We start from the raw sequence: 72,089 nt of genomic DNA, 5'->3' as shown, positions 1-72,089 counted from the left end.
TAGTCACAGGAAATCGAATAAATATTAAGAATTTCACATCACTCATCATATGTAAAGCGCAATAACAAGAACAGAGTAATTCTCGCCTGAGCGAGCGCCAGCTGAAAGAAGTGTTACAGCTTCCGGTTCAGTTCAGGTGCCGAAGTCAACAACCGACGAAGGAACGGAGGAAATATTTACTGAACATCCCCGTTCGGCAGCTCCAACCATGGGCGCACTTTAGTACTAACTTAATGTCATAATATTAACGAAGTCAAATGTTATACACCTGAAATCTCAATCACTTCAGCAGGAACGAACTCCTTTTCACACACATCCCATAGCGCAACATGCCGTAGCAGCTTAGATGATAACGTGTACAGCCGAATATTCCCTGGGCCGACACAGCAACTAGTGACTTGAGTGTTTAATAATAATGTTCCCTTCCGGGCAACAAGTTAGACGGACAGTATAAACAGTAGATAGTAGGTGGACAATCTGAATTTAGTAGACAATAAACAATATGGTATGTAATACACTTAGTAGACGACGATTGGGCAAAATATTTATGTATTAACTAGATAAACGTTGGACGAATGGACGAGAAGAAATATATATATATATATATATATATATATATATATATATATATATATATATATATATATATATATATATATATATATATATATAGACAGACAGTTAACTGACAGATAGCGATTGGACTTAACGTAGCTTGGAATGTCAGCAAACTCAGCGAGAGGAGCAACGTTAAGCTTATTTACTTTAACATAGAATAACCCGAAGGCGGACAAAACTTCTGGAAACGTGTAGACACTATTTCAACCAACCTCTGTAACGTGGCAACCTTACCAATATAACCATCTGAACCTATAACAAATGGTGTGGAGCACTGGTAAATACCATCAATCTATGATATACGAAACTTTCCTTAAACTGGAGCTTTAACAGTAGATAATGAACTAATAAACTGATAATTCGGTTTAATACAATACTTAATAGACGTCACAACACACACAGAGAGAGAGAGAGAGAGAGAGAGATTAACACAACGTATGACTTACATGATGAGAGGGCTGACTAGGACTGCTCGAGGCCGTGCACTGGCCCGGCCCCTTTGGGAGAAGGTTCCCCCCATAGGAACTCTTTACTCGGACGTCGTGTCGTGTGTAAAATACGATCGTAAGCTATACATTTTAAAACCCACAAATATTATTTTGTACATCTGGAGAAACCAGTGCTTTAATTTCGTTATCTCAACTCTGATAAATCACTATAGCTCTCAAGAAGGAGTAATAGTTTCATTTAGTACGATCTTGTTCCGTAATAACTTAACTGAACTAGTATATATCAATTAATTTCCCACGAATTCTAGTTTCAAGGTTTAATACTTCCAATAAAGAAAGTTAAATTCACTTCACTTCGACGTTCCCAATGCAGAACAGTCACCGTAGATAGACTTAAAGTTAATCACATTACCTGGAATGCTGCTACAAGAAAAAGGAAATTGCTATTATCACTGCATCAATCCGAAGTACAAAAGAATCACCATGTGCTCAGCTGGTCTACCCTCTTTACATTAGAATTATCTGTCTCTCATTAACAACAGTGGAAGAATAATATTCTCTTCAGTAGCTTGATTCCTTCGATAATCATGTTAAATAGAATAGAACGACGGAATAACTTTTAACACTAAATAATTAAACTTTCTTTCACCAACGAAAAAAAGCACAAACACAAGTTCCATCCGGCGTAGGTCAAGCACACAGTATATATATATATATATATATACATATATATATATAAAACAGTCATTTCAGCGCGTCGCTTCTCTCTCATTCTCTCTGTCGGAGATTTCGATGAAGTCTTTACCAACGCTCGGTTGACTGAAACAAAGATAGTTTACACTAAATACAAACATTAATGAACAAAATATAGAAAAGAAAGAAAACTACAACATTAATTCGAACTATAAATCAACATTAGAGCCTGGTCTCATTCCGTAATGCCCCTACGCCTGTATATTCTCCTACTCTGTGCGACTCAAAAGAAGAAGAACATTGGCAAAACAGACTCAAGAGCAGTTTACCACGAACACCACCGTCCAAACACTACAAAATCTGCATAACAACGCAATGTTTGCGAAAGAATAATAAACATAAGAATACTTTAAATTGCACTATTATAAAAATACGATAATAATATGAGTAATATAATCCAAAATTCACATTGAGCCTATTAGCTTGTCTGTAACAAACAAGGTATGTTACAAACGATATGTTCAAGTGTATGATTTGAAGAACAATCCGAAACGATTGTTGAAACAGGCAAGGAAACTAGGTATAAAACTAAGAATAAACGCTGCAGATCAAAATGGATGTACTTTGAACGACTTGAAAAAAATACAGAACCACCTCGCACCTAAGTACCAGATCGTTGTATACGAATGAAATCAAATGACACGAGAATTTTATGTGATATATCCGTGGATTAAGGGTGGTAAGCAAATATATTTGCTATACGAAGATAATCACAACCAACTGATAACTAGTGTCCGTAAACTTCAGGGAACCGACGGGTTTTGTAAGGGTTCAATGAGTCTGGTATTTTTCATAAGTGTGAGTTTAAGTGCACATATTGTGAAAAGTACCACGAGTAATCGTCGTCTGATATGCAACGAAAATGCAATGATTGCCATAGATTGTTTCCGACAAATGAGTGCTTTGACAATCACAAAGATGTCACCGGACGAGGCAAGAGTGTACACTCTAAAAACAGTACCCATGATTTTGCACAAGTACCCATGAAATAGAAGGTACTTCGCTGATGTACCTAGGAAAATTCAATGTACCGAAGACTTTAGTGGGTACACACCGCATCTCAGCCTCTTACCCATGAATTAGTGGGTACATGGAAGATTTATGGGTACAGTAAATTCGTACCGAAGAATGTACCTATGACCATAGTAGAAGGTACATGATACCAACATGAACATACGCCATATTGTGTGTTATCGGTTGATGTGTTGTGTGTACATTATTTCAATGAAGATCGGGAAGATTCGAGTAATCAATCAAACGGTTCATATATAAGAGTAAGTGGAATATTCTGTATTTATAGTTGTATTTGGGTATTGTAAATGAATTAACTTGTCTAAACTGTATACTATATTATTTCATAGTTAAACAGTAATTTAAACCGATTAACAATTCGATTCTTAAGCCGATTGCGAAATGTAAATTTTAATCTATCTTTTTCTTTTCTTTCTTTCTTTCTTTTTTTTAACATGCAGGACATGCTAATTTTCGTGACTTTATCTGAATAGTATTGCGACTTCTCCATGATTCATTGACGTACGTAGAAAAATCAAGTATCATTTATGGAATACAGAGTGCAAGGGTAAGTATTACAAATTGGGGTTCACACACATGCTTACGTACACCTTGCATTTCATTTGTTTGCATAGATTGTGTATATGGCTACTGGTGCTTATGTTCAAGGGAACGTTTACTAAATCCCTGTACCTTGTACTTGTGCAAGGACTTCGAGAATTCAATAGAAGGTAGATTGAAGAGCAAATAAGTGAAGGTGTGAGAGGAGTAAGTGTTGTATCGCCGGACCATTTTTTTAATTTACCGGGTGAATTGAATCATTTATTTTGGTTTGTGAAGAAGAGTGAGTGAAAGTGAGGCGAGGGGAATAGTTGAAGTTAAGAAAGTGATTGCTGTAGGCTGTGTTTGATGTAAGGGACACTGTATGTGAAGGAGAAAGGGACTATTTGGCAGAGAAGCTCACTTATGATTTAGTGTCGGAAAAGGCAGTAAGGAAATAACGTGTGTATGTCAAGGTTGTAACATATCGTGTTTGCGTTTTATAGAATTATGCGAAAATAACGAACGTCAGTTGTTGAAATTGTATGAAAGGTACGGTATAATGTTTTTTAAGTGGAGCTATTGAAACTAAGTGATTACTAATATGAAGTGGTGCTATTGAAACTAATAACCACTGTTTTCATTACTCACTCGCATACCCATCATCACTGACACACCTGCTTCCATCGGATGCACCCCGCACGGGCTCAATACCATCGCCTTGCCCTGACTCAGTGAGATAGGATTTCTACATTTTAGCAGCTACCTAGCATAGGTTGGTTTGATTATTTGCACTGTTGTATACATCCGGACGCCGTGTTTATAAGCAAATAGTTATGACATACTGTCACAGCATTGATAGTACAGAATTTTTGTTGGGAGGGAACGCACTTTTTACCTCTAAAAATTTTTTTTATACTTTTCGGTCGGTATATTTTAGTTATTTGATTATTATTATTCTCCAAATTAGTATTTATTTAAACTACAAATCGGTAGAAATTATATTTTGAGGGAAAAATACTTTTATTTTACATTAGTAGTATATATGATAGTTTTAGAAGCAAACGCATTTATTACAAAGAATTATGGGTAGTACCGTTTCACTCCTAGTTGAAATTATATATCCGCCATTGGGTAAAATTTTTGGCTTTAAACACTAATCTGAATTTAAAAGAATATTTTAAATCCCCTTCCACTTAGTTTGATATACTTTCATTATGTTAAAATTCAGTTATATTTAGAATTTTAGTAAATATTTATTCGGTTTATTTTCTCAACACCAAGTTCTTTGCTTTGATTGATACAATTTTATTTGGGGATTATGGGTAATGAAGAGGGTTATTATACCTTGATGAAGAGGTTGCTTGCGTATTTTGGCATCGGATTCGTTGCTCGTAAGTCAAACTGTTATAGCCCTTCGTCAAACATTAAGTTGACGGTATCTCTAGTATTTTATGTTGTTAGGGTAATTTCAGTGATTATGTTTGAGTAAATTTAGATAGGGGCTCCCGCTCAGATTTCTAGAATGAATACCGTTTCCCACCAAAAAATGGGTTCCACCTGGGCTCATATGGGTTTTCTCGGATTTAATTTGTTTTATTTTTTTCGAAATACCTAAATGTATGTGGGGTAAAAGTGTTAAAATGTGATTTATATTTCAAGATTGTCATTGTCACAATTTGCAACAATTTTCACTTACTGCTACATAAAGATCTCTTCAAGATTTTCTATTTTTGTTTTCTAGATACTGAATTTCGTGCTTCTCTCACGTTCAGAATAGGAACAGTGACGACGCAGAGGAGAGGAGGAGGCAATGGAATCCCCTTTCCTAGTACACCCAATCAACTTAAGTCGAATTTGCAGTAATGGTTTCAGGAGGCGACTCGGAAAAAATTCCCTGGGGTCATAAATCCGCTCGTACTCAATGTGTTACCAATATTTTCGCAATATTTCTTTTCACCTCTCGGGTTTTTAAAGTGTCTCGGGCGAAATATTCTGAAACCGCCATTGCGAACTTGTAATCTAATCCAATATTATTTAGGCCTATATTGAAATAAGTATTATGAAGCTAATAGTACATACTGTTCGTAGTTTTGGTCCCAACGATGAAAGATGTTTTCTTGAAGATGCTGCAATAAGAAGCTAAAGTCCCCGTCGTCTTCTTAATATTACTATTCTTTATCTATCTGTTAACTTGGAAATCTATCTGTTAACATTAAATTTGGTTGGTTTGTTATTGAAGTTTAGTGTCCCTATTCAGCAGCGGGCCTGTATGGGACGTAGACCTACAGTTTAAGGTGAAATCTGAACCACCAGAATCGTTCAAATTTTTCCAGACTTCCTGCCGCGAACCCGCTACACCGAAAGTGCCCATGCTAGCCACTAGACCAGCGTGGAGTTCAACTTTTACTTTGATGCTACCTGGTAACCAAAATGAATTAGGCATTCAATAAAGTACCAAATCCTGGAAATTGTATCCAATCGCTTAACATTTAGAAGATTAAAAAAAACTCCCAATCTCTCAATAAAAAGTACAATCTAAAAAAAAGATTGAGGGGGTAAGTGAACAGGAGTATCTAATAATATTAATACGAAATATATTAATTTATACAATATGAATTATATCTTTGTTTTAAAGTAAATGTTTAAAAATGTCTTAAATGAAATTAAATATCTTCTAATGTAAAATAAATAATTTTATTGTTGAAGTATTCACTTCCGATGCTTTGTACATTCAATTACGCGAACTTCCCGAGCACTTATTTCAAGACGGTTCATTTCCGATAATGCAACTTTATTTAAGTTAGGTTAGGATTTAGAGTTCTTGGCTGTGGGCAGCTATGAACATGAAGAACGACGTTTCTCGGGATCACACTATCCAAGGAAAGGAAAGGAAGGAAGCGGCCTGTGACCTGTATGTCAAGTACCATCCCGGGATTTGCCTGGTGTGAATGAGAAAAACCCAGGAAACCTCACTCAAGATGGCTGGCCTGGAAAAGCTTTTACACTTTTTCGATCAAGTGTCCCCCACCGGGAATTGAGCCCGGGACCAGTCGCAACTTAGTTTAGTGTACATCGAAACTTTTAATATAAAATTGCATATTTTACTTCAAATAGGGCCGCGGTTGCTTAGTGGTAGAACGTTCACCTCTGGTGCGTGAGGTTCCTAATTCGATCCCAGCTCTCTCCAAGTGGATTTTGTGGAGGACAAATACCGTGTGCATGGGTTTCCTCGGGGTTGTCCCGTTTCGTTTCACTCTCTTCATTCCACTATTTCATTCGTTTCTCATCACCGCCTAATTTAGCCCACAAACTATGACCCTGGGACGTAAAATTCAAAGACTTCATTTCATTTATTTCAAATATAAGTATAATATATACATTAATTTGGATAATTAACTCAATTAATTATATAATTATCTCAAGCTGAGTTTTTAAAATTCATTCAGTACTTTACAAAGGTCCTAGAAAAGAGTTAATTAGTATATACTGAATGTTGTAGTATACCTAAAGGTTTAAATTTCGTTAAAAAAAACTTTCAATGTGATCAGCTTGGTTGTATGACTAATACACTCACCAGAAGCTTAAAACCCAGGTGGGGTTTTGCAGGTGAGTAAACCCCGAAAAAAACCACCAGTTTTTTTGGCTGGGCTGCGCCCACTTGGGCAAACCCTGCCGAAAATACAGTTTTAACAAGAGGAAGCGTATCCCAAATAAAATTATCAGTTTTTGTAGCATGTTATCACTATAAAGCGTACCAAAGTATAACATATTTAAAAAATATATATATATTTCGTTTTTTTTAAAAAATAATATTGTTTAGCATTCTAAGGAGTACCTCTATTTGTTTGTCGTCTTTATAGAGAATTAACGTGTCGTCTACATAATGATAGTATGTAAACAACTTTTCAATTTTGATGTAGCTACACTTGATAAGATAATTATTGTATTTTTACATAGCACTGTTATTTCGTGATTTTATTTCTTTATGTAAATACTGTATTCCTTATATTTTATTAAATATATATGAACTCATTCCTTTTGGATATATACCGTATATTACAGGAATCGTTTCAAGAAACTTTGAAACCTCAAGGACCAACCCTGTTCTATACTGCCGAGTTCAAACTTCTCTGGACAGGAAATGGAGAAACAGCTGAGATACCGAAGAGGCCTGCTTGCTGCTCTTATGTATTTATTACGTTAAAAATTTATTATACCCAACTTGGTTTGGATTGTTCCTGTATTTTGACACGTGACAATGAAACATCAGACGCAGCGTACTGTAGACACCATATAAAATACTATAAATTATAACGAAAACAATTGTAAGAATAGCAAATAAACAATAGCAATAAACTTAACTTTGTTTCACTCGAATTATGTTCCTGTATATCACGTGTTTTAGCACTTCATTTTAAAATAAAGATGTTTATTTATTATTTAATAAGATTATATAATGTAGCAGAGAAAAATTGTGAACAATAATCTGTTAAAACATCAAATTTGCATTATCAGCGCCCCCCCCCCCCCAACAAACCTATTTGGTCCGAGGTTGTTCTTGAAATTTTTCGCTTAGCTTCAAGATTTGCTTTCTTCAATTTGTTATACTTTATTCAATGTGAGTCCTCACGCGCAAACTGATGTATTTTTCTTCATTCCCTTTGCACAGCTTGAAGAAGAATATGTGAGAATTTGCCCCACGTAAACTAAAATAATAGCTGAGCAAAGAAAACTTATTATTAAAAACTAAAAGCTTAGATTTTAATGAATGGCATTTGCATTGCTCAGCTGTTGTGTTGTTTTGTTCGGGTTCATAAAAGCAAAGCTTTGATATGGAAAATATCATCGATGGTATTTTTATGTATTTTCATTATTTTAATAAGAAAACTTGTAACTTAAACATCCTTCAGGGGAGGCTGAATGTCCGAAAGGTCCTACAATATTTGTCCACAGTTAAGAGGACTTCGCATATTTGTGGCAGCATAGAAAGCATCACTAAGAAGAAAGGAAGACTAAGTTCTGTATGGCATCCAATCTTAAAAAAAAGAGAGAGAGATTGTTCGTTGACTAAACGTGAGATGCTTTCCAAAGGTAATGTTTCATGGATAAGATCATACCCATATTCACTCTTATGGGAGGTCCACATTCTTCTGGAAGGACAAATTCTCCATTTTTTTAATCAGGAGGCGAGTGCTTCAAGTAGGACGAATGGCCCTACTTTTATAATTAATATAAAATGGATTCAAGTATTTCAAATCAAATAAATATCTGTGTTTAAAATAAGGAGAAATATAGGGTTGATCTATTTGAAAGTTTTTTTTAAGTTATCCTTTTGTACACTATTGCGCGAAGCATGGCTTCCAATCTCTGTGTTTAATTATGGTGTAGGTATTATTTAAAATATGATTACACAGTACGTTGATGTCGGAATGAGTGTAGCCCTTAACATCAATTATTATCATTAGAGGTATGACAATTATCGTTACTAATGTTCAAAGTACAAGGCATATTCATATATGATACGGTGCAAGGTAAGTCAAAGTTAGAGCCACCCTGATTACTGTATGCTCTGAAGTAAAAGAGGTATAATTGTAAATGGGTTTACGTGGATGCGGGAAATTTCTAGCAGTGTGTTCTGTAAGCTATTTTGGAGGCAGCCATGTTAGATTTGTCTAAAACTAATCTTAGATGGAAAAAGGAGCCCACCTCATTTTGTTCTAGTATTTCGTGAGAAATTCATTGAAAAAGTGAGTGTTTCATTATTACTGTTTATGTAACCAATTGCATGTTGTTCTTAATTTTAGTATGATTTATAAAGTCATTGCTGAAAAGTAACAGGGTACAAATACTGAGAAACTGACTTCGCCTTTGAATTTATATTGAAATCTCGTCTTAAGATGATGCGTCAGATGACCCCTGTTTCCATTTAAGAGTTTTTAAAAAATGGATTAAACCAATATTTCTACTTGTGTAATGGACAACACGTTATCTCACCAGAAAGTTTTCCCGAGCCCACCTAAGTTTTATACAAAACCGTCACATTTTTACCACATTTACGTTAATCAGAATGGTTGTAACTTTTAATGTTGACTGGGAAATGCTTAGATTACGAGCTATAATAGCAAATGTTGTTAAGTGTTGTAATCTAGATATGTACTGGTATTGACTGAGTCACCTTGTGTTTCTCAATGACAGGTAGAAAATGAAATGAAATCTTTGAGTTTTACGTTCCTCGGTTATGCCGGCTAGGCTAAAGAAGACGGTGATGATGAGAAATGAATGAAATGGTGGAATAAAGAAAGTGGGAGGAAACGGGAAATCCCCGAGGAAACTCATGCACACGGTGTTTGTCCACCACAAAGTTCACTTGGCAAGAGCTAGGGTCGAACCAGAGACCCCATGCACCAGAGGTGAACGCTCTACTACTGAGTCACCGCGGCTTCATATAATAGGTATAGTCAGAAACAATATTAAGTATAGGTTGGAGATATATGAAATGATAGCTCTACCTTATACTTAATATTATTTCTGATTATATATGTACCCATGAAATTAGCTTTTGTACCCATGAAATTAGGAGCTTTTGTACCCATGAAATTATTTGTACCTAAGAAATCACAGGTACATTGTACCTGCTAACTCTTGGGCACAATGTACCTGCTAAATTAGTGGGTACAAAACGGCCGTTTTGTACCTCTGAAATAGTGGGTACTGTATTTAGAGTGTATGTGATGTGGTTAGGGTGTGTGATGAGTGTGGTGTTATGTTTGATTTGAGACGCCGTCGTAATTCTATGCATAAATGCGGGGAACGTTTGTGTAAATCATACTATAAGCATGTTGAACGTGACCACGTATGTTATGTGCAAAAACATTAACTTACCCGGGTAAAAAAGTATTTGTATATAGTCTTTGAGGTAGAGACTATGCTTCTAGATACGAATACTGAGGGTGAACAGGAGCATGTAGTAAATCTTGTTTGCGCATACATGATTTGCTACAAGTGTAAGGGTAGCAGTTTAGACATACCATGTTTTGAATGTGGAGATGAAAATGGAAAACGCGAGTTTTCTTTTAAGAACATCGATGAATTTATTAGCTTTGTGTTAATATCTCGTCCGAAGTTCGAACGTACAATTGTACTGAGCCATAACGGATCAAGCTATGATATCCATTTCTGTATCAAAATCTCATTGATACCCAACATCTTACACCATCAATGACAATGACGGGGCACCAAATTACTGAGTTGCGTGTCGGTAATCATTTAATTTTCCGTGATACATTTCCTTACATGGGAGTTAAATTATCAAAGCTGCCGACATCATTAGGCCTTTCTGGAAATTTAAAGAAGGGAGATTCCCCATACTTGTTCAATAATCCAAGCAATCAAAATTATGTAGGCAAAATTCCGGACATTAAGTATTTTGATCCTGAAAATCGTGCTCCGGAAGAACAACAACAATTAATCGCCTGGCACCAAGAACGTGCTGCAAATGGTGAGCAGTATGACCAGCAAAAAGAGATGTTGGAGTATTGCCGCAATGATGTGAGAATTTTAGCAGAAGCGGTTATCAAATTTTCGGATATGGTAGAGGAGAAAACTGGCGGAATCCAGTGTTTCATTTCATCCGGAACCATAGCCAGTCTTGCTATGCATACATACTGCACTTTGTATTTACCCAAAGAGTCAATTGCAATTATTCCACCTCTTGGATTTGACTACCGCGATCAGCAAAGTGTAAAAGCTTTGCAATGGTTGCGGTATATGAGCGGAACAAGAGGTACTGAAATTCAACATTCAGGAAATGGAGGCGAAAGACGATTTGGAAAATACAAGGTGGATGGATATGTGCCATCTAGTAATACTGTTTATGAATTTCATAGGTGTTTTTTTCTATGGGTGTTTGACTTGTTACCCTGATATGCGTCATGAACAGCTTGACGCGTTCTCACCCCATCGTACCACCATGCAGCAAAGGTACGAAGCGACCGTTATTAAATCCCAATATTTAAAAGAATATAATCTCAACGTTGTTGAGAAATGGGAATGTCAGTGGGATGACCAGGTGAAGTCCGACAAGTCCATTGAAGAGTTTATTAAAACTCAGTGTAATGATCTTGTTGATCATTTGGTTCCCAAGCACGGATTTAATGGCGGACGAACTGAATGCTTTAATTGCTTGTGTAAGTGTACTGATGAGGTGTATATTCAGTATCTAGATGTCACTAGCCTCTACCCCTGGGTAATGCCTCGTAAACCGTTGCCAGTGGGTGCGCCAAAAAGTCATAGGGGGCCGGACTTTACAGAAGTGGATAGTATTCATGGTATGGTTAAATGTACCGTTTTGCCTCCAAGTGAATTATTTTTTCCGATCCTGCCATATGTTGCACATGGCCGATTACTTTTTGGCTTATGTCGCACATGAATGGAGGAAGAAAGTGTTACCGAATGTTTGCATAGTGAAAATGATCGTGCTATTACTGGCACATTCTGCACCTCAGAATTGCATAGAGCACTTCAAAACGGATATAAGATACTCAAAATAAAGGAAGTTTGGGAATTTAACCTGGTTGGTGGCGAGAAAGAAAAATCGGATAGTCTGTTTAAAGACTATGTGAATTCTTTCCTTCAAATGAAGCAGGAGGCTTCAGGTTTTCCTGCATCATGTCAAACCGAAGGAGACAAACAAAAATATATTGAAGAGTATCATGCCCACGAAGGCATACAATTAAATTACAATAACATTAGAACGAACCCGGGTCTGAGGTATATTACTAAAATATTCCTCAATTCACTTTGTGGAAAAAAGGGACAGAGAACCGATCTTCCACAATCAAAAGTCGTTGGCACTCCGGAAAGACTTTTGACGTACCTACTGTCACCGCAATACGAGGTACAAACAGTAACACCCATTTGTCAACGCCATCTCCTAATCACTTACAAAGACATTGAAAGCGAAAATAAACCCTGGAAGTTTACAAATGTCGTGCTTGCTTCGTTCATCACGTCATGGGCAAGACTTCGTCTTCATGACCTATTGACTGCTACAGGACCAGACCATGTTCTTTATTGTGACACGGACAGCATTATGTTTGTGCAGCGACGAAATAGAGAATCCAATCTTACAACCGGATCCTACCTGGGAGAACTAACTAATGAAGTACCAAAAGGGTGGGAAATCGATATGTTTATTGGATTAGGGGCTAAAAATTATGCGTATAGAATGAAAGAAATTGTGTCGGGAAAATTTGATTATGTATATAAAATTAGGGGAATCACTTTAGACAGTAGAACGCTAAAGGAAATTAATTTTGAGCATTTTTTCAAATTAATTCAAAACAAAATTGAGAAAAAAAAAGAGTTTAAGTTTCCAGGGAGGATTGTACGTAAGGCTTGGTTTTCTATTGTCTCTAAAACACAGGTAAAGACACATCGTAAGGTTAATAATAAACAACAAGGACTAAACCCTGACAGTGAAACAGATTACCGTAGTATTCCATACGGTTATCGAAGACAGTCTTGTTCTATCATAAGTGCATGAATGAAAACAAGAGTGAGTGTGTTGTAAATATGTAAATACAATTATATATATATATATATATATATATATATATATATATATATATATATATATATATATATATATATTAATTGTATGAATGAAAGGAGATGACTATGGCAATTCCGCAAAACATTGCTCTACTGCCTCGGATATAGCATATAATTATTCACATCATTGATTTCTTTCTTGCATTCACAAGTACTGGATATTATATTATCCTCATACCCCATACTGCATTGCGTTTAATACCAACGTATGCGCATCATCATGCAATGTAAATATGTAAATATTGTATATATGTAAATAATCTTGATTGTAAATATTGTACATATGTAAATATTCCAAGTGTAGTAAATATGGAAATATTGTAAATATTCTTTTTTAATATTGTAAATATGTAAATATGTAAATATACGAATAAAAAACAACAATTATTGGAAACGTAAATATAAAAATATACCAATGAAAAGCAGTGATTATTCAAAAATATAAAATTAAAAGTATCACAATTGTAAATATATAACTATATGAATGAAAACCACAATTATTCATTTTTCTATTTAAATATTTATTTAAACCAAAAACAAGCCAATAAAAAATAACAAATTTCGATATTATGTTTTATTCCTATATCTATATACATCCAATATCAATAAGTATGTGTATTCTATATAAGATAAAGGAAGGATACATATACTGCGTCATATCAAGTATCATTTTAAAAAATGTGTGTTATGCCTATGTATATTCATTAAACATCAAAGAAGTATGTGCATTCAATATAAGATAAAGAAAAAATGCATATATTTATTTATGGACAATAATAATTCTTAATACGGTATGCTTATATAATTTCCCTACAATAACTATTCCGAAATCGTAAGTCCACTTCGTGGGCGGTGTGTGTTATCGGCATGCGTTGCCAAAGGACGACAGCGGTAAGTAAATATTTTATTTATTTATTCAATAATTTTAATTGGTACAACAACTTAAATTCATAATTACAAATTAGTTTCATTCTGCGGAACATTATGTATATGTAAATCATTAAAAATCGTAATTAGGGATTCATCTCATTGCGCGAAACATTATGTCGTACGTAAATAGCCATTACATATGTAAATCATATAAAAAATTAATTCATATTATCATTAACACCCCATACTCTTTTATAAGTTCAATTACATACACCGTACTCGTTCATAACTTCAATTGCAAAAAACTCATTGCATTATTAGCGTAATTAGACTCTCATTGCAAAAACTAATTACTTCAATTACCAAAAAACTAAGATTTTTACGGGTTACCTACTTTAGTATGTTTCCTTCGTTGCTCCCCTTCCTGGCAGAATGATAAATTACTTGACAAATTCGACCACACTCTTAGAACAGTGCTGGAATTCATTCTAAACTGTTCTTTGAAAGACAGTTCATGGTTACAAGCTTCATTACCAATTGAGAATGGAGACCTTGGAATTCGTCTAGCTACGGATATTGCCATATCTTCTTTCCTCGCATAATTCTATGGCTCGCGAGAATTAATTGGATCTCTTCTTCAACAGGAGGTTGACCTAGACTCTATTCGAGACGTACAAGAATGCATCGATAAATGGACTAGTCTGGTTGGAATGGATCTCCACCTAACGACAAAAGACATGTCCAATCTCTTTGGGATGAACCCATAGTCAACTTTGGTTTATCTTCACTTCTCTCATCACTAATAATCCAGATGACAAAGCCGGGCTGTTAGATGTCTCCTACCCCAAAACCGGAGCATGGCTTCAAGCCCTACCTTCTCCCACACTTGGCCTATACCTTTCTGATAAGAGCTTTCGTATTGCTACACCTCTGCGCTTAGATGTTAATATTTGTGAGCCTCACTACTGTCCTGCTCCAACGCATATGTTGATAATAAAGGATTACATGGTCTTTCATGTTTAAAAAAAGTGTCAGAAGACAATTTCTACATCATAATGTAAACGACATCATTTGTAGAGTTCTTCTTTCACCAGGAGTTCCGTCAATAAAAAAATGGGGTTGCCGCTCCAATGGTAAAATGCCTGACGTCATGACCTTGGTATCGTGAAAAACGGAAAAATACTCCTACACTAAACACACTACTCCTAACTAAAATACACAAACCTATTGGACAAATATCGGTTTGTAACACTAGCAATAGAAACCAGTGAATCTTGGGGTCACGAAGGATCTAATATCACTAACAAAGTTGGTAATCGAATAGCGATCTAAACTGGTGATCCCCGAGCTACTGCATTCCTTTTCAAACGTATCAGCATTGTTATCCAACGCGTGGATGTGTCATTGATCTTAGGCACATTATCTTCTGGTAAAGAATTGGACGAGATTTTTCTTCTATAAACCACAATAAGATTTCCTCATTGTCTATTACTTTTCAGCAGTTGTTGAATAATTGTATATCTCACTGTACCCGGTTGAAACTTGTATAATTTCATTTGTACTCCTTTTGCTATTGTAATCTTTTTTGTTATACTGTTTGTACTCCTTTGGGCATATTTGTTGTCACTTACTGTATGTGTCCAAGAAATCGATAAAAATTAGTTATTCGGAAGATTGTTTAAAGTTGTGCTGGGAAAGGGTGATTAAAGCTGTATAGTTATTTATTCATATATATATATATATATATATATATATATATATATATATATATATATATATATATATATATATATATATATCGTCGGCGGCAATTCAAAACCTGCTATGTGCATTTTGCAGGAGAAGCGAAAAACAGTATCCTGGTTAGCTTTTTGGCTTTATAAAAGTGATGTTATAAGTAATATTTGATGCTGCACGTAACTGGTACCTTCTCAAGTTACTTGAGAAGGTACCAGTTACGTGCAGCATCAAATATTACTTATAACATCACTTTTATAAAGCCAAAAAGCTAACCAGGATACTGTTTTTCGCTTCTCCTGCAAAATGCACATAGCAGGTTTTGAATTGCCGCCGACGATATATATATATATATATATATATATATTGGTTCTACAGACCTCAGGACAAGTTAGTTGTAGTTCCCAATTGGGCCCCGCACCCGGGACCGCTTTTTTGCTTAGGCACGCTAGGCATGTGCCTAGGATGAAAAGATTTGGGCGCGCAAAGAAAAAAAATAAAATAGGCTTGTCCAGAAAACGTCATTTTCGTTTCGGTTGAGCTTCCTGGTTACAAACTAACTAGATTTGAATGTAAATGTGATAAGTATAATTTTAGTTGTTTTTTTTAAAATTGAAAATAAAAATTTATATTACTTGATAAATAAGAGTTGAGTTGATTTTAGTTTAGCGTCCCGTTCAGCAGCGAGGCTATATGAGACGTGGACCTACTGATTAACGTGGAATCCGAACCACATGAGCTTCTGCCGGGAATTGATAAATAAGAATACTTAAGGATGGTTGTCTCAGGATAAATGGGGGGTGACGTAATGTAGGAAATGAACAAGAGTGGCCAAACCATGCTACTATCCTTTCCTTACGGTTGCCGGTTGTCAGTCCGGGACACGGCGGGTCCATAGGTGGTGATAAAGGTCTAATGGAGAGACTCTTCAAACAACAAAAATAAAGAAAGGGAAAAGAGTAAGAGTGGGAAAGGTAAAATACATCCCGAACCAAAACTGGCAAGGTAATAACTGGAGTGGGTGCTCTGGAAATAGTGGAAGCGTAATTTCAAGTGCCTAATGTCTAATTTCAAGTGCCTAAGGCGCCAGGAGGTTAAAAACGGCCCTAACGTCAATGGAGCTTCTTCCTCTTTTAAATTCGGATTCCCATTTTTTCACTGGCATGTGAAGGGGTACTATCACCTAAAGTAGTAACCATGTCGGCATGGATCTCCTTCAGCCTTAAAGTTTAAACATTTCTTGTGGAGGTATTCAGTAAGGCTTGCTATACACTACGAGATCAATCCTAGGAAATATCTTAGGATTTTTCTTCGGAAAAATGTTATGACATATCTTGTAGGAAATCCTACCCTTTTTGTGCCATACACGCGAGGAGTTTTCCTGTCTGACCGAATGATGTTTATCAACATTGTGAAATAGTTCTGTTTAATAAAAGTACAAAATTGAAGAATTACTATGCTAACCATACTACACATCCCACTGATATTAATACCAGGCGTTATATTGTTAAATTGGATACATCTACAAATAAAAATGTCAGAAGGGTGCTGGTATACTTGTGGTGCACCACATTTTAGAAGATTTACAAATAAAATTTAATACTTTGCATGAAAAGACATATTTATAAGGATAAAATTTCTGCAAACAACAGAATTAAATACAAAGTAATTCAGCTATATTTTATGTTTACAATTATAGGGTTACTAGTGTAAAATCATTATGAATGTTTTAACGACGGATAAAATAGGTGAGAGACAATGTTTAGCAGAAAGGGTCCAGCTAATTTTTCTAAGAAATGTTACAATTTCGGTAGTTTCTATTTACATTAGTTTACTTTAGGCTGGTTCAGGTTAATTACGGTTACGTTACGTTAGATTATATTAGTATATGGCTCCAGCTAATTTTCAAAAAAGTGATAGAATTTCGATTACTTCTATTAATATTAGGTTAGTTTAAGTTAGTTAATTTTATTAGGTTAGATTTGGTTAGGTTGTGTTAGGTCTAAGTACTTGCATCTTCCATTTCTCCTGTAAATTTTGTATGTTTTGCATACTTCTGGACCCCTTCTGCGAAACATTTACCTAAGTGAATGCATATGAAACATGACCGGTGATGCTATTTTCCACCGCTGGTTTATTTCTGTATAGTTTCCAGAAGCTATAGTTAATGTTTACAGGTGGAGTGCTACTACCATAATACCATGACAATTGCTATTCAAACTCGTATCATTGTCGAAACCCACTCGTTTTCACTACATTCACTGACGAGCCTGCTTCCTTCGCTAGCACCCCCTGGCTGACGCCTGGGTCCGACTTCGCCCTGTTCTGACTCGGTTAAATAGCATTCGTACTTACCAGAGACCACAAGCACAACTTGGTTTGCGTTTTTTTTCACTATAGTTTTTATACTATATATCCAGCCCCCGTATTTGTACGCAAATCGTAAAAAAAATGTAGTTTATCAACAATTGCTTTTGATGGTTCCCTTGGGAAATTTTATATATGCTATGTGAATAATTTTCATGTCGGTCAACGCAAATCATTTAGGAAACAGTGATAAATTATATTTTTTCAACAATTATTTCGAGTGGTACACCTAAAGTAAACCTGCACAATCAGAAGATAGCTCATCAGTTGTGTTTTCACTTTCTCTCACCTGATGTCGCTTAAATCGAAATCTTACGAATTTTCTTTCCGAAATAGAGCGTGCTCTAAACAAGAGAAATCTCATAAGTTCGTTCAGAGCACAGGAAATGACATGCGATCTGATGCCATATACGTTGAGATTTTGACTCTAGGACAAATCGTAAGAGATTTCCTAGGATTTATCCTATAGTGTATAGTTCGCCTAATAGTTCTCGCTTTCAATTTCTTTATTTACTCATTCTTCTGTCTTTCTGGGCCTCTAACAACAGAATAAAAGTCGATATTAATACCAAATTTGGTATGAGATCATAGGAAGGTTCAATAAATACGGCCTAAAAGTATTACATACAGGGTGTTTCAAAACAACACCGACAAAGTTTGAGAGGTGATTTCTGACACAAAAATAAGACAAAAAGAATTGACCATTCTGGGTGCACAAATGCTTCCTTTTGGAGTTATAGGCTGCCGAAAATATAAAAATATGAACTTTAAAAGTCCATAGCTCCAAAACTATGGGACCTACTGTAGTAGAGTCTAGACTTCACTTAGGAACTAGTATGTGTCCTATTCTAATATCCAAGTTTCAGAATCCTGCGGTACTTCCGCAACAATTTTTATGAGGGTAGTTGGAGAGTACTTTAAATTATATGTCTGTAGCTATACTCCCTCTATAAAAATTGCTCCGTGAGTACCTTAGGATTCTGAAACATGTATTTCTGAATAGCCCACATATTAGTTTCTTAGTGAAGTTTTGACTCGACTACGGTAGGTCCCCCGGAGCTCTGTGAGTGCCCCAGGGATGTCTCTGGCGGAGGTTCGAGGGGGACGCTTCCGCCAATATTTTGAAGTACAAATTATTCAATATTTTATTCTAATTTATTTTATTTACCAACGAAAGAATAACATATAAATAATAATAATAATAATAATAATAATAATAATAATAATAATAATAATAATAATAATAATAATAATAATAATAATAATAATAATAATTTGGAATATAATATTCAGACTCTGAAACGATTGTAACAGAGTTCTTGATATACCTTAGCGGTTCCTTGAAGATAAGCGGAAAGGTAACAAATGGAATCGAAGATAATAAACAGGTTGACCTAGGCAGTGGTGCCCCCCCCTTATGTCCATGACGCACCCCCCAACTGTCTATCCGTAGGTGTTCTTCCATGAAAAAATCTTCTTTTCGATTAATTTTACCCCCCATCAAGCATATTTATATAGATTTTTAACCCCGCCAACATTTCAATGACGCAGTTTGCGTCATAGCCCCCCCCTTGTGGGCACCCCTGACCTAGGTAGTACCTAGTACAATTTAAACCACTTTCTTTGATGTCCCCTCCAAATTTTACATGCCAGAGACGCCAGTGGAATGCCCCGGGGCAGACCAAAATAATACGTCTATAATATAATAATAAATAATATAGTATCCGTAGTGCCCCTGAAACATTGTTTCTTAAAGAATAACTGCACTGGTATATTCTTCAATCTGGAAGGAAACATCAGCGACTTAAGAAATATTTTTACAGATATTTAACTTTCTTCTTCTTTTTATTTTTTTTCATTTGTATCTAATTTTCCTTTATCAAAAAATATATTTTGTCATAATTGGAAACCCACAGAGTATAAACGTGAGTTTCAACAGTTAAAATACTGCTACAGGTTAGTGTTTAGAAAGTTCGATAATAGATGGCTCACGTTAACGTCGTTTAGAGGAGGAAGTGGATTTTGATTGTGATTGTGTTTGTGGGTGTGTAATATTAGATTGTGATAATGGGTTGTGATTTGATGAGATTTATTAAATTGACGCCGATTTTATGTTTTGTGTTGCTATGTACAGGTACTTTTAATATTATATTTGTTTATTTAACCTTAAGATATAATAATAAATAGTGTTTGATAGTAAAGGCCACCTGTTGGCTAAAAAGTGGCTAGCCCAATTGAAATTAGGCTTCAACTTCGATAGAAATATATATAATATTAAAATAAATAGATTAAAAATAATATGGATGAGATATATTTATTGTGAAATTGAAACGTTATACTCTGTACGAATTATAATGATAAGTTGTATTAATGGAAAACAATAATGGGTGGGTCTTACTATCAATGGTATTATGTTTACATTGGAAATTATATGTAATGATCACCAGAAAAAGAATATTCGAATATTAAAATTCTTTGGGTTAAGTGCCAAGAGTAAGACCTGAAATATGAAGAATACATAAAATGGATTGGAAGGAAATGTGAAATAATCGTTTGCGCGCGCCACTCGAAATTGTTAAAAAAAATACAATTCTTTTACTGACAAGTAAAGGGTCCAAATGGATGAATCAAGTTGCGAGATGAAACATAGTGCGCTTGATAGAGGATGTGAAAATATGTAATGTGTAAAGTGATAGCTGCTGAGCACCATAAAAAGCGGAGGAGGGGGGGGGTCAAATTTGGTGGGAAAAAGGTTATGCTATTATTGAAATACAACATATCATTATCACGAAAACACTTGTAAGTTAAACATATCGGCTTAAGTTTAGAGTTGCCCCTCAAGTCTGAAGGTGCCCTTGGACTTTGCAACATACAAAAAACAGCGCTTAAAGTATTAAAAATTGTTACATTTCACTTAACATTAGTACTCCGTGGGCTTCACAAAAATTTAAAAGGTTTTCTTCATTATTTTTGAGCATCCGTTACACCTGTTCGCCATATTCGCCATATTTTACAACTACCATGCTGCTGAAACCTTCCGCGAATGCTTCCGCATCCGGCAAATAGTACTAACTTCCACATATCTTTTCTCATAATAAACATAACTCTCATGCCGAACTTACATTCCTAAACATCAAGTCAAAACTTCAAATTATCATTCCTTACATCATTTCTCCTGTAATTTTTCCTGATTTTTATAAAAAGCGGAGGGGTAAAACTCTAAACTTAACCCAACATATCTACAAGCGAAGAAAACTAACAGTGAAGTTTGATATCCAAGTTGTATATTACAGTATTATTATTATCAAATTTCTGTTGGTTTTCTTGGCTAATCCGTACATTCAACATACCGTACTGGTATCAGTCTCCTAGATTTTCGTAAATAACTATAATGATGATCCTAAATCTGCCAAATAAGTGCAGAGAAGGATCACTAAAGTTCATAATTCACTTTTTCAGAACATGCTGGCCCTAATTGATTTATCACATGACTACCTTTGCATTTCAGAAAATATCAGAGATTTCAAAATGGTGGATTTCAAGATGGCGGCGGAGGTTCGTGATCTACTCTGCCCATTCTTCTTTTGCCAATATGTGAAACTATTACCGTTTATGCTATATATCTTTCACAATTTTTGCGGTTCAACAGCTTATTTAATGTACCGGTATTTGAATAATATAGCTTAGCCGTTCTCCCACCAATTCTGACCCCTCCCCGTCTGTTTCTTACGGCGCTCAGCCGCTGTAACTTTGCACATACACATATTTTCACATCATCTATCAATCACGCTAAATATCATCCCGCAACTTGATTCATCCATTTGGACACTACTTGTGAGTTCCTTCTTATTGTTTCCTAGAATATTTGCGGTGAGCGACATGCAAGTACCTCACTTGGCATATATTAACTTCAAGGGGACAACCAGAGTACTTGTTGAAAATTTACAATTCTTTTACGATTTCCGTAGGTATTCATTCCGAAGTTGGTTGACCATCTAGTTTTTGGTAAAAAGCGTAATAATAGGTTCCTTTCTGTAGCAAACTTTAATATTTAATTCACATAGTATTGCCTAAGCGGTACTGCATAACCCGTAGGGCACATTGTTTTCTGTCTTTATTACAGCTAAATGGGAAGGGGGACCTATGTTCTAGAACGTTGCCGCCATGTTGGTTATGTTACCTTGTCACATTGAAAAGTATAACATTATCCACGTTTCTTTAGTTATCTGCGGTTGGCTGGTTTAAACAAAACAAACAAACAAAAAAAAGAAAAAGAAAAAAGAAAAAAACAACGAAAAATGCTGTAAATCGTGCGAACTGCATGGTGACGTTTCCACATATCAAAGATCTGCATTAGTTTTATCTCCATTTCACCGTTTAATCAAGGCATCTTACTTTTATTAGATTTTCCTGATTGCCAACAGCCATGTTTACAAAACAATTGGTCATTACATTCCCATAATCCTACCATGAAGTAACCTTGCGCCAAGTAGTTCCCTCCTCTTGCCAAATTGTTTCATGTTTAGAACCGTTTATATAAGAAAATAAACACAACTTTCACTCTGTTTATAAATTATCAATCATACAGACAGGCAAATTACTCATTTCTTCCCGCTAATTTTTCCAGATTTTGCTACAAATGGATGACCAACTTTGGAACTTAACCCTTTCCGTATAAATACGGCTTCCGAATGTATAACATAAAAATTTGTCTAAAAACATACATACACATAACCGTGCGTTTTTGTTTGTATGTTTGTGAACTTCACAATGTCCGCTCAGTTGGATCTCTACGCAGACAAGAGAAATTACATTTAATTAATAAAATAGGTTCAAGCTTTCCTATTCCTAAGTTAACTCGACCCTACTCTTCTGTACAATAGTCTTTCAAAGCGGTTCTACTTGTCGATGAGTAACTGGCGCGTGTATTGTAAAGTGCACTTTTTGTTTATTTTCGCTAAAGGTAGATATAAACTTGTAAGTTCGCAGATAGTTTTCTAATCAGTCAACTTTACCTGTACCTTTTAAAAATGAAAAGTTATTAATAGAATACAAATTTAAAAGGCTTAGGGGACGATTGTTTCAGATGAAATCAATTGTTGTGGCTTCTCCCTGTTACATTATCTGAAAAAATAACTAGTAAAATAATTTCATTTCTGAACACTACTGTAAAGATATTAACGATTGTTCTGTCAGATATAATGTAACTTCATTTCTTCCTTTATTTCAAATTTATTTCTATCACTTGCAGAAATTTGTTTCGTGTAAATATATCTTTCGATGCATGTACTCAATTTTACGTATAAATCTTTCAATTTGCCCTTAATTTGCCCATACGTAATCTGCACTGAAACTTCCCAACACTTCTGCGTTCACATAAAGAATAGAGGGGCATTCATATAATCTCTATAGGCATTTATTTAGAATTGCTAGAAACTTTGCTTGCTTCACGTATACAATCACATGACAAAGTGTGGGGGACCACGGTGGCTCAGTGGTAGAGCGCTCACCCCTGGTGCATGAGGTTTGGTTCGATCCCAGCTCGCTCCAGGTGAACTTTGTGGTGGAGAAACACCGTGTGCGTAGGTTTTCTCGGAGTTCTCGTGTTCCCTCTCACTTTCTTCATTCCATCATTTCATTTATTTCTCATCATCACCATCTCTAGCCTAACTGTGGCGGCGTAACTGTGGGACGTAAAACTTAAAGGTTCCAATTTTTTTCACATGACAAAATAATAACTTATCTAAATGTGTAGAAAAATAGAAAAATAACTTTTAAAGAATGCAAACAGAAGAAAAATTGGTTTGTATGTATGTTAAAAAGCAAAAAGTAATATAACTTAGTAATTAGTAAGTGTACAGTTTGTATTGCAAACAAAACGCAGATACCCAGATTAAAATATTCCACTCCAAAACCGTAAATGTAGTAGGTTAAAATTAGTAAAATTAGAGAAACGCAACGGACTTTTGTTTTTTCAAAATAAGATTTGCTATAAATCAAGTAGGTAGTTAGAGTTTTTGTTTAGCAGATGAAGTCCCTGTGAGAATGTTTAAAAATGTTGAGAAAAGCATATGTTAACGCGTATTTAAAGCAGTGAAAAATGTGGATTAAGAAACAAGAAGTCATAAAGAGCAACCATTTATTTTTGTGGGAAAAGAACTTTTATTGACTATATATATAACAATCACTTCTTCTTATTTTAGGTCCAAGTATATCACATGGTTGCAACATTCCTCCTGTTCTGCATGGAAAATGGTTTTCATGGGAAAACGGCGAAAATACTTTAACGGATATAAACGCCGACTCTATGACGAAACGAGGTTATTGCATTGACATAAAAGAGGAATTTCGTGTAAATTATACGATGGTATTTAAGAATAATCAGTGTTACCACTGCGTCAAATTAATTGTGAGGACTGTCAATGTGTTGGAGAAAATTGAATGTAAGTAGAAGTAAGGCTAAGTTATTTTATAATTCTTAAGTTTCGTTCATCAAGGTTTTTAAGACTTGTTTTCTTTGCATTTTATTTTCTCAAATTAGTGTACGGAGTGGCCCAAAAGTAGGTATACAGACCTGCATATGTAAAACATTCAGGACTGTATACCTACATTTGGGACACTCTGTATTGTGTATACGAGCATGCTGTAAGCGTTGAAGGAATTAATAATAAAGTTTGTGCTCGCACAAGCAGTCACCAGTAAGAGTGGTAGTCTTGACCATAGACGTTTCAGTGACTGTATATCACCACCACCTTCACTACAAATTCTTTAAGGGATCAGCGTTTCTTGAAGTACATTATCAGTAGATTTCCTATACTGTAGAAACAATTTAAACTAATGCATCCTTCTTCAAGTATGTGTATGTGCTCTTTTTTATTATTGTTTTTAAATAAGTATAATCTAGATGAGTTAATATAACCTTGTTCTGGGTATGGTTTGTTCTTCATTTGTTTTGCTTTCTCGTTATGTGTATTGAAGCTCGCAGAAAGAGCAACATACTATGTATCCATCCCAAACTACTGAAAGTTCACCAGAATATTAAGTCCAGAATGAATATGGATCAACCCATATGAATTGATCCAGACCGCAGTGTCTTCGCCAATTTTTTCTTTGATTTTGCCTTTTTAACTCGGGTATGACGTGAAATGAACTTTTTTTCACATACAATATATAGGCTTACATCTCTATCTGTTACTGCAATGATCAGTTGTTGCTACACGTTGGCACGGGCAATGAGAAATGAGTTAGGTTATGTATTTAAATACCAAAACCAAAGCATCGCAAGCCTGTGTATCGCGTATCTGAACAACCCCCATCAACGTCCAAACCAGAAATCCATGCCAGGAAGGTATTGTTAAGTGTGTGTGGAGAAATGTCAAAAGAAGTAATTCACTAGAAAGTTCGGGTACCTAATAAACTCATTATTGCCACCTTCTACTGTGAGCAGATGGACAAACCACGAGCAGCATTGACGTCGAAATAGCAAGACTTGATCAGTCGACAAGCAAACATCATCCACAATTATAACGCCAGGCCACTTATTGCTGTCACCACGCTTCTAAAATTAATGGACTTGGATTTGGAGGTTTTACTACACCCGCCATATTCCCTGACTAGGTCCCTATTGACTAATTCTGTTTCGCGCGTTGTATAACTCAACAACTTGGATAATCTTTGATGATTTGGAGGTTCTGAAAAATGCCTTACAACAGTTCTTCGACTCCAAACTCTAGGCTTGCAATTCGTCTCCTATTTGCAAGATGGTGATAAGTCATTGATTGTAGTGGTTATTGTCCACAGTCTTAGATGACTTAATACTGCGGACAATTTCGATTAATTCCCTTCGTACTCACCAGTGTAATATGAACAACTACGCTAATTTGTTAATTACATTTTGAACTTTCCTCTGATTTCACAAATTGTCTACAATGTTCATTCATGTAAGGGACACAGAAGATAGTTTAATATGTGTCCAGTATTGCTGTTAGGTACTTTTTATGTGTAGTGATAGTTATTTCGTATTTTCGGCGCTGTATTTGAACGCTGTAGTGATTTTTCGTAATATTATTTAATTTTTACGTAATCGGATCTTGTGCATGTTTACGACATAACCTACTTGTACAAGAAAATTGATCCGTAGTGATAAAATTATATGTATACTACTATTTAATAATCAAATTGAATTTATGAAGATTGCAGAGGGAAGTCTGCCCGTTGATATTTCATCATCTTTTTCAAAGTGGTAGAAAATAGTCAGTTTCTGTGTTAAGTATGTTACGATACTAAATAAAAGTATGTTACGATAGTTTAAAACAATGTATCATTTATTGTGTCGTGGTAATTAATGTTAATAGTTTTGAAATATTTGTTTTAAAAGTAAGGGAAAATGTGGCCGCCAGTCTATCAAATGCCATTCAAGTATTGTGTATTCTTTGTTAGTTGAAGTTCTAACCAGAAGTGACACGATAAAATAAAATTTGTCTAACAAAAGATAAAATTGGTCTATCTCGAGTTCAGTTTTATGGGATTTACATATTTAAGCTGATTACCTCAACCCTAGGCTATGGTTTACAAATTCTAATGTGTAGTTGTCATTTTTAAAATAAGATTACGTAACATAAATCAAATTGGACATTAGTATTACTATATTTATAATTGTTTAAAACGCATTTTAGTTATTATTTTTTTAACATTAATTAATATAGAATTTACAATTGCGACTTTTTCCCTTAAACTGCAATTACATTACAGAATACTACAGGTAATGTTTTAACATTATAGGGATTACAACTAAAACGGGAGGTTATATACACTGTAAAGTCTGAAAACCATTATAGCCATGGATGTTATGATGTTTTGCGAATGTTGATGAGTGTATATTGAACTTTCAAAGAATGAGAAGTATGACTGGGCCAGAAGTAGAAATTCGAATATTTGGATTTTCATGGCAATACGTTAATCACCACGCCACACAGTTTATCTCCAGACTGACCTCACATTTTCACTTTTGAGGGGCTTGTACATTGCGGACGGGTGTCACAAATGCTATCACTTGTGCTTGGGCAAAACCATTGATTATATCTTGAATGAACATCTAACAGTTGAATTATATATATTTGCAGAATGCAGGGGGTCGGGTTTTCCCCGACAACTAATTTTCACTACAGGTAAAATAGCAATAATGTTGATATGATATTTAAGTTTTCATGTTCGTGCATTATTTGATATTAGATACTAAAGTTATTTGTTACTTGCAAGTGCGTACTCTAGTTAAATCCTTTGTGGTTATCTGAACTTGCTGATACCTTGTTCAAGCAAATTTTTTTTTCAGCAACACAATGAATTGCTAATTGTATATCCTTGTAAAATCCACAGTTCCTGAAGAAAAATCTGCTTGAACGAATTACCAGCAAGTTCAGGTAATGAAATATTGTGAAGGATTTAACTATTTAACTAGACCACGCACTTACAAATAAAAATAATTTTAAAATAAGAAGTAATTAATAAAGAAGTACAGTATCTACTACGTGAAAATGGTCGTTTGAGTTCTTTTAACGGCTTAACAGTTTCCATGCCGCCGTCTGCCAATCAATAATTCTCTGCATTTCTTCGTGCCCATCGCTCCTCATGCAAAAACTGCTACGTGCTTGAGAGGAGTCGGAGGCGATAGTACAAGTTTAAATTGTACGCCATCTCTAATCTCCTCTCAACATTGCATTTGCACCCACCCTCTATTCTCCACACAAAAACTTCGGTGTTGCCATGACAACTTGCATTTATTATATTTAAGATTTACTAATGGCGTGCTATTTTCTCAGTTACTATGGAAGCTGAAAGTGGTAGTAATTTTAGCAAAGAAATTAGAGTGGAGTTGAAATATACTTCAGAACGGTTAATCGATCGCAGAAAACAGCTTGTCTATATCAACTACCGCTCTTACTCTATAGCGATCAACATTAAGACCGGAAGTTGTTGCATTCTACCTCTTCCGCTTTGAATAATGTATTAAGAGAGAAGATTATAATTATTTTTAGAATGCTAAATCGATTAAAAAATGAGAGAAAAAGAGAGAAAATAATTCTCACTGTCTTACCGTTTTTACTGTGTGTAAATATTGAAACTGGAAGTTGTAATGGATTTCTGTTACTTTCTGTTTTAATAGTGAGTTAAGGTTGGAGATGAAATGTGTTCTTCGCATGCTTAATCGATTGCAGGAAACCTCTTCTCGTTATCTATCACCGCTTTTGCTCTATAGTTAACTTTAAAACCGGAAATGATTGATTTCCGATTTGAACATCACTTCCATCAACGAACTCGTTTCTTAAGTTTTATCCTCTTCATCCTGGCCAAAATTGATGGTAATTCAACAAGCAGTTCTTGAGATTTTGTCTGGTCGGACTCATGAATTACAAACACAACACCAAGGCCGTGCGCATATTGACTAGAGGAAGGCCAAGCAGGAGAGGAATGCGGAAAGAGAGGTCTGATTGCATAGACTGTGTCTGTTGGTCAAAGCGTGGAGGGGTCCCTGTCTGGCACGTGTGAATATATGATGTGAGCCTTTGTTGCATTGCTCGCAGTACCGAACATCGGCTCGGCCATCATCTCCTTCGTTCAGTATGTGGCAGGCAGACACCTGATACTAGCAAATGATTAAACTTACAGTTCTATGCGAAGACTGACTACGTGGCGAGAGCTGCGAACTGCCTACAATCAGTACCCTGTGGACTCACCAGAGACCGCCAGAACTGTTTCAACACGGCGAAGCATCAAGGGGATGAGACTTTATATGTCCTCATGGAGTATGGCAAGACATGCTTCTTCAATGCCACAGTTCATCAACTGTGCCTGTTGGAGTTCATAGGTATCATAGGCATTGTGCAACCATCGACCAGATGTGTTCAATCGGGAGGAATCGGGGAAATGCGGCGGTCAAGGAAGCAGAGAAACAGCATGCCCAACCAGGAAGTGTAGGAGAGTACGTGTAACATGAGGGGATGCATTATCCCGGTAGAAAATATAGTCCCAGACAGTACCTGCACTAAAGGAACTGCTAAAATGTCCATCAACGCAAGGAGGCAGAAACATGCACGGATCATAATGCCCTGCCCGACCGACGTCGAAATGTAGGCTGATAAACATAAAAAAATCGCGATCAAATATATTTAAACTACCTTTTAAACTTACTTCCAGAAACTTCCGAACTTTTATTCACTCAAGATATATATCAAAACGTAGTGTACATATATATAATCACAAAATTAATACAAGACGAACTATATAAAAATATCAAAACGAAATCACAATATTGAACTTCATTTGTTGCAAAATACAACAGACTATATGTTTGTAACTGCATTATTATGTCCGATAATTCAAACTTACAATTCAGTTTATCTTCCCAACATTCTTCACTCTCAGCTTCACCGACTGACATTGACTCCACTGTAGACTTCCCTGGCAACCATCAACCTCTGATCGAGCTTCCCACCTTTCTCGTCAGCCATTAGCCATTTCCTAGTCGTTTCTTTCCTTCCCAGTTCGCCTCACACTGTGATCAACGAGCGTCGTCATCCCTCTTACGTAGCGAGCTAACATGGCCATAACCGCTGAAAGCCCAGAAATTTAATTTCTAATCCTAATCCTAATCGTCGACTTCCTCCGCAGACCTGCTTGCCCATTATCGACTCCTAAGTCATTCAAACTGACCTCTGCTGCCCACTTGCCTTTATAATCTTATTGATCATGGACCTCATCGACCTTCTTGTCGACTTCGGGGTCTGCTAGGACCTTACCAGCGTTCTTGATGGCCTCTGTCCTTCACTCAGACTTCATCGACCACTTGTCGATCTCCCTGTCGTCTTTGTCAAACTTTCCGTCATGTATTCCAGCGTCAGCAGGCGCAAGTACGCATGATTTTCACTGCCCCAATGAAAAACCTAAGTCATGACCAAATATGTTTAAACTATCTTTTACTTTAAATTGTCTTCCAGACACTTCTTTCCAATATATAACTTATTCCCTCGAAATTTACACCAAAACATAGCATACATAAGCCAGTACATATTTAAAACGATCGCAAAACTAATGCAACACGAATTATATAAAAAACATAAAAAAGAAAACAGACTATATCTTCATAGCTGCAACATTATGTACGATAATTCAACTCACAATTTAATTTGTCTTACCAATTCAGGCGTCTCCCAGTCTAATGCCGCGGTAACACCAGATCCGAATGTACCCATCATGATGCTGCAGGCAGAAGCAGGATTCGTCTGAAAATACGATATTCTGTCTGTCATCTGTCCACGCGCAATACCACTGTAGCCTCCCATACTTATGCTGTGGATTCAGGGAAGCCGCAGGAATGGGTGCCTTGAAAATATGCCGCGCTCTTCCAGACGACGTATAGCTGTTCGTGGGGACACTGGATACTGTGCAACAGTCTCCAGTGCTTGCGCCAGTGTGCGAGATGTGGCTGTTCGATCCGGCGTGTTGCTGCGTAATACCTTCGTAGAGCCATCGACTGCATGTGCTCTGTACTGTGCTCTCATTCCGTCCAATACGGACACTAATGTCGCAGAAGGAAAATTGCACTCACGATGTTCCACTATTCATCCGCAATCAAAGGCCGAAACCTGATGGAAGGACTGCCGCATTGCCGCATTCGACGACGAAGCATCTTTTGACGTATTATGCACACACTCACTTTACACCAAGCTTTATTTACCACTGAACCATAGCTCTCTGTTCGGCCTTTGCTGTTCCACGGCTTTGTCATGCTAATCAATTGTTTATCCTTTTATGCTGTACGTGTTCTGGAAATTTGGAGTTTCTACGATGCCTCTTTTACGTTGCAGTTTTAATACTGAACAGAAAGTATAAAGGAGTTTTTGGTCTCTATAACATTAATATTGTGAAAAATCGGTTATTTCCATCGGTTTTCAAATTAATTGTTGTACTCTTTCTCTGTGGTGATTTTGAGTTTTTTTTTTTTTTTTTTTTTTTTTAATGGAACTAGTTCTAATTTTCTAATACATTTGGTTCGACAACTGTCCACAAAAAAAAAAATCAATTTTTTAGACAATCGGTGTTTGAATTAAAGGGAGTTTTACTTACTTCTGCGTCAAGAACGAAGAACGGTGATTTGTTAGGTTAGTTCAGGTATAAGGAGTCACCACGAAGCTGAGAGTGAACGCAGAGATCTCGTTTCTCCACCACATTCTTCATTCCTCATGACATGGACCATGTAAAAGCGACGGAAAGAAACAAATCGACAAATTGACAAAATTTTTTGTTGTGTTGTTGAAGAAGCTAGTTTCTTTTTCCGCCATGGTACGGGGATGATTCAGAAAATAATGCCTCCAAGGTTATACCTTTATTTGTGTTTGACAGCACCAATACAGGTAACAGTGGAATGTTTGCAATGTCAGCTACAAATGGTGGCATCATTTTTCACTTTTGAACATCTTCCCCATTACGAGCAAACACTTGCGCTAACGCGAAACAAGGTTTTTCATGCCGTCGGCGAAGACTTGTAGTGACTGCTGGCAACGCCGTTGTCGAACTATTGCTTGCACCTCCGCGTCACAACTGTATCGTTGGCCTTTAAGATGATCCTTAAGTTTGGGAAAGACCCAGAAGTCGCAGGGCGCAAGATCCAGACTATAGACAGGATGAGGCGAAATGTCAACAACACTTTGCCAGCAGATGAGACAACTTTGTATTTATTGACGGAGGAAAGGACGTGTGGCGGCATCGACTGACGCTTCTTTTCCGGATCGTAATGGTGTATCCACGACTCGTCGCCGGCGATGAATGTTTCTGGGCGCACAGCCTTCCGCAGTTAGAAATTCAATGACAGCCCGCTGTTTTAACCAGCCATCACTACTGAATGCCTTGGATTGCTCCATTACTTTGGAACGAGAAGAGATAAGAAGGTGAAAGAAGTGACATTCTATAGCTTAAACATCAGTGCATTAATGATAAACAGTTCAGAATTTTTGCAGTACTATTGGCGAAGTAGTGGACTTGGAGGCATTACTTTCTGAATCACCCTCGTAATTTTAGTCACAAAATGAACAGGAAATTTGAGCAATACTTTTGTGGACTAGGAAATTAATTTATAAATTTGCTTATTATTTGTAGCTGGTATTGTGAAAAAAGTAGTGAATATTGATGCAGTTTCGTAACAAAAATAATTGAGCATAAGTTTTATGTATCGTTTGTATGTTTTGACAATTTTAATGTTGATGTTACAAACAAATATTTTTTGAGTAAAATAAAAGTACATTTATATTAAAATTTTAAGTGTAATTTGTATCAAAATTTTAAGTGTAATTTGTATCAAGAGAAGCTTATGTCCAAGATTTTGTGGAAACATTGAAATGATAGATACTAATGTCATTCATTTTACACATCTGATAGATAGATAGTACATTTTTAAAAGGTTGAAGGTTAAAACTGACGAATTTGAGAAATAATATACGCTTTTTCCATTTGTGGAAAGGTATAGTAAGAGTTGTATTTTAAGTGCTATAGGAGAATTGGATTCGCGTACTAGTTGTAAAATAATAGCGTATTAATTTGTCGTCGTTAAATGGTTTTTAGGTTGGGCAGCACCTAATAAAGTAACGTAACGTTTCTTATTATAATTCAGAAATGCAGTTTACTCTCGCAATTTTTCACTCTATGAAATTCTGCCTCAGTTTTATTGTTTGGTGGATTGCAGCTGAGAGCTCCTTCAGTTATCTTGATATCAACACCCATTTGGGATGACCTTACATCCGATTACACAGATTAGGTTTAACAGAGCCGGATACTTCAACGTATAGAACACATTTCAGATTGTACACAGTACCTTTTTTTGTACTTATAGTAAGGGCATTCGTGCATTATGCTGGAAATATTGATGAAAAGTTAGAGTAAATGAGAACATTGCTAAAGCAATACAGTAGAAACTACGATCAACCTGTTTTAGAATATGTTTACTTACCGTAAATTTCTTCTTTCAGCTGGTTGTGTGACAATGCCACCTGGTGAAGAACCAAATGTGGAACGGGTGTGCCGACAACTGAATCCTCATCAGCAACTGAGAACGTTATTCGCTGAAAATTATGTGCCTGTAAATTGTCGCTCTAGTCTCGAAGGAGTCTGGCAGTTCGCGTACCAGAATCGCTTTCGATTTACTGGTGAATGCAATCATCCTGATGCTTACATTCGTTCATGTCAAACGGCTGGAACACAGTTTCTGATAACGAATCAGAAATTTAATATCACATATAGGAAGTGTCCTGGAATGTCCGAGACTTTTGATGGAGGTAAGTTGTATTATTAACAATAAGATTTAGATCTTTTATATATTTTTGCAGAATTCTCTCTGCATTTAAAATAAAATATAATCATTCAATCTTTCTTATATAAAAATTTTGCTTGCATTTGTTATTAACATTGCCATGAAACCAATAATGTGGAGTATTCTTTCACACCATTGTTAGATAATATATATTGTTGATGAATCTAAATAAAAATAAAAAAAAAATAAAAACTGATATTGTAAAACATAATTTCACAGTGAGAGCTATGGTGGGAACACCCACAAATATCAAACTTTCATACACCAATTTTTATGCGGATATAAAAGGGGGAAAAGAAACCTAATGCAACATTGGAAGAAACAAAACAGGTTTGGCCCAAGAACATTTTACTGGGTCATATTGGAAGTCACAGACCAAAGCGATTGGATAAAACTCCAAGGTCGATACAGAATTGTTCCCAGCAATACACTTTAAAATTCATCTAAGAGACAAGAGATATGTTGGTGTAATGAGGCGGTAGGAAGCATGTAATATATGTAATTTAACAGTAAATAATGGAAATAATTTTCTATCAACATTGTATAATATAAGAGAACAGGGCCCATATTCTGTAAGAAATATGCTAGTACTAAATAATAAGAAAGTCAGTCGACAACTAATTATGTATCTACAGAAAAACAGTGTAATACTGTAACAGAACAACATATACTTTACATATAAGAAGCGAAAGGGAAATCAAAAACCGGTGAAAAAAAGAAACAATAGAAGAACTTTAAAAAGTTACAGAGGGGGAAAAAAGATAGAAAAGGGGAAAATAAAATGAAAAACAAATAGAAGTTCGCGCCAGAAATAAGATTTTCTTTTTTCGGGAGAAGAAACAGGTGATAATTTGTGATTGTGTGTTAAAATGTTCTTAGATATGGTTAAACTCTAAGAAAACAATGACCTCGAGAAGAGTTACCAGCCACCTGTGATGAATCTTATACCTCTCAACCAGGTAGGCATCCATAAGGATATACACCTTAAAGTTTTTGCTTTCCGCGCGTAATCAAACTTCCCTAAAGTACATGTAAGGAATCCCTCTGAGGTAAACTCCATAAAGAAGATATCTTATTCTTCTTAGTGATAATACTAGTACCAAAAAAATGTAATAACGAAATTATAAAATTCCAAAAAAGTAAGCACAATTCATTAGCATTCTGGTATTTCCCGGTGTATTGTTTAATTCCAAATTGGTTAGAGACAGCAACCTGAAAACATACAGAAAAAATTAAGGGCTACGATACGAAGAGATAGCAAATATAGAAGGTGACAAGAGAATATAAAATACAATACATTATATAGACGTACAAAGGGAAAGATTAAGAAAAATTGAATATACGGAAGATGTTCGGCATATGTTTGAACTAGCGCGATTTATTCCCCCACGCACAGAATGTACTCGCCCGATCATGATCAGGCGCATCTGTCGTTGTAGTGTTTCTCACTGAGCCGAAAATCCTGTCCAAACTGAGCCGCTCTCAGGAGGAGTACGTTGTATAACGTTTGGTAAGTGTTTTGCTTTCTTTCTCTGGGCCGAAAATGCTGCGAAAATATGAGCTTTTGTTACTGCGCAGTGGTGGAAAAGATGTAACACAGTTATAAAAATTAGACAGTACATACGTTATTGTTGTTTGTTACAGCAAGTGGTGGAAATGACCCCCAGAAGCCTGAAGATATGTGAATATAACGTTGTAAATTGTACGCATATGTGAGTATAGCAGGAGTGATTTGTGCGATGGGTTGAGAATTGTTATCTTAGCTTCTCCAGAGCGTACGGGTTGTTCTCGTACATCTTCCTCGTAAGCGCAGAACAAGAAACAAGAATGAAGAAGAGTGAGGTTCGTGCATTTCTCACAGCTACTAAACACATGCTCTACTTGGAAAATTGCTGCCCAGTCATCATCATTACCATTAGCCCAATTAGAAGTAGCATTCTCACTTAATCTTGTATATGTGAATGTCCTTATGCATTGTGGAGCGTCTAAATGCAAGCAGTAACGCCATCTATTAACAAAACCCTACCATAAGTATCAGGTCGTAAGTACGAAATGTATAAGAACTTAATATTTCTTCGATGGCTTGTATTTTGGTGGTGGTTGTATTGATGGATCACCATCTCTTTGTTTGCTACTGGTTTGTGGTGTTCTACCTTGAGTATTTACTCCACCAAGGCTCGACCTTAGATTGGCAAGATGGGCCAAACAGCTTACAAGTACCCAGAAGTTCCAGTAAGATTTCGGAGCGTTAATGGAACAGTGCCCCAATATCATTGTCTTATACGGACAATTTGAAAAGTGAGAATTCTTTCGACTATGCTTTTGTCACAAGGAAAGACAGGTTGGAATTTAATCAGCATGACTTGTGTTCAATATTCATCGCTGTACTAATAGCAGTTGCTCTCGATCACTGCTACAGTTTTTGCTGCGTCGTGTGCTTATCTACGCTGACTCACAAAGCGTCTTTATAAACCAGTAGAAAGTTTTTAGTAAACACCCTCTAGTCCAAAAATTCTTGAGAGAAACCATTACTACAGCAACAGGACTGTGTCGTCGTTGTCTGCTGGGTGCGGGGCTCGTTGGCATTAGAGGAGACGTGCGTGTCGCCACAGCAGCCAAGAACGCCACATTGGCAGATGTTGCTCTGGAGCACTATCTCGTGTTAGGATCTCCATATCTGTTTCGTCCAAAAGATGCAAGCGAATTGGAAAAGGCGAGCAAAAATATGCTCCATTCTGTGAAACTGTTGTGCGTAAATGTCAGATGTCATCGCTTACTAGTCGCCGAGATAAAATTGATCCTGGTTCGATTGCGCATCGGACATTGTCATATCACACATTCCTATTTAGTGCGTGGCGCTAACCCTCTACATTGAAAAGATCGTATCGTCCCACTGAGGATTCGGCATATAATCTCATAGAATGTCCAGGATACTCAATCCTCAGAAAACATTTAGAATTAACTAATTATATTAGTCAGGTTTTGGGTGATAGTCCTAGCTTCAGTGACCTCACGCTTCCATTTATTCGTAGAAATAATTAATGTTCTCTGAGACTTCTGTTTTTAGATTTTCCTTGTTATGTATTATTGCTATTTATCTGAATTATTTTCCTGTTATATATACAGATTATTTTTCCTTTTCACTAGCTCTGTTTTAATTTTTGAAACTTTGCTAATTTTAATCTCCTATTTTGTAGAATTTATGTAAATTAGACTTTTTTAGAAATTTTATTTGAATGTGCGTGAGTTTTCTTGGGATTCTCCCGTTTCCTCCCACTTTTTTCATTCTATCATTTCATTATTTGCTCATCATCACTGCTTTAGCCTAGCCGGCAGAACCATGGGACTTAAAGCTTAAAGAATTTATTTCAGATTGTATTTATTTCATATCGACATCAAATGTCGGACATTCGCTTTATTGTGATGGGCACGAATAACCTCGCTGCTGATACCCCGTTAAAACCTAAACAAATTAATAAACTAAAAGATGTGGTAAATGAACAAGGAAACAGGAGATTTAAGTTTTAATAATAATAATATCATTTTTATTTTTTTCTTACAGTTGTGGAGTATAGTTGTCTAGGTGACTGGTTTGTTGATAAGAATCACTACTTTGCCGTTGCAAATACTAAAGAGTCTAGAAAGGACGAAAAGTACCGTTGTTTCCTGAAAAACCGAGATGATGATCTCTACATTGGAGTGTCAATTACTGCAGAATGTAATGTTTTGCAGACTCCTGAAAAGAGTCCAGAGCGTCTTCGTATTACTCCAGGTATGAAAATAATGTGTATAGTTGATAATATAGTTTATTATATCAATACATTCGATACTGGTTTCAAATTCGATCCAGGATAACCATCTTGGCTGTGATCCTACTTTGAGCTTCTCTTGTAAAATCAAGTATGAAGACTGATTTACATTAAGTTGCAGTATAGTTGCTATCACCCCTTCATTAGATTAAATATTTCGAATATAAGTAGTGGAAAAACACAGTTTCCCAGTTTGCATATTTGTAAGGCTCGAATTTCTGTGGCTTCATATTTTTTTATCCTGGAGTCTTGTGAACAAGAAAATATGGTCATTATTGGTCATATTTGAACCATACTTTAACTTTGAACATGCTTGAACATACTTACTGTTTAAAATGGGGACTGGCTATCGACACCTTAGCGTAAAATACAGTGACTTTATTCACTTATATTGTGGGTCCAAGTAAATGGCTACGTTACATTTTCATTTAACATTGGGCGCATAAAAAATGTACAGCCCAAATGGCTTGTCCGATTTAAAAAAATTCCTTCACTTTAGATTGAAAACATCATATTTGGAGACGGTTTCCCCTCTTATATTTTGTTGTGACTCTGATAATAACAGTTACCCTGTCAGGGGACTTTTGAGACACCCTGTATAAACTAATTGTTTTCAAGACCCTCCGTATAGTGCATAAATTTGGGTACCCAAGAATTATGACGTCATAAACTGCTCACTCATATTTCTGGTCTATAAGAAAAAGTTTGGAAACGTATTGCTTCATTTACTATTTTATAAGTACTTACTGGCTTACTTTATATATATAAATAAATTTCATTGTCTTTAAGTTATCTACTAAAATTCAAAAAGTAGGGGTGAACTTGGGGAAAATCCTTAAATTATCATGTTTAAAATGTAGTATTTATAAGAAATACGTTGTTATTGTTATAGATCAAATGAAAGGCTGGGAATGAAACCTCATCTCTATTGATGGGTGGATGCTTTACAACAGATATCAGCAATGTTACAGTTTCCTGAGTTTGCCTGACTGGAGATGTCTGGCTGATTAAGACTCAATCAATCAACGAGTAAAACAAAAACTGTTGGCACTTAATTGTAAAATATTCGCACGGCAAGAGGAAAACATTGATTGAATTTCTCGTAACGGTCGATTTTGTGCTTTTCAACTTTATTAAACATAAGAAATAATCGCAAGGTAGACATTTTTGTTTACTTTTAACGAATTATATAATAATGTAATGTCAAACGTCAAAATTATTCTTGTTCAGAGCATTGTTGCAGCAATATTGACAACTGTTATTTGGTTACCAATTCTTTATCACAATGCATTTATGTGTTTCAGTGAAAGCTGAAGTTGTGGTTCCTGGCTGCAGATTGCCGAGAAACTTCTCTGGAGAATGGATTAACACAGCAAACTTGGACGCAGATGTTGTTATCAATGAAACCCACATAATTGAAACTTGGTATCCAGATGAAGGGAGATACAGAAGAACAATCTATGTATGCCGTGAACAGAGAGACACTCGTTTTATGATGGCCAGATTAACTGTTGATGGTTGGTGAGTAAGCTTCTATATTGTATTTTAGTGCATTGATGTTCAATTCGCGTCCCGGCAACTGCTCTAGCTCACGAAATTTTAAAGTTTAACATTTCCATAAATGTAGCTGCGAAACGTCTGACTAGCTCTGAGAAGTGAGTTGGATTAAAAATCTGTTCCATGACGAATAAAACGAATTATTATCTATTGTAATGGCATGTATTTTACAGTGCCTTAAAAAGGAGACCAAATGGAGAGCTGCGGCCCGGAGAACTCTTTTCGAATCTTATACGGTCTATCGTCAACGTAAGTTTGGACACCTGAGTATTAGTGTGTGTGGTTCTTAAGATTTTGAGTAAATGTAACTTTATCTTGCGAATAATTGCGTTTAAAAGTCAATAAAAGCTTGGCTTAAGCGTCTGAATGCACAAATTATCTGCATACAGTTTCAGCGATATTCAATCGCAATCATGGGTTTTAAAAGCCTATGTTGCTCGAAGATCTACTACTTTGACAGATCTTCGCTATAAAGGTAATGGTTATATATATATATATATATATATATATATATATATATATATATATATATATATAAGTTTTTTCTTGCTTTATAATTGGGGTGGAGCGGTGCGGGGTATCTACCCTTAAATTTCCGGTATTTTGATTTGAATTAAATGTAAACGTCGACAAATTATTCATGTATGCCCCAAAACACTAAATTGTTCCACACACTTTGTCTTGAATGACTTAGTGTAACGGTAACCACCATTTGTAAAACATTATAACCTGTAATTTTATGGCTGATAACTATTTTTATATATTTTGATGCGTCTAAAAGTAAGTCACCTGCTAAGTGACCCATATTTTTCTCTTATTATATTAATTAAAGTAAATTGTTGAAACTATTTTTAGCCTTACTTCAATTGGACCTGAATGCGGTATGTAGTCATTCCGACCGAAAAGAAACAACTGAGCGTTGAGGAACAAAGACACAAAGCGCTGTGCAACCAACTATTCAAAACTTTGAAACCTATTCTTTCAGATTGATGTAAAACATTCCCTGAAGATGCTTAGGACTAAGAAATAGAGCTTCAAAAAAAAAAAAAAAAAAAAAAAAAAATATTTTTAAATAATAATAATAATAATAATAATAATAATAATAATAATAATGCTGTATATTAACTTCACAGGAAATCAGGCTTCGAGCCCACACTTATTTAGTATCCGGAGTTTACTTGTTACCTTAATTATATTTATGTCAGTACTCGTATTTTACCGTTGTTATGTGATGTACGAGTACTGAATGCAATATTTTTTTGTTTGTTTATTTCAATATTCATAATGATATAGAACAGATTTTATAAAACGGTCATTGCACTAAGTGGTAGAGCAACCACCGTCAAATGAGAGACTTGAATTTAATTCACAGATAGTTTAACGATCGGATTTCTTCTTTTCCAATGTGCATAAGGGACCAATTGTTACTTAACCTATTGCAAGAGATCAGGCTTTAAAGAGTAACCTATGAGTAAACACAATAACAACACGGTAATTAACCTAGGCTATCTCATTTTATTTTATTGAATATTAATAACACAAAGTGGATGAGCACCTTACAGGGCTATTATAATCCAGACATAATTATTAATAAGTATGTGGGTCATCCAAAGCAAAAATATACTACGTGAGATTTATGTATAATACAATGCCTTGACAAATTTCAGAGTGAATTCAAAGGCATTATGCTTGTAATTAGATATCTAAGTGATTTACGAGAATAGCTTCTCTTCCAACCAATTTACAAAAATTAAATGTAATAATCATTATAATTGCAACAATTGCAATAATTATAATAATGGTAATAATGTAAAATGCAAAACATTATAATAGTTCCGGGTTTATCATAACCTACAGTTATGAGGATTTGAATGACTTGTACTGCCCTGCCATAATTATGCATAGGAGTATTATTTCCTTCAGAACCAGTGGATTCTAGACTATGAAATAATAGTTTTTGTGACGTATGCTGGAAAACACTTGCTTTCACATTTTCCACAAAACAGAATGTTTTTGTTATATAATTGCTTGTTGTTTTCTGGTGTCCTTCAAGTATGTTACTCCATCAATAATAACTTATTTGTGTTACTTGGTTTTTCCAAAGTGACATTATCATACACTAAAATAATATTGGAGTCTGATTTTCGAAATTTAAAAATTTCGATCAAGTCCTTTACGTTTCCAAGAAAAAGTGTCGGACAGAATATCACCCTCAAAATATCGTCAAGAAGGTGTAGGATTATTCTCGATTTCAGCGATGTTTTTGTTTACAAATCGCAATATTACAGAGAAATGTTTACCGTAAGCAGTGTCACGTATACGTACAATCAAGAGTAATGAAGTAGTACTTTTTTTTTTTTTTTTTTTTTTTTTTTTTTTTTTTTTTTTGTAAGAGCTCTTGAATTTTTACATTTGCTTACCATAAGTTCTATAAATTAATTTTGAATATTTCTTCTGAGATGACTTCTTGAATGCTAAAACGTATTTCCAGCGTGTTGTTCTGCTCGAATTTGAATCAAGGATATGTAGTTGATAGTTGTTCCATAAGCAGTCCTCGACTAGATACGTATCAAAGAACGAGAAGAAGCCTAAGAAACTCCTTTATACAAGGTGGTGTGATGAAATCAAGCTCCTTGTCAGTTGTATATGAAACTGTCATGATTTCGGGAAAGGCATGATGATTTTAGTGACAAAGAGTGGGACTTGACAGTGACAAAATAGTCACGTATATTCGCGAAAAATTAACTGCTTAAGGAGATGAAAAAGAAATAACTTGCGACTACCTCTGTGAACGGGTAGGCGTCGAAGGTCTAGGACGTGAGAATACGAAATCTGAACTCCCTTTGAACAATACCAAACTGTCTAGACTGACATTGTGGAAAAATAGCCTAAGTTATATGAAAGTAAACTAGTAAGTTTTATTCACAAATACATCGTAATTTGCGTTTAATTTAAGACATAATACTGCTTTTTGGATATCCCTTATTGTTGAGAAATGCAGCGCTAACCAGTTGTCCCGTCTTGGTTGTATTTAAGTTGCCTCATTAGCAATATATAAGCCGAATAATTTAACTTTTGGGACCTGATGATTTGTTAAATGTAATTTCTTGCATTTTTTGTTACTAGTTTCGAATTCATACTTTTGTGTTTAATATTTCAGCCAGAAAGACTACATTTGTTTCGACTTCGTTCCTCAACACCATAACATCATTCGATACAGAAAAGGATTAGCAGTTATCACAGATGATTTTCACACAGTATGCTCTTGGGTCCAGTTTCCAAATAAAGGGGCGTGGAAATATGACTTATTCCTAGGTAAGTTCTTTGGTAAAATCTCACTAAACCTTTTCGTTGTTCAAATGGAATGAATATATCGTACACTGAACATTCTAAATATAAACATATCGGTATATTTGTCAGCAAGGAGGTTCGGTGACCGTCCGCAAGGTAGAACGAAATATACTGGTTGTGATTGTCAGGTTTAGCTTCCCAGGCAGTCCAATATTATTCATTGAAATATCATCTTACATTACTATATGTTTGGAAGATTGATCGAAAGTGTTAAATTTCAGATTAATATAAAAGATTGTTTATGGTAACGGATTTGGTACCCTTACCGCTTAAAAAAATATCCCGACACTACCAACGGTTATGCTCGATGTGAAAACCCTGTCTGTGAGCTTCGCCCTGCATCTCAGTTTTCAGTGAAGGAAACTGCATTAAAGACAGTTTGTTCAAGTATATTCCATTCCTCTTGAGAAGCTTTCCGAAACTAGAATTTACGCGGCTAAACTCTCGTTTCGACAACGGGAACCCACAAAAAGTCCATGGGAGATGCATCAAAGAATTCGTACGCGCCCTTGGCGCGGGAGACCCGGGTTCGGTTCCCGACGGGAGCTTATGTGGTTTGGATTCCACGTTAATCAGTAGGTCCACATCTCACATACCGGTAGCCTCGCTGCTGAAAGGGACGCTAAACTGAAATTCAACTCAGCATCAGAGAATTTCACGGAAATATCTGTAAAAGAGATTACATAAATTCCTGTTTCATGTACCGTTCCCTCTATGTACATCACTGTTGACTTCGCTATATGACTGGACGCCTTGCCCTGGTGAATGATAACGCGAGATGTATCGCTGCCATATAGGTTGAAATACCATTCTGATATAGTGACTCCAAAGCGTTCTGGTAATAAGCTGCAGTGATTTTATCGTTTTTGTCCACTCGTGGCGCATAAGTTTGCCATTATAGCAATAACCAACAACAACCATAAATCCAAGTGGAAAACTTCCCCGCAAGTTCACGTACACAGTCAAACCTCTGGAATCACGGGGACGATAGAAGACCCTTTATATCTCAATCTGAAAGGCACACCAATGCCTCGTCCAGAGTCACTACAAACTTTCACCCGTCTTCTGGAAGATGATGTTCTTACAGCTTTCTACCGTAAGTATCCAGTTCAAAGACTTATTATTATATCATTTCAACACTCACTGATTTCATCAATAATACATAAGTGTTTGAACTGGATACTTAAAGTAAGAAATGCTTTTCATATTTCAATCCTATAGTATCTTGAGCAAATATACACATCACACTTGAACTGGTTCTAATCCATTCACATGGATTAACAATCTCCAACACTTTACAAAATTTCCAGAACATAATTTAATTAACATTTATCACACAGCTACTAGACGAATATGTTCCAATAGTGTTGCTAGTTCAATAAAATATATATACATTTTGATGAAATTATGTTCTTAAAACTATGTATGTACATGAAGATATTACGTATTTTATGTTAAGATATAAAATTTAGATACAATGTGTTTTTTTCCTTCTTTCTTTGTAGCAAAAAATCCTGTTCCAGTGCGTTGTCCTGTAGCAGGAAAATATAATTTTACACAGAAAGGAGATGTACCATTCGAAACACGTATTCTAGGTGGTGTTACTCTTTCTCCAAGGCCCAATATTTATTGCAAAGAAAACATATCAGATTTCTCAGTGTGTGACACAGACCAAAAGGAGATTTGGATTGACGAGACGTATTGTTTATCCGTGGATCATTTAGGACGTCCTGTAGATATATACAGTAAGTATACTATACATTTTCATTACTTAAATTGTTTACTTTTAGAGTATAACATTACTTTAGATTCGTAAATTATTAAATACTTTCTCTAAATAAATATTATGTTGGAAAATAAAATTACTTACGAGATCGTGAAATGAAAAATGTAGTTCTCAATCAATTTCAGCCGTTGAAGCTGCAATTATCATCAAGGGTAAAAGGATAGAAAATAGGCAATCGTTAACAATCGATGAAAAATTCAAACTGATGCTCCAAAATTAAAATATGGTAAAAGCTATTAATTTCACCTCTTATTTGTGGAACCTACATTTTTTCCATAAGGTATTAATTACACAAACCCCTACCCACTAGCCTAGTGGCTAGCGCATGGGCCTTTGGTGCACGTGTTCCGGGTTCGATTTCCGGTGAAGACTAAAGTTTGCATGCATTATGATTCTGATTTCACCTTAAACTGTAGGCCGATCTTTCATATAGCCTCTTTGCTGAAAAGAAATGCTAAACTTAAAAATAAAAATAAAATAAAATAAAAATTATTCAGTGCTTGGTATAAATAAAAATCTCAGAACTTGGTAAGTTGGCGACTCATCCATCTTGGAGTGTGGCCGCATTCAAACAACGTTATTCGTATGAGTTAATAATAAATTCTTTTTGTATTGGACTCAGGCGTGATCTTCGTTGGCTAATTGCCTAGAAACGTATTAAGAACATCGTTTCCTATTGTATGTTTCTGTAAATCCACAAATCCAAAGCAGAAAGGGAGAAAACTTGGACACTGAAAGTAATTGTTTCAAAAATATGTATAGGATGCAGTGATGCTGTTTACTGTGGTTTGTGTATATTTCCTGGGACTGACGATATATGCATCAGCACGCGTTGTGGGTAATTAACGTGTTAGGTCATAGTGTTCCGAATGGTATGTTTCTGTATTGTAGAAATAGTTTTACTGAATCTTAACAAAAAATGATTGATAATATTAACGGAAAACAATGTGTGGTAAATTTTAGAATAATTTGGTGAACTTCTGAAAAGAAACTAAATGTTCTTTCATACCCTAATTGAAGTTTCATATCTTCAGGTGTAGGCTTGTATCTCGGTCATTTTTATCACTAAGAATTGTTATTAATAATTGTGTTGTAATAATAAATTCAGTATAAATATTAATGAAAATGATCGCTAATGATGAAGGCGGATGAACTTCGGTATTGTTTCGTAATGACGAAATTAATATGTTAACGCTTTCCAGTATAGCACTATATTTCAATGTTATTTTATTGCATTTGTATTGTTGATGCACAGTGATACACAGTGAAAAATACACGACTGGACCGTGACTCGAATCCTGTATCTTCGGTGTATCGTGCCAGTGCGTTAACTGGTACGCTAATCAGTCCGGACATTCCTTCACTCTTCAAGTCGATGTTCATTCACTATCAACATAATATTTTGTATTGTTACTGTCGACCAAACTACAATAACAAAAACTTGCAACCCTTCAGGAGAAACAAACTTTTCCCTCCTATTTCAACAGATAACTGTAGCTGCCATCATTGTGATTAAAAGAACAAGAGAAGTAGATGCATGAAAGGTGACTTAAGTTTAAACGTAAAAATAGTTCTACATTATACAGTATTATTGGCGTTCAATGATGCATATGGTAAATCAAGAGATGTAATCGAACTAAATGAAATGATACTGGTGAGTGTAAGTTTTCATTTGTATTTTCGAGAAAGTCTGGGAAACATTTTTATTTTCTTGTAAACCTAAAAATTGACGCTGTACGATAACCACACCACCTGATAAAACTGATACGGAAGTATACCTCATCAATCCTTTTATTATAACAGTAGTATACGGTATGGTTACTGATATATAGCCCTGTTTAACTATAACGTCCAAAGATAAGACATTTATCAATTAATAGATGGCAGCGAGCTAAATAAAACAAGAGTGTAAATTCTCATGCGCAGTTTTCGAGAATATCAACAAAACCGAACTTTCATGGCCCTAAAAAATACATCGTTCCTTGGCAATAAAAATTAATACCTTTTATATTGCTAGTACAGATCACTTATTTATTTAAGGTATATTTAAAATAATACATTGTTAAGTAGTAGATGTATCTCTTGGTTGTCTTCTCACGTGATGGATATAGTCGTAAGATTTGATTTGATTTTAGTTTAGTTTAGCGTCCCTTTCAGCATCAAGGCTATATGAATCGTGGGCCTACGCGAGATCCGAACCCATGAGCTCTCGCCAGGAATTGAACGCAGGTCCTTCACGCCAAAGGCGAGTACGCTAACCGCGTAGCTACGAGGGAGCTCTATACTCCTAAGAGTGGTACACATACTCTTAACAGTGACACTACAACCTGTAATTAAAACATAAACATCATAAAAACAATAAACACACATACTACGGAATGGAAGGTATAGCGGAAAGGAAGAAAGGTAACCATCTAATGTGAAGAATTCGAAGATAGGAAGAATGGTCGAAGATAGGAAACAATGTCAGTGACGTTATGCATAGAGCACTCTAATAATAATGTAAGCCGTGTGAAGAGCAAAATTATAATAATCTCAGTGGGGTCACACCATGCTCTGCTGCGTTGTGTTGTGTAGTAATCAAAAAATCATGTTAAGTCCTTCGTTTATATATATATATATATATATATATATATATATATATATATATATATATATATATATATATATATATATATTAAAGTAACTTAAAGACGATGAAGAACATCAAAAATTTACATGTTGAGTCAGATAGTATCATGAACTAATAGTTTTTTGCAAGATCTTTCGTAATAAATTTCAGTGCCTAACAGTTATGACATCATAAACTGCGCACCTAAATTACTGATCTGCAAGAAAGGTTTGGAAACAGTTAGTAGGTTATTTAGTACTATTTTGTGAATACTACTTGGCACACTTTCTACATTTTTCATATTCTTCAGTATCTTTTGTAAATTATTCACTAAAATAAAAATAAATAAATAAGGAAGTGAGGTTGTGAAGACCCTTAAATGTCGAATGTTCACTGACATCTATCAGCAAACTCAACCAACCTTACCATACTTTATGTGTTGACAATGGTATCAGGAAAATTGGATGTTTAACATAATTTTTTGAATTCGTCAGAAGGTTACAAAGTCAAAATATTATTGAACGCTATTAATCAACAAATCTTTCCATAGTCTCATTGACAATTTTGATAGCTTCTGTAGTAAGTCACCGTCAGTCTTTCGTTACAATGTCCATCCGCCCTACGTAAATTTTATTTCTCAGTATTGGATGGACGGATTTGCACCAAAATGGTCATTTCAGATAATTAATGGCTTGCCAGATTTTGTTGAGATCATAGTCTTGTTTGAAATTATCAACAATTGCAGGTCTGTAATCATTTGCTCATATGTGTTCATGAAACAATAGCATTTTGATTTATCGTAAAGGAAACGTTACAATCGCTATTCTTGGAATATTATGCTACAGTTTTTTCCGTTCTTTACAATTAACTTGGTATCATATATGCTTCTAATTATTTTCTTACTTGATTAACCGGTCTTTTGGGTACTGGAAGTAATATTCTTGCTGATACCACCGCGAAATGAACTGCAGCAGATGTTGTAGCTCTGAAATGTGTCCTTGCGTCCTTCGACATGTATACTTACTTTCCTTCGTGCGTTAGGAATGGCAGACGATTCGAGAGCATGTTATGGTAAATAATGTTATATATATATATATATATATATAGCTGTCATTGTTCTTTGTTTTATTCATGACTGACATTGGTGTCATTCGTGATATTAATCTTTGAATTTCGTCATTTTCTAATATGTAAACTATTGTTTACTTATGCCTAGAAATTCTTTGTTTGTAGTCTTTGTTCTTTAACCGCCTGACGAAGATCCTTATTAAATACGGTCAGTCAGTTGATTGAGATGGACAAGGTCAAAAGCCAAAACTGAAAAATATGTCAAAAGTAATATTCCTTAAATAAAAATTTAAACAAACCACTCATTAGCCAAGGGAAGGAAAACTGAGAGCGAAGTCAGCACTTGTGAATGAACAAATCGCACACCAAATCACCATGTAACTACTATACCGTGCACTGAAACAAAGCAGTTAACATTAACGACTACTCAAAATAATTCCAATTCTTGACATTAATTGGGAATATTTCTTCTTTTCCACCAAAACACACAAGCAAATTGCTTTGTGTTGTGTCATCTGCTTTTAGTGTTTTTAAAAATATATTTTTATAATTTATGTAACATTTTATTTATACATTTAATTCTGTCATTTTTTTTTTTTTTTTTTTAATCGACTTTCTCCCTACAAGACGGTAATCGCAGCTAGTTGTTGAAATTATACGGCGAAGTTCATGTTTTTCATATGCAGATGTAACGTATATTTTTGCTTAGTGTTTCACTCGCCTTCTTGCGTTTATTATATTTACAGCATTTTCAGATTGTAATTATAGTTTTGTATTAATACTAGTAAGCAAACTACTAATAGTTGACTGTAACCAGAAAATATTTAACTGGCTGAAAATCAGTTTTTGAGACGATAGAATTAAAACATGAATTTATGAACGGAAACATTCGAAGAGGAGCATAAAACATCAATGCTTAATGTGTTTATTTATTTTAGGTGATCCTGATTACAAACTCAAGTGCATTGGTTTCTGGAAAGAAAATTTAAAATCATATTTAATTACGTATGATGAGCTGGATGCATTTAGTAAATATCGATGTTGGGTAAGTGGATTTGAATTTTTTCAGTTTTAAAGATTTAGATTTGGTAAATATTGCGTTGTTAAGGGTGCTTGTTGGCAGTTTTGGCCTAGTGTTCAATTGAGAATTCTGTTACTGGGGGTGCATCTGAGAAATTATGAGAACCTGTGAGAGTTCAGGGGGTATGCAGCATTTCGGGGGAATCTTCTGAAATATGTTTAAATTCAACATGGTTGTAATCTGATAGCATTAAAAGAAGCAAAGTTTGATTGTATGCTACTTTGGAAGCAATTGTTTATACCATCAGATTATTTTTGTAGTTCAGTAGCTCTTGTAATAAGTGTTCAGTTCCGAAATATTTAATAATTTCGACAGTTAGATTTCGACCATATTTATTAGATCATATAAAATGATGACTTATAAATGTAAAAATATCTGGTAGAGAATATTTTGTTAATTTATTTTAACCTGCATTTAACAAAAATCATTACGTACATGTTCCTAAATATGCTTCGATCAGGAAAGTACTGTAGGAATGTAGCTATCGAAATAATTAGCACCAAGTATTTGAAAATTGAACACTTGATAAACTGTTTCTATACCTTTAGTGCATTATTACAATTTCTTGTAACAGTATATATTTGTTACAATACCTATCTCTGCACTAGTTCAATAATAGGATGTATTTGAAAGCGTTGTTTCCAGGAAACATTCATTGAATTTCTTCTTTTATCCAGTCAGGGTATTTATGCGAGAAATTCAGTTTGGATTTGTTATGCTTGTTATTCAAGATATATTGATATTCAAGTGGTGTACAAAATATAGTTCGTAATGTGAATATTCAAAGGTCCTATTATTGAAGTTGTAATAAAGCAATTGTTGATGTTTATTACAATAAGGTTTTCGTTATTTCAATAAAATGCAAGTATTGTTTTTTCTTTTCTTTCTGCTTTTTACTATCATAATATCTTTTTTTTTTCTTTCGCATTAGTTTATTATTATTATTTTGTTTAATTGATTAGATTATAGCCAATCACATGCTAAATGGCAATGCAATTTGACTTTCAGGTATATCAGCGGGCAGATTTAAATCGTGTTTTAATGTCCCAAGCCCTTGGCCCATACTGTGATTTAAAACAAGATGTAACAAGTTGGAACTACACCGAAGGAGCAAGTGTGTCTATAGAGATGCAGGAATATGAAAGAGAAAGTAAGTATATTCCATATAATATAAAGAAGCTACCTAATTCTTAGGGTAAAAACGTATTATTATCTGAAATTTAGAGATGTGAGGGATTATTTTTTAAGGATGAGGATGGGGGGAAGGAACCGAAGTTTTTTTTCGTGGCTCTTCTGTGTGGGACATTTTGGGCTTTTTCGAATATTTCCATTTTAATGAAGAAATAACTGTACGTCCTTTTTTTCCCCGTCATAACACGAAAAAGGCACTTAATTACTGTATACTGAAAAAAAAAAAAATGAAAAATTTAAGAAAATCGGTGACTTGATAGAAAGGAAAAAAAGTCAGATCAATAGACGCAGTGGACTTTTTAGTTTCAGCGAAATGTTTGTAGAACTATTAGTGTAGTGTTACAACTACAAAAATGTTTTAGTAAAAAATTAATTTTGGCAATAACTGTTGTAAAGTATACGAAAGTACAGACAGTTCTCAAGTAAATTCATATTTACAGTTATTTTTTAAATCATCGGCATTATAAGAATATAAGATTCTGTGCCATGTTTATAATGCATATTATGCAGTAGATGGTTAAGCTTTCTGTTACAGATAGTTTCTGCATTGGAGTAATATTATACAGTATTTTTGTCGAATATTTTCGTATTTTTTTATACCTATTTGCGACAAATCTTAAGGTGTGGGTAGGATCTCCTTGTATTTCTAGACTAAAAAAAACGGGATACCCTATAAAAAGTTATAGCTATGCACTTGCTTCTTGGTTAAGTCTCAATTAATTAAATAATAGCCTTCTTCGCCAATCACAAGTGAATGGCAGAGAGTAAATTATTCCTATTAGTTGAGTATTTAAACCAGGGGTAAAATGGATCTGAAAAGATGGGGGGACGGAGGACGTCACGCCGTCCCCCATGTCTGTCTTTGCCTATTGTAATTTTTTAGGAAGTAGAGGGACGCCGAGGATAGTTTTGAAAGAGGGGAATGGCGTCCTCCTGCGTTCCCCCTAACTTCCCCCCTCCTGTCTATGACCAATAAAAAGAATATTTTAATACCACACGAATGATATTAACTTATATTATAGAACGAAACCGGAACAAACATTTGGAGTTCGCAATAATTCATGGGAACAGATATGTAAATCCTTGACTTCCTCAGCGTCTGGAGGACGAGTAGTTCTGAAAAAAAAAAAAAAAAAAAAATCCTCTACGTAAATTTTGACTTACGCGAAGAACCCTTCAACTACCTATATACCTAAGTCGACAAATGCCTGTAGTTAGGTTTCATTGAACAGCATTATCAAGCACAATTTATGCATAAACTGAAACTTCAGTTAGTAAGTTTTAGGACCTAAAGGCGTATTTTATGTAAGAGATTACGCGGAACAAGTATATCTATTAATATACCTAATAGCATTCATGGAGGTCGTTAAAGTTCTAGGAGACGGTTAAAAACGCTTTTCTCAAGTTTCCTATTCCAGACAGATTGACACTACATAGCAGTAAAATGCAAAATCTGTGAATAATGAAATTTTACTGACGTCATACCCAAAACTGCTATTAATAGCTTTCATTTTGTAAAATGAATTTATGGGAGATTCTAATAGAACATCTGAAGCCAACAATAGTGTTTACCAACAAAGAGTGATATTTATAAAGTACGTGTAGGACCGCAGATGTTCAGTTACGAGGTGCGACACGAAGAAAGAAAAAGAAAGAAAGAAAAAAAAAACGGACTGAAGTAATAACCAGGGTGGATTGATTTAAATCAGTCTGATTTAAATCACGATTTTAATCAAGATTTAAATCACTTGATTTTTTAAATAAAAATCGTTGATTTAAATCAAATTCCGAAATGAATTAATTTAAAGTGAAAGTAAGTAAAATCCCGTTTCTCTTCTGTTATTTCGATTATGGAAGATAATAATCATAATACAATGAGACTCAAATGTATGTAAGCACAGTATGAAAACGAGTATCATGTAGGGAACTATCAGGGAAAATCCCGTTTGAAAGGGTTACGGGTGAACCCTGCTTTCTTCTCTTTGTAACACAGGGTTTTAAAATTTCTATTCCAACGGGGAATTCACCATGGACAGTTAAGATGAAAACTCTTTTGTGTCCACGTCTATTTGTTTGTTTCCAGATAATAGGGGCGTATTTAGAGGGGTCCGATCCCCTCTCCGAAACAAAACAAAAAATAGATTTTAAAATTTTGGGCGAAATTTATGTACTAAATACATAGAAGTTCCTCGGGATCGTAATACGAGAAATTTTGGATGCGTTAAAATATCGAATAATACTTATGATAAAATGGATACTTGACCTCATTGCAGAACATGCCGCGATCTGCGATGTGATCGCAGAAAATTTGCCGCGCATGTGCAGGAAAAAATGTCAGAGGAAATAAAATAACCAACAGAAAAATATAAAAACGTGCCTGCTATGTATAGATGTCTTAATGGAAGGAAAACTCGCATTTGAACTGTTTTTCACGTCACATAAAGCATATTTTTAACAATCACAAGTGTCTCTTCTTCTGGAACTGATCATCTTGATTTTTTATTTTTTTTTTTTTTATTTTGGAATTCCTGCAGGGAATTCGTGTTATTATTCAGTTCAAAATCGCTTATCATCGCGAATTGTGTCGAGGAATTTGAAGCTTTAAAATATATAAAACGATAATTATGCCTGTTGTGCTGTATGGTTGTGAAACATGGTCGCTTACGCTGAGGGAAGAACGCAGACTGAAAGTATTTGAGAATAAAATCCTGAAAGTAATATTCGGAACCAAAAGGAACGGAAATGAGGAATGGCGAAAACTTCACGATGAGGAACTGCATAATTTATACCATTTACCAAACATTGTTAGGGTCATCAAATCTTGGAGGCTCAGGTGGGCAGGACATGTAGCTAGAATGGAAGAAAGTAGGAACGCTTTCAAAGTTTTAACTGGAAGTCCAATCGGAAAACAACCATTAGGAAGATCTAGGCGCAGATGGGAGGACAGTATTAAGATGGATCTCGCAGAAATAAGAATACAAAATAGAAACTGGATTCAGTTGACTAAGGATAGAAGTCAGGAGAGCTTTTGTGAACATGGCATTGAACCTCCGGGTTCCATAGGTCATAGAGTGAGTTAGTTAATTTTAGGCGAAATTTATGTACTTTATATGTATTTCGTGCCGCTAGCTAGTTCCAATTGTTTAAAAATATGCCCCTGCCAAATATCAGTAACTTTCGTGTAAAGAAAACTGTCATGTTGATATACATTGCTGTACTTTTTCCTTAATGCTTAAGAAACATTGGGATTGAAATAGGTTAACGATTGGGAATTAATTCAAAATTAAAACCCAATACTTTCACTCAAATGACATAATTAACATTTAATACTAATTCCTAATGCTTTTTCTTCAGTTCGCGACTTGTATTATACGAAGAAAAAGATTTGATTTAAATCAAAAAAATGATTTTTTTCCACCCTGGTAATAACCAGAGTCCTGACGATGGTGTCACCTTCAACACACTTGGCATTATATGTAACATCCGTGGAAGTCATGTTCTGTAAGGGTCTTTAGTACGTTTTCCGTTTTTTTTTTTTTTTTCTTTCTAACCTCATTAACAGAGGTAAAATGTATTCCTTTCAGTTCAGATTTGATTTCCAGGAACAAAAACAAATCACAAGGTGCCAAATCAGCCAAATCAAGCGAGTACGCAGGTATTCTAACGCTGCAATATTTTTTCGAGCCAAAAATTGCTATACGGATAGCGGGCCTTGTGAGTGGCGACATTGCACGAATTTTTCGCATTTGCAGTTTCTCCGTTAAGATGCGTCTGACTGATTGACTGTTCAAGTTCACAACCTTAGCAGTTGCTCTAACACTCAATCTGCGGCGATATCTCACAACACAACGAACATTTTCCATATTTTTTCAGTTACAGAAAAAAGGTGGTGGTCTGTTCGTTCATCATCCTCACAGCTCTCCCCACCTTTCAGAAACCTTTTGTACCACTCGAACACACGTGTCCTTGACATGCAGACTTCGCCAAAACTTTCTTAACATTTGAAATGTTTCAGTAGCAGATTTTCGAAGTTTCACGAGAAACTTAATGTTTATCCTTTGTTCTACTTTCACGCTCGTTATTTTCCGCCAACGCATTCAAGACGTATTCACTCTTTATGGCTTACCTTGGGAATGGCTGGGCCGGGTGAGTTCAACTCATTGTCCTAGGTAGGGAAGGTATGGTAGTTTATCCTTGCAAAAACAATAGTGGTTTTTGTGTTTTTTAATTTATTGTCGTCGCACTTTGTATGTTTAGGTCTGGGGAGTAGGCGAACCAGGAGAGGTGTTCAACTTCATTCTGATGGTCCTCGAACTACGTTACATCTCCAGCTATCTGAATTATCGTGGAATATAATATCATTACCCAGAAACATCTGGACCACAGAAATCACATGGGTGCTAAAATAAAATGACAATATAACCACTGGCAGTGACGCAATCGGTAAGCGTCACCACAGAACTCACCAGAAGATTGGGGCTCATACAGCATCACAGAGCTGCCACCACGTTTCACGGTTGAACAGAGGCATTATGAATCATACGCTTCTTTGGGCATCCGAAACAGACATATACAATTCATGGTTTGAAATAATAAAGTAAACGATGACTCATCCAACCGTACCACACGTTTTCAGACATCAGCGGTCAACGTTGTATTTTCGCGGCACCATTAGCCTCGCGCTAAAGCATTATGGCTCTTTATCAGTGATTTCGTCCATCCAGCCTGACCCCTATGTATACGTCATGTAACTCGCTGCGGACTATGATCCTGAACACAGTGTGTGCGATGTGCTGCTTGAATTCTTCCGTTACTTGTACTGCAGTGGCACGACAGTTCTGAGTGACAATCCGCTATAATGTATGGCGGGACTTGGCACTGAGGTTTTCTGACCATTGTTTATCGTCGCGGATGTTTTACCGTAATTTGTAGCCGTCATCACCTTGTACACTGTCCTTCCTGATAATTACCACTTTTGCCACTGCGTAATTGAACGCTGACTATTTGACCTGTTTTGGAAATCAGAGAGGTACCCATTTTATAATATCACCATTTGGTAGTTTACTGCTTATTACTGTTCTACTGCTTCTCATGTAGTGCGAAGTCTTCTCATGTAGTACGGAGTTTGCCCTATCACACCATCATGAACAGGCCAGCACTGGTGCACATGTCTTGTCTGACGTGTTTCCATTAAATTGATAAGTATCTGTTTACTATTGAAGTGATAAATAAGAACCTTGCATATTAAACTTATTTTAGTTTTTATTTTTTAAGCTTAAGCTGAGTAAAAGTATACATTAACGGCATTATCTAGGTTGAATACGAGACCTCTAGACACAGCATTGTTTTAATTACATCTACTTCTATCATAAGTTGAATAATTTATAAAAATTTGTAATATCTACATAAAAAATCAGAAAATAGTGTATCATTATTCAACGTATAATAACGAGAGGTAAAATAGTAACATTGTAGTGTGTGTATTAAATAGGATTGTGGAGTAGAGAGTGAGAACTGCATTTATGTTTTGGTTTTGTGTGTTTGCAGGAGATCAATGTCCAATGCATTTTGATGATGGAAGCAACCCTTGGAGGCAAACTGAAAATTATATCAAGGTATTCCGATATGGAAGTGGATCTGCAGGAACATACGTTTTATGGAATTTTGTATTAATTATAAGTTTGATTGCATTAATATTGAAATAAAATATTCAATAAGAAGTAAAACACGACGTATAAAATATAACGGTTGGTGTTGATATTACAATCGAGGGATGGAATGTTACAGCATTCCATGGGTGTGACAATAGTATTGTGTAAAAAGGTAAAATGGGTTCCAGATTGCAACGAATACTAAATATTTTAATTGTTGGATACACTTCGTTCTAGAAGTAGCTACCGTGGAATCTTTTTTATATATACAAGTAACTAGAGAACGGTAAATGTAATTAAGTTTTTTTATTGCAGCGCTGAATTTATCGTTATTCGTAATGAGAATTAGACATTCCAATTTTGGTACGAATAATGTAATATTTATGACTGTATTTGTCTTTATTAAACACTAATGAGTATTGGTACTATAGATGTTCTATATTAGTTCTGCATATAATCTTTCATCAATATGATTAATTATAGTATGCAGGCTATATTTGTCGTAAAAAGAGTCAGTTTAATCAAGTATCAATTTGATCTGTCCTATGGTACAGAAGGGGTAAATATGGGGCCATAAAGTTCCACTCGCACAGTTACTATATGAAATAAATGTAAATGTACTTCATTCGCAGCTTTTGTATCACTTACAGTGGTTGTGAATTTTGGGTGTGTTTTGAGCAGTGAAGTCTCACATACAGCATACAATTTAGTAATTTCAAATCATTCCAGTACTAGAGTTAGGGGCTATAGAAGAGTTTCAGTTGCTCAGTTTTTAATATTGTACTTATTATAAACCTTAAATATTATAATCGTGTTTAAAGTATTTATAATTCATTTCAAGTATTGACTGGGACCATATCAAATATATTAATTTTTTTTCTCAGCCTTTTAATTTTAAAATCTTGAGATGTGGTGACCAGATTTAAAAAAATATAGAAGGGGACATTGTGACACTTTCTTGACCGCCTAAAAGGGACAAAAGCTTGTGATACACAAAATAAAACTGTATAGATTATTTTTGCACTTACGAGAAACAATTCATTCTTGAAACTTTTATCATGAACCATTAATAGAACCGTTTGTTTTTCATACAAAATATCGTTTATTCATTTTGTAGTAACTTTTGTATTAGATAATTCATAACATAAAAATTGAAGTTTTAGATCTAACTACATGTTGTATTTATCATAAGTCTATTTTGTAAAAAATAGGTATCTGTTAAGGTGAATTGTGTACATTTAGTGTAAAATTTATTTTGGTTGTACCCTGAATCTCAATTAGGAGACCATCTATAACAATTGGAATATGTTAAGACGAAGTTCCTTCTCTTTTTCTATATTAAAGAGAAAATGGAACGTGATGGAACTGAGTAGTTTTTAAAACTGTGACATTTACTTGGAACAGCCGGGACAGTATCTGGTCCCTTTTGTAACACGAATTTGTTCATATTGTATTCATATTTTCTGCTTATGGAGACAGTATCTGAGTGTATGTTTTTAAGTGTATGTGAAATCATAACTTCTTGTTGCAGATACTTGAAACGAGTAGGGTTAATTGATATGTGATGTTTTGTAGCTTTTATTATTAATAATAGTAATGTTAGTATTATTAACATTTTCCGTACAAAGAAGAAAACAATACAACTGCTGCACATTTTGTTACGTCATGTTCATGAAGTTCTAGTTTTGTAAATATAAAATTATTAAAAAGGGTTTATCTTGAAAGAAATATTTATTCTGACAAACATTTATAATGAAAGAAAAACATATAGGAAACCTAATGTTACTAAAAGAGTTAACATGAATTATGAGGGAGTCATCATAGGATATGTAAAATCTACCTCATATTACAATAATTTGTTGCAGCCGGAAGATTTCATATTTAATGTGTCATAAGTAACATATGTGAAAGGTGGGATTTAGGATTACTTAGGTGGTGCAGGCCAGAAATTGAAACATATTGTTGGATATATACGGAATTCATTATCATTTAAGTAGAGGTACAAGTCTACGCCTCTATATCATAAATTGTTACGTTAATTGGATAATTTCGTAAGAGCTATGTGTTACATAGAGATGTCAAGTGTAAATATTCGAAGGAAGATAATTGGGCAGAATTTGCGAACTAAATACTAATAAAAACTCATACAAAGGACATACAACTCCTGTTGAAAATTAGGATCCTCATAGTTCAAAGCTAATTTAGAATATCATGGTTATTGATTATAGTTTTGTATCGCTAGTAGTAATCAGTATCTACTTTTTTGAATGTTGGTAAATTAACTTACAGACAATGAAGAATGTCACAAATGTAGAATTCATAGTATAACTACTTCTTTTTCCGTCCATTCCAGTTTGGGTGTTTTCTTTGATAATTACTAGATCTCTTACATGTAAGCGTTTGTAACGTAATATAGATTTTGTTACTAATATAATGTATGTAAACAATTATGTGTTGCTATATATTTATATGTCAGTATAGTATGTACTGAAAAGTCACGTATAAGAGCCTTAGAATTTTTATAATTTTACATATGTCATATGACGTTGGTACTAAAAAGGAATATTAAACTTCAAACCAGTGTTATGTTTTTAGTAAAGAATTTCCATAGAGAGGAAAAATGTAATAAGTTACCTCCGTGTTTACTGAGGACATTAAACATCCGTCCATCTGCTACAGTGATGCCATATCGCCGATCATGCTCAATATGGATTAACAGTATTTATGTTGTACAACTTTAACTCCTGTTTTGAAAACATCTGGGGAATATTAACTGAAATTATCACTGATCTATTTTTATTTTAAGGAAAATTCACAAGAAACAATATGTGAATAAGAAACAGGAACATATGAAATGTGCAGTTGTCGCTGCCAGATGTAAAGGAACAATGAGCTTGGCTTGAAACATAGCCGTTATTATTTACAAATACCTGTCTCCAGGGAATATCATCTATGGTATATACTAACGTTATCCGTCCAACTTTGTCTGTCCGTAACAAGTTTGGCAGTTACTTTGAATGACCGACTCACATTTCAGTATATGAAATGAGTGACAACTTGGAGATTAGATGCTTACAATTTTCGTAGATTGAACAAAAATAAAACAAAAAATTCATAGGTATCATCAGTTGTAAAAGCAAATAATAATTATCAAAAGATTTGACTTTTAATTGACAATGATCGCCACATTATTTAAGAAAATATAAGCGGAGTTGATATTAGAAATACGATTGAAAAGAAAATTGTTGCTATGAAACACATGAAGTAATGTGAATAAGTTCGTGAAATAAAGCTTCGTGATGTAAAAGTAGTATAAATGAGAAGTTTATATCCTTCATAAAGAACACTCCTCTTCAGTGATTACATATTTTTGCATTAAGTTGTTCGAAACATTCCTCGAACTCACTCTTCGATATCTCCTTCAGCTGATTCATCACGTTTACAGTGACAATATTGCTTTCTTTTAAAACATTGGCAAATTGTAAATTAAACTTTTTGACTTTTATGGAACGTTAATTAATTAATTAATTTTCTCAACTTATACTGTTATAAAATGAAATTTGGTACTTTGTTGTGTGTTCTTTACTTATTCGGAATAATTTATGTTGCCAGTATTTCATCTGCTAAGTCTTCTGCAGACTTCTGGGCTTACAGCTTCTTATGGAGGTAGGTACGGAATTTCCTACTCATATTTTTTGTCATATATCTGCAATCCAGTAACAGAATTTGAAAAACATAAAATTATGTGTTCAACCTCCATTATTAGGATCTGATTCTCACTTAATGTCTATTGTGCTTTCACTGTTGCCAGGTATCGACTTAGTCTGATGCGTACAATTATTGGCACTATCACGAAACTTTTAATGTAATTGTAAACATTGTTATGCTTTAGAAACTCCGAGATAACGTATGTTGTAATCTAATAATACTTTTTTTTTTCCATATACAATCATACATATTAATACTTGATTAAATCTTCTACTTCTTGTAACTCCTCTAAAAACAATTGATGAAATTTGTATTGTTAGACCTGGTACAAACTCCGAGGTTCTGTTTATTCTCGACTTTTACCTCCTTGTCTTTGAATATTAATATCTTTGGCAGGTTGGCAGCCATTTCTGGAGCAAAACAAAAATAATTTCGTGCTAGTTCATGTTGTAGTGTCAATCGCATATCACATAAACTGGCTGCTATACCCAGAGGAAATTAGGATGATGCAAGCCATGTTGTAGCATCTGTATGCTTTCCAGCTGTGTATCGTATATTCGTCACTGTCATTGTTGTTTCAAACCGGTACCGACTCTGCGAACTTCTTTGCAGCTACTTTGTATTACGATAAATTACTTCATGAAAAAACCCAGTGGCTGCTCTTGACAAGGTCACATCCGTAAAAATTAAACTTTTATTGCTTCAAAGTAAGGAAAGAAAACTTGCCTAACGTACTTATTCTTGTATACAACAATTAGAACGTTAGCTTTGTGTTCTTCTCTTAGTAAGCGATTAAAATATTCATTTTTAACGATATGACTTCCCCCAAGAGCCAATACTGGAAAAACCTGATATTAACTTGAATGTAAGATATCCAGATGTGAACTGAGGTGAGCAGAGTGGAATTAAAATTTAATCCATCTGTTATTAACTTTTGTGATGTGTCCGTACTTATTTTACATAGTCCTTATTTATATGTATACATTTCTTTTTTATATATATTTTTAATTTTATATTATTTGCCGTGGCTCAATCTAGGAAATTTAGTTTTAGAAGAAAATAGTTTATATTAAAAACAGGTGGTTAATTGCATGAAAACAGAAAGGTTTATATTACTTTGGCAACTTTGGAACACCAGACCATGTAAATTGTGATTGTTACCATTATGTGTAAATGTTCGTTTTCTCTTTCTTCATGTCAGTGAGGAGATACTGTCATAGAGATTGGAGTGGTGCCGTCCATATGTGTATTTTGTATTTTTTTTAAATCATTGTACATATCACATTTTTAAGAGCAGCATTTTGTAGATTAAATTGTAATATTTTTTTTATAGTATTGTCAATAAAACAATTTTATTATTAATTTGATTGTGAGCTTTTATTAGTAGTACCTAAATATACATACTGTTTACAGTTAAATATATATACCTACAGTGTTTCAGGACTAAGTCAATAAAGTAATTGAATAAGAGTGAATACGTTCATTCTTCCTTAGTCTTGTGAATATACCTTCCTTTTTTTCTTTCCACTGTGTTTATGCACCTACTGTCACGGTCGTAGTTTTTGGATAAGCGTGTAGAGACCTACATTTGTTACTTCGTTTAATTTGTTTGTCAGTTATTTCAATTTGGAAATGTTAGCCGTTGCGGTAGGTTTACATCTTCGGAAAGTAATCGACATAAGCTAAATTTTGAGAGTAAGAAAGATAACTAATAGCAATTAGACGTTTCTAGACAAAAAAATCGCTGTACAACTACGCGACGTTACCGGATTGTGCTAGCGGAGATCTCATATATCAAATTCGTTTAAAAAGTTGTTTCGATTTACTTGCTGGGACAAAGTTCCTATACCAATTTTCATGTTTGAAAGGTTGAAAAAAAAAAAAAAAAAAATGCTGAGACTGAATTTTCTGCGACCGTGGAGGATCTTTGACAAACTATGCCATTAGTTAAGCTATTTGTCGGAGGGACAAAACTCACATTCAGCGTCAGATAATTTTATACACAAAATTTTGAGCCGTGGTAAACTATGTGGTCAACACTTGAAAATACAAAAGTATTACTCGTTTGTCAAAACACGGGGAAGAAAGCACGTTCAAATCATCAATTCTTCAAATGTTTAATCACAATCGTCCGCACTGTATCCTCGCTAATATTAAGGTTTCCGTTATAATACGAAATTCACAATGAATTTTCCACAGATCTAGGAAGTCTGGTATTCCAATTTTGTCAAGGAGGAAGTTGATAAATATCAGAGAAAAAATGTAGACTCACAGGAAGTAAGTATTTGTACCATATGTAAGATTCCATATTTAAGTCCCACAAAAAATATAATATCGTATATACGAAAGGGAAACCAATCTTCATCGTCGGTTTGTTTTTAAGTATCACCGTGAGCACCCAATTCGAATTAGTGCTGGCAAATCACTATTCGTACACATACTTGATGTGGCCATCGATAATACTTAACCCTTTTAAGATATATCGTAGTTTTTACTACGAAATGATAGTGTCTTCAAAATTCGATTAAAAGAGAACTAAGAAAGCTATTTAGTTCCGGTTTTTTATTTTATTTTACAAGAGAGGATGCATTGAAGAAAGCCTTCGAAGGGTCTATACGCTTCCGAGCGTCGGAACATAGGGGAGTATGACGTCATTACTTTACAAATTCCCTTTTTTAGTGACAAAAATCCTTATTTTCCTCAATTTTTCCCTCCTTAGGGACGTCCTAGGGACATGTGAGTGGTAATGTCTGAAAGCTTGCTCTATTCTGAAGACAACGACGTATGAATCATCATCCTACAATAATTAGGGACGAGTCAGGAAATTTTAAAATTTTGTAGGGTGTATTTTAGGGACATTTTGGGCGTTTTTTTATGCTCTCCCAACATGGGTAAAAATTTTCCCGCCCTTACTATTGAAGACAGGAAATTCTAATTTGTCTCAAGTAATTATTCTGATTTTCACGAAGCTTTGCACCCGTTGTAAACAATGCAGACTGCAGCGCAGAAAGGTGCCAACTAATTAAACAAAAAATGTTATATGTAATTTCCTGCTAAAAAATGAACAAACTGAATGGGGGGAAACAATGAGATTAAAAATGAAATGGCATGGGCTTGTGATAGGAGAATCAGGAACCACTCTCTCTCGTTTGCAGTGACGCATGCACTGCTCTCTTGAATCTTTGAACTACTATGTAAACACAGACACGCACAAGGAGAAAAAAGAGCAGAACGTTAAATTCCTTCTAGCAGTGTAAATTACAACTAAAACTTACTATCCCCACTCCTAACGTTTTCTCTAGCTGAGAATCTATCTAAAATGTTAGGATTCAGAGCCACTATTACATGGTGATTTAGTGGCCATACTAGCAGATCTATGATTGGATGAATGGATTGAAGTTTATCGTTCCCTTCAACAACAAGGCTGTATGAGATGTGGACCTACAGCCTAACGAGCGAACCGAACTACATGAACTCCCTCCGGAAATCGAACGCGAGTCTCCCGCCCGAATCTCGCGAGTATGCGAATCATATAATTCGGAGTTAATTATCGGATCTAGAAACATATGCAGTTGTACTCACCACTTCTATTCAAAATTGAGCTCTTGGGGGGGGGGGGAGGGCTTACTGGTAGAGCGTTTACCTCTAGCGCATGGGGTCCCTGGTTCGATTCCAGTTCGCGCCAAGCGAACCTTGTGGTGGACAAACACCGTGTGCATGGGTTTCCTCGGGGTTCTTCAGTTTGCTCCCACTTTCTTCATTCCACCATTTCATCCATTTTTTTCATCATCACCGTCTCCTTTAGCCTAGCCGGCATAGGCGTGGGACGTAAAACTCAAAAGATTTCATTTCATTTCATTTCAAAATTGAGCTCCTTGTACGTTTCCATTACATACGAGCGAGTGTATGGAACAAACAATTGTTCATTCTTCAAGAACTTGAAAACTACTGACAAGGGAACCTTCCGAAAATGATAGTTGCAGTGAAAGATGTGGCCTATGCCAATTGAAAGAGGTGTAACAGAGATGAGCATTCCCAAAAAATTAGCTGCCCATAGCAATAGGTTCAAGAAATATAAGGGGTGGAAGTTCGGGAAAGAGCAAGGTTATACAAGGGGGAAAATGCAAATTCCGCAAAAAAAAAAAAAGGGGGGGGGAGCACGGCAAAATACAATGCTGACAAGTGATATATAGAAAGAGACTTGCCACAATAGGGAACAAATGAAGGCCACCAGTGGGGTTAACAGTGTTGCCAACTGCAATGAAAAGTACATGTTTCGCAAAGAGCATTATATATAGTGAGTGCAATATTCAGTGTCATGTAGAACATAAGATATGACGTGTATAATCAGTGGTACAATCTAACAAAAGAGAATAGAAAAAACAGAAGTACGAAAAATACGGAAAAGACGAAGTTGGCCATAATGCGCCACATTTGATGACGAGCTGTGCATATTAGAATGAACAAAACAAGAAACACCAACTATGCAGGAAACCGACGTACCCAGATTCGAAAAGAAAAACGAGTTCCAAAGTTGGCAGCACTGGCCATGAACATCCAGACAATTCTAATATAGTTAGGCCACTCGCTTCATAAAAAGAAAATTCCGGCAAGAGGCATTAGCCTTCGCATCATTTGTACATGCTCGTCCACATTATACGTGCAATTGTTCGATGAGACAATGGTCCAAACAGAAGATACATTTGCAGTGAGCACAGCGGAATACTGCCAATCTGTCATACATGGTACAATGATCGCCTGTGAATGTCTCGAAACAGTACGCTAGAGGTGTCGGAACCTTTGGTGGTCTTTCTATCACATATCCACACCAGTAGAAAGCAAACACAATCAAAGGCTTGATCTGCTGTGTGTTGCTGTCTGCAATACTACCACCGCCTATATGATGTATCCAGAGTGTCCCACCTAACTCTGCGACTGAAATAGTTTCAAAGCGAAAAAAAAAATGTGACACATCCAGTTGTGCAGGAATGTACCCATGTCAGCGGGCGAGAAACTTCTGTGAGACGCACGTGCCCCCAAGTCCCCCATCATAGGGTCACAGGGGCCAACTTCAAACTTTCAAATAACACCATCGGTCGAGTTATATTTCTTTCGATAAATCATGGAATATGCAACAACGCATATCAGAAATATTTACTATATGGGATTTCAAAATGACCGCCAAAAATATCTGCTCGGTGACAAGAACAACGTGCATTTTTGGCGGCCATTTTGAAACCCGTGCTTCATATGGCAAATGTTTCTTATAGGCGGTGTTGTATCTATCCAGAGAAATATCATCTGTCCCCTGTTCCCATTTGAAATGTTGTGGTTAAGCCCTCGAGCCTTATTATGGGGACCCTGGGGACTTGCTTCTTACAAAGATTTCTTGGCCCTCGACATGAGTACATTCCTGTGCAATTGGATTTGCAACATCTCGTTTCGCTTCGCAGCAATTTGAGATCACAATGTTCGATCCCATGTTAAGACACAACATATATTTGTGGTGGCTATTTTGAAAAACATGCTTCATATAGCAAATGTTTCCTATATGTGTTGTTGCAAATTCCATGATCTATCGAGAGAGGTACCACTCGGTCCCTGTTGCCATTTGAAAGTTTGAAGTTTGCTCCTGGGGCCCTATGATGGGGACCCTGGGGGCACTTGCTTCTCACAGACTTTTATCATCCCCCGACATTGGTACATTCCTGCACAACTGGATCCGTCACATGTTTGTTCGTTTCTCAAATCTTTCAGGTCACAAAGTTTGGTGGGACACCCTGTATATTCCCACATACGACCCAACCATGACATAATGTTTACTTCTATTATAGGTTGTTGGCTCAACCCAACCATTTCATGTTCCCCGACTTGGCACTGCCTCAATCACTCTAGCATTGATGCATTCCGAGTGATGCCTGTTGGCTGAAGTTTCTTTTTGTGAAGCGAGTGGCCTAACTATATTAGACTTGTCTGGATGTTCATGGCCAGTGCTGCCAACTTTGGAACTCGTTTTTCTTTTCGAATCTAGGTACGTCGGTTTCCTGCATAGTCGGTGCTTCTTGTTTTGTTCATTCTAATATGCACAGCTCGTCATCAAATGTGGCGCATTATGGCCAACTTCGTCTTTTCCGTATTTTTCGTACTTCTGTTTTTTCTATTTTCTTTTGTTAGATTGTACCACTGATTATACACGCCATATTTTATGTTCTACATCACACTGAATATTGCACTCAATTCATATAGTGCTCTATGCAAAACATGTACTTTTCATTGCAGTTGGAAACACTGTTAACCCCACTGGTGGCCTCCATTTGTTCCCTATTGTGGCAAGTCTCTTTTTATACATCACTTGCCAGCATTGTATTTTGCCGTGCTCCCCCCCCTTTTTTTGGCGGAATTCGCACTTTTCCCCCTTTTCCAACCTTGCTGTTTCCCGAATTTCCACCCCTTATATTTCTTGAACCTATTGCTATGGGCAGCTAATTTTTTTGGGAATGCCCATTTCTGCTACAGCTCTTTCAATTGGCATAGGCTATATCTTTCACTGCAACTATCATTTTCGGAAGGTTCCCTTGTGAGTTTACTTATTTATTGAATAGAGAATTTATTATTTTATTTTCTTTCTTATATGTAATAAAATACCTATAAAATAAGTTTTGAATCCTCGCGACTTATCCTTTCGTTTGATATCTAGCAGAAAAGTTACGCCTTAAACAAATATATCATGGGAGTATGAAGACTCTATCGACATCTTATTCATCAAATTCCAAGAAACTTTTAAGACTTAACATGCATATAGTACCTCCTCTTAATTTCGCTGCAGCCAGAGAGAGAGAGAGAGAGAGAGAAATAAGACTCAAAAGTTACGAACCTTCCTATCCAATATTATAAAATTCTTAAATGTTGAAGATTCCTTTGTACATATCGTCATTTCTGGCACCGAATATTCGGTTTTTGCATATCTTAAATGGTCATTTATTCTGATCGCATTTTAAAAAGGCGATATACAAATTATAACTGAAAAAAGAAAAAATAACCTCATATTACTTCGTAATGAAACAGTAAAACAGATTTTATCCACTTTAACAGATTTTATCCTCTTTAACTTCTCTCTCTCTCTCTCTCTCTCTCTCTCACTCTCTTTTCTTTTTTTATTGTCTATTTCCTCATCTATTATGAAAGGTCAAACAATGATCTGAAATACTATAAGGAGCTTAATATCTTCAATAAGAACAGCAAGTACACTTGATTTCTCTTTTTCTTTTTCTTACGCCATTTTCATGAAATGACAACTGTTTGAAAACAATTCTTTGTGAAAAACTGAAAAACAACTATGAGTTAGCAACACTGAAAAATGAGACTAAGAACAGTTGATTCTTCCATAAGCAAATAGTACACAACAAGTGCAATATATTATAGTAATTAATGTATGGTTAAGGCATAGTAAGAACTTCTAGGATCCAACTCAAAGTGTGTATCTATATGGGATCGAAATCTTGAACCAAAATCGAATTTGTAAGAGAAAACTGTTACAACAAATGACAAAACACGCGAAGTGCGCACCACAATTTAAAGATGTCGCCCAAGGAAGTCAGCAGGTTACCTGCTGCTCCGAGTCATTCTGTTAAACATAAACAAGGCAAACCCTTAAGTGCAGAAGAAAAGCAAATAGTTTATTAAACGTTATCAACGTTGTTCAATTCACTTGAAGAAAATTATCACCTTAAGTAGCTAATTTTCATGTTCTCATAGAACAGTATATACACGTTATTTATTTATTTACTTTGCAGTAGGCTACTGTAGTTACTATTTGTATGTTCGCATGCTATACAATGTAAGAAAGCACATCAATAAATTGAACTTAAGGGGGAAATGTACCATCTTTTTTAATAGATGTGCATAATAAGTTAGGTAATAATGAAGAAGAATAAATCTCCCATAATGATAAATGTGCTTGCAGTTATATACCAGTTTATCGTTCAGTTGATAATTTGACATAACGCATTGTAGTTTCATCTGTAAATATAGTTTGGGGAAAAATAACAATGTTCAGTTGCTCTTAAAGGAGAGGGGAATTATATAGTACTGGATATTTTGCCCCATATCACGGCGATGGTGTGAGAATGAGACGACCAGTGTTGCCAACAAGTTGTTACAAAAAGTCGCTAAATAGGAGATGAAATGACTCCAATTTTGGGTAAAAAGTCGCTAAAATATTTTTCGTGGAATTTTGCCTTTTCACACACACACACACACACACATATATATATATATATATATATATATATATATATATATATATATATATATATATATATATATATATATAAGATACGTGATCAATTCAAGTTATAGTACTATCTACAAGAACGTATATGAAAGACACATATATAACTAACAATAATTTCACTTTTAAATATATTAACTTTATGATCAATTTTGATTCAACGAAATCAAAAATGAGTTTAGAAAAACGAAAAAAATTAAAAGTCTAGAAAAAAATCTTACTTCACTTCTATTCACGCTTCTAAAGATAATCAGTTTGCTATCGGTAATGTATTATTTGTGGCTCTAAAGGGAAGTTCTGTAAACTAAAGGTCATTAAAAGCTGAAGTTGGTCCCCGATAGAAGGTAAGAGATAACAGCAATCAAAGTGGGAATATAGAGATAAATGTTGTGTACTTTCCCAGATAAATGTTGTGTACTTTTCCAGTTCGTCAACACTTGCACTGATTCAAATAAGCAAAAGGAAAAAGACATATATATCTGAACTGATTCGAGCTAATAGTACTTATTTTAGGACAAATTGCTTGCAGAACAAAAGTCGCTAGATTTGTAAGTAAGTCGCCAAGTCGTCATTCCCAAATCACCAAAAAAGTCGCTAATCGGAAAAATTAATTTTTGTCGCTATCCTGGATGGCGAATCCCCTAGATTTAGCGACCTTTCCCCCAAATTGGCAACACTGGAGACGACTAATGCACATCGCAATGGCAAAAATACATGCACGTGCTGCAGCTGAAATATTGCGGGAAACAGATGAAACAATTTCCTCTTCACCAATCAGCAAATAGTCGTGCGCGCAGTGATACAACATCGAGTTACGCGGTTTGTTTTTGAAGGGTGCAAAGGACTGTGAAAAACGCTTTAGTACGCTACGTAGTATTTTTCAAAAATTTTTTCAGGTTTGTGCGCAGACCCGGGGGAGGGTTCAGGGGGCCCCAAACTTTGATTTTTTTGTCAAAAAATCCCCTCAGGTACATGTGAGTGGTACTGTCTGAAATCCTACTCTATTCTGAACAAAACGACGTATGAACCATAATCCTACGATAATTAGCGATGATGCTGTACCTTCTTGACTGAAAGTTAACAAAAACACCCTTAAAAAAACATATCTTAAAAGGATTAATTGTTCTATAAAATAATCCGTTCTGAATCATATGTTTAGACTTTCGAGGAATTATTGCTTTGTATTTAAGTACAAAATCCCTGAACTAAATTCAAGAAAGAATATATATATTGAAGATCATATTCAATGTGCAATGTTCAGGGGTGCCCACAAAGGGGGGCTATGACGCAAATTGCGTCATTGAAATATTTGGGGGTAAAAATCTATATAAATATGTTTGAGGGGGTGTAAAAATTAATCGAAAAATTTTTTTTTTCATGGAAGAACACCTATGGATAGACAATTTGGAGGGGTGCGTCATGGACATAAGGGGGTGGGCACCATTGCAATATTCAGGAATACCAGATGATATACGATGGAAGAAATGATTTTCCTCCAAAAAGGGATATTCACCAGAGGCAGTAGCAGAAAATACATACACTTGCGTAAAAATATGAAGATATAGACACAATACGAAGTTGGAAATATACAAGACGGAGATAATTACTTCCGTTGACGTTTGCGTATAAATGAACGTCTGAAACTCTTTTGTGTGCACTTCTCCTTTACGTGTGATAGATACTCCAGCAATTGTTAGACACGTTTATTAGCCAATTAGGCTACCTTGATAACGATGTTAGGGTTTTAAGCTCTTCATGAAACCATTCACCATGTTATTTGAATGTGGCAGTCAATTGTTCGGAAATGCGTCTAGGTGTGACGTTAGAAAATGTAGTTCCAGGTTCATCTTCCATTCTGTTTAAAATTCTGTAGCATGTCTTCCACTATTTCCTTAAATTCAGTGCTTATTCTGATCAAAGAAATTACGCATAACATTTATCGAACTTCTCCAAGTTTACTGTTCTATTTCCATCACTCCATTGTCGAAATGTTCATCAGATACGAGGATGGGTCAAGAAGTAATGCTTCCGTCGCTATAGTTTTGTTTCTATTGCAACTACTGAACTATCTACGTATGTATCACATAGACGTACAGTTACTCTACTAATGTAGTCTTTTCTTTTCAGATTAGAACCAGGGATTTGAAACTAAAAGAGTTGTCATTGAGTTTCTGGCAAAAGAAGTTTGTCCACCTAGGGAAATCAACAATCGCTTGAAAACTGTTTGAGGACATTGTAACGGATATCAGCAATGTGCGGCATTGGGTGAAGAAGTTTAGAAACGGTGATAAAAAATTGCAGATAAATCCAGAAGCGGCCAGTCGGCAGCATCAGTCGCTAATGCACATTGAGAGCGTGCTGATGAGTTGACCCGAGGAGACAGACGCATTGCAGTTCAGATTGCTGATGCATTGAACATCTCGTATGACTCTGCCCAAGGAATAATTGCTAACTTGGGATACCATAAAGTCACAGATTCAATCACTTGGATTAAATTAAAACAGCTTTAAAATCACGAGTCAAAAAGCAAATTCCTAAATTTTCCTAAAATGGTTTTGATGCTGAGGATAATGCAAATGTGTTCAAAATCATGCAGACTATGTTGAAAGATAGTTTTCTGTAGAGGACAGTTCAGGCTATGATCTGTAATACCTTTAGCTGTTATGTTCATTAATATCTTTTTCATTCCACAGGAGGCATTACTATTTGATCCACCGCCGTATCAACTTTGTATATGCGACCCAACAAGTATTCGTTCTTTCAACTTTGCAGTTGAAAGATTAGGGAATTGAGTACATTGGTTTTGGAAACAGTTTCCTGTTTTATCCAATGCTTTCACATACTGCTCCTATGAGCTAATTTTATGTGCAGAGGAGGCAATAACATGTGGTATGGGTCAATCAAATGCTCATTCAGGATGTTCTTTGATCCCACTAGCAAGTTTTTCCTCCCAGGCCATTCTCCTTTACTCTGATGCTTACAATACGCTCGACTGTTCCGTTCACACAGGCAACTGGAATTGATGCTAGCTCGTTTCCAATATATAGTTATACGACCTAGTAACTTCTCTTGGATAAATCCATAAATAACCTCCATTACTGTCATACGTCTGAACTCCTTCTTTCAGCAGTCCAATGATATCTTTGCAGAATACTATTAAACCGTTTAATCCGTCATGAACAAAACAAACAAACAAACAAACAAACAAACAAACAAAAAAAAAACTGGAAGTCTTCATCTTGATTTCTGTACACTGAGTACGATGTACCGGGTGTGCGAGTAAATTACTGTCACTTATATGTGATCCCATGTGGCTTTCAAGAGTACCGAGGTTTTTCACCAAAATATTATTGAGCAAGAGGTTTTGAATTACTATTATTGCCACCCACGGAACAATCAAAATCACTTGTTTTCATTACTTACCTCCGATCTATAACCCTGGATCATGAAGAACAGGTACAATCATCGATTCTAAGTTCGGATACACGATTTTGTAGAATCCCGCTACTTTGGCCATACGTCATACAGAAGTAACAGTTCTCTGTTCAGGCCATACCCAGATGTAAAAGTGAGGGGGAACGCGGGGGGACGCCGTCCCCCACCTTGAAAAAATACATAGCGTCCTCCAGTTCCTAAAAAAATACAATGGGTACTGATAGGCAGGGGGAACAGTGTGGCGTCATGCCGCTACCACAGATACATAACACACAATGTGGGAGCAAATGACTTGTTCTGATCTCTGAGTTTCATGCCAAAATAAGCAAAATATGCTTTCCCAAAAATTTCGGTATTTGCCGGTTCTTGTATTTACCACATAAATTCCAAATATATAACAAAATGTTTGAGAACTATTTACATACTGCTTTCCTGACATTTTCCAAGCAACATTTTAATAAGTGAAACCACACCATTCAGAACAACTTGCGCAAGCACCTTCTTCTAGCACTCGTACGCATTAAAGATAAGACACATATCAATCGCTAGTTCATACCATGCTGAACAAAATGACATGTTTGAGGGTAATTCCCACGCATTGTTTTATAGAAAAACTTATTTTTATGGCATTAAAAGGTATGTACCCCAGTACTGATATGATGCGGTTGATAGATCTTTGTTCTGCTGAAATAGATTATTAATTTCATGAGTCACTAAACATGAAAAATATACTTTATGAAAAAACAGTTTGTATCTGTTATTATTATATCTCATAACAGTAATACACACTGTCCTAACGGTGTAACAAAGACTACTTGTATAGTTGCACAAGTAATAAATAAATAAATAAATAAATGCTAATCCCCACATTCCCCTTAACTTCTATCCAATAAGTTAACAAACAATATTTAATCCAGTAAATGAATATCATATTAAACTATGAAATACTAATGTCTGTTCCTTAATTGTTAATAACATCTACAATATGCAGAGCAGTGCAACTTCAGTCTGCGCATGTCATTCGACCTAGTGTTTCATACTTAGGCATTTCAAATGTTTATAGAGAAGTTACGTCGAAAGATTCTACGCGTTGTGATTTTGCACGTCTTTCTCATACACGTGCATACATAATTTGCAAATACGTGGAAAAGGTCATTACTATTCAAACGAAAACACTTTTAGTAGCCCTATCTACAGGCCACAAACGATTCTGCTCGGCGATTCGGCTTATTA

The 72,089-nt window shown here is 35.4% G+C and overlaps 1 protein-coding gene across 1 annotated transcript; it reads left to right on the top strand.

Annotated features, from left to right (window-relative positions):
• Positions 1–19,939: 19,939 nt before the first annotated feature.
• udt (protein undicht) lies at positions 19,940–60,498 on the top strand. The gene is made up of 10 exons (XM_081742963.1): positions 19,940–20,094; positions 24,164–24,403; positions 32,978–33,283; positions 36,881–37,090; positions 38,432–38,648; positions 41,845–41,999; positions 43,541–43,780; positions 48,439–48,545; positions 49,590–49,731; positions 55,320–60,498. The coding sequence occupies exons 1-10, from the start codon at positions 20,028–20,030 to the stop codon at positions 55,475–55,477; spliced, it is 1,842 nt and encodes a 613-aa protein (XP_081599089.1). The 5' UTR covers positions 19,940–20,027; the 3' UTR covers positions 55,478–60,498.
• The last annotated feature ends 11,591 nt before the right edge of the window (positions 60,499–72,089 follow it).

This window comes from Thermobia domestica, chromosome 16 (assembly GCF_964235325.1).
Source record: "Thermobia domestica chromosome 16, izTheDome1.hap1.1, whole genome shotgun sequence".
NCBI classification, from domain to species: Eukaryota; Metazoa; Arthropoda; class Insecta; order Zygentoma; family Lepismatidae; genus Thermobia; species Thermobia domestica.
The sequence above is the reverse complement of the archived record's forward strand: the minus strand, read 5'-3'. Positions and strand labels throughout refer to the sequence as shown.

Bases quoted from the DNA above. Each gene is read 5' to 3' on its own strand.
- udt (XM_081742963.1), top strand. From the start codon at position 20,028: ATGGGTTGTGATTTGATGAGATTTATTAAATTGACGCCGATTTTATGT. The intron at 20,095-24,163 runs GTACTTTTAATA...TTCTTATTTTAG, and splicing joins TTTTGTGTTGCTATGTACAG to GTCCAAGTATATCACATGGT. The intron at 49,732-55,319 runs GTAAGTATATTC...GTGTGTTTGCAG, and splicing joins GCAGGAATATGAAAGAGAAA to GAGATCAATGTCCAATGCAT.